This window comes from Zingiber officinale, chromosome 2B (genome assembly GCF_018446385.1).
Source record: "Zingiber officinale cultivar Zhangliang chromosome 2B, Zo_v1.1, whole genome shotgun sequence".
Taxonomy (NCBI): domain Eukaryota; kingdom Viridiplantae; phylum Streptophyta; class Magnoliopsida; order Zingiberales; family Zingiberaceae; genus Zingiber; species Zingiber officinale.
In genome coordinates this window covers 2,983,633-3,054,529 of record NC_055989.1, presented here as the reverse complement: position 1 = coordinate 3,054,529, position 70,897 = coordinate 2,983,633, and the positions used below count along the sequence as shown (strand labels likewise).

The 70,897-nt window shown below is 41.6% G+C and overlaps 8 protein-coding genes and 1 non-coding gene across 9 annotated transcripts; 3 read left to right on the top strand and 6 right to left on the bottom strand.

The window, feature by feature from the left end:
* Positions 1–5,042: 5,042 nt before the first annotated feature.
* On the top strand, positions 5,043–5,114 carry TRNAD-GUC. The gene has a single exon. It is a non-coding gene; the product is annotated as a tRNA-Asp (tRNA).
* A 3,858-nt stretch (positions 5,115–8,972) lies between these two features.
* LOC122048088 lies at positions 8,973–10,229 on the bottom strand. The gene has a single exon (XM_042609693.1). It carries the CDS (start codon positions 10,227–10,229, stop codon positions 8,973–8,975), a length of 1,257 nt encoding a protein of 418 aa, XP_042465627.1.
* Positions 10,230–12,152: 1,923 nt separating this feature from the next.
* LOC122048932 lies at positions 12,153–15,164 on the bottom strand. Its single transcript, XM_042610443.1, has 2 exons — positions 15,008–15,164; positions 12,153–12,491 (listed from the first exon to the last, which is right to left on the bottom strand). Exons 1-2 carry the CDS (start codon positions 15,103–15,105, stop codon positions 12,158–12,160), a joined length of 432 nt encoding a protein of 143 aa, XP_042466377.1. The 5' UTR covers positions 15,106–15,164; the 3' UTR covers positions 12,153–12,157.
* Positions 15,165–16,497: 1,333 nt separating this feature from the next.
* On the bottom strand, positions 16,498–17,658 carry LOC122048087 (transcription termination factor MTERF2, chloroplastic-like). The gene has a single exon (XM_042609692.1). It carries the CDS (start codon positions 17,656–17,658, stop codon positions 16,498–16,500), a length of 1,161 nt encoding a protein of 386 aa, XP_042465626.1.
* Positions 17,659–25,261: 7,603 nt separating this feature from the next.
* LOC122048086 lies at positions 25,262–26,140 on the bottom strand. Its single transcript, XM_042609691.1, has one exon. It carries the CDS (start codon positions 26,138–26,140, stop codon positions 25,262–25,264), a length of 879 nt encoding a protein of 292 aa, XP_042465625.1.
* Positions 26,141–35,605: 9,465 nt separating this feature from the next.
* LOC122045090 (transcription termination factor MTERF2, chloroplastic-like) lies at positions 35,606–37,046 on the bottom strand. Its single transcript, XM_042605152.1, has one exon. The coding sequence runs from the start codon at positions 37,029–37,031 to the stop codon at positions 35,817–35,819; it is 1,215 nt and encodes a 404-aa protein (XP_042461086.1). The 5' UTR covers positions 37,032–37,046; the 3' UTR covers positions 35,606–35,816.
* Positions 37,047–38,146: 1,100 nt separating this feature from the next.
* Positions 38,147–41,616, bottom strand: LOC122045089. Its single transcript, XM_042605151.1, has 5 exons — positions 41,221–41,616; positions 40,091–40,168; positions 39,131–39,230; positions 38,619–38,761; positions 38,147–38,515 (listed from the first exon to the last, which is right to left on the bottom strand). The coding sequence occupies exons 1-5, from the start codon at positions 41,551–41,553 to the stop codon at positions 38,306–38,308; spliced, it is 864 nt and encodes a 287-aa protein (XP_042461085.1). The 5' UTR covers positions 41,554–41,616; the 3' UTR covers positions 38,147–38,305.
* Positions 41,617–52,909: 11,293 nt separating this feature from the next.
* On the top strand, positions 52,910–55,494 carry LOC122045088 (CTL-like protein DDB_G0274487). The gene is made up of 5 exons (XM_042605150.1): positions 52,910–53,230; positions 53,330–53,563; positions 53,656–54,570; positions 54,658–54,891; positions 54,980–55,494. Exons 1-5 carry the CDS (start codon positions 53,213–53,215, stop codon positions 55,151–55,153), a joined length of 1,575 nt encoding a protein of 524 aa, XP_042461084.1. The 5' UTR covers positions 52,910–53,212; the 3' UTR covers positions 55,154–55,494.
* A 1,374-nt stretch (positions 55,495–56,868) lies between these two features.
* LOC122048931 (calcium-dependent protein kinase 20-like) lies at positions 56,869–57,409 on the top strand. The gene is made up of 2 exons (XM_042610442.1): positions 56,869–57,095; positions 57,212–57,409. The coding sequence occupies exons 1-2, from the start codon at positions 56,964–56,966 to the stop codon at positions 57,392–57,394; spliced, it is 315 nt and encodes a 104-aa protein (XP_042466376.1). The 5' UTR covers positions 56,869–56,963; the 3' UTR covers positions 57,395–57,409.
* The last annotated feature ends 13,488 nt before the right edge of the window (positions 57,410–70,897 follow it).

Here is a 70,897-nt window from a genome sequence, read left to right as displayed (position 1 = left end):
TATTCATGCTTGCAATTTTTTCCTAACTTAACCCAGGTTATCATTGAATCAAAAAGGGAGAGATTATTGGTGTAATTTGTACTAACGGTCTAACCCAAGTTTTGATGAATGATAAGTAAATTAAGTTAAGTTTTGTCATGATCTAACCACTTGATTAAGTGTACAGGAAATCTAGCTAGGTCGACGAGCCGACCATATTCTCTTTCTGTTCTACTACTTTTGCGAGTTGTTAACATTGTAAAAAGGCTACTCCGCCTAAAAGAGATTTTAGTGAGCTTCATTTGCCTTGGATTAGCAATCCTCTGATTGCAAACCAAGTAAATCTTTCTTTCCTCTTTCATTATTTTATGCATTTACTTTTTGTTTATAAATAAGTGTTTTTTCTAACTTAGTTTGAAAAGTCGAGAAAAGTTTATTTTTCATTTCAGGGCAAGACCCTTCTCTTACCGGCCCACAAGGCTCCAATAATTGGTATCTGAGCAAGGAAGCTTCAGAAGGACTAATCGCCGACCGAAGTAAAGAAATCGATGGTCGAACCAAGCCTCATCCTGCCAAAGTTTAAAGGAGAGTTCGAACACTAGAAATGCCGAATGGAGGTATTCCTAAAACTGACTTCAAAATATTTTTAATAATCAAGTATGATTTTGTAATTCCTAAGGATCAACAAAGAGTAGAGAAAGAAGAGTACCTTTGGACGAAGAAGGAGCAAAGTAACTTCGTAGCCAACAACAGAACGAAATACCACTTACTAAGTGTATTAACACCTCAAAATGTCAATCGCATTGGAAGCTACACATCTGCCAAAGATCTTTAGGAAAAATTTCTGGCACTCCATGAAGGCACTTCCGAAGCGAAGCTTGCACAATGGGACAACCTTCGAAGCAAGCTAATGAACACTCATTTGGAAAGAGGTCAAAAGGTAGCTTAACTAAATGCAAAGATAAGGAGCTGATCACCAGACTAGTCAACCTCGGTGAAACGGTAACCAATCGAGATACGATACGCTATGCACTCAATGCTTTTCCCAAAACTCCAGAATGAACTTAGATAATAAATGGCTATTACATCTCGAAGGACCTGGAGATAAGTACCCTAGAGGAACTTTTTTTCGACTTTAGAATTATATAAAATTAGATATGCAGGTACAATAAAAGAGTCCAGCCAGAACCTGACACTAAGAACCACCAAGAAGAACAAACCCAAGTCAGACTCACATCTCGAAGCAGATCAAGAAACTTATATGGTAAGGAAGTTTAAAAAGTTTTTTAAATCTAATAAATTTAAAGAAATGCAGTATAGAAAAAAATCCTAGAAATAGAAGAAATTTTCGATGCTACCGGCGTAAAAAAAAAGGACACATAAAGGAGGACTGCCCAGAGCTCAAAAAGAAAAAAGACAAAGGACCCAAGCAAAACAAGCACAAGAATCTCAAGGCCACATGGGACGAAAGCTCATCATCCGACTTAAAAATAGAAGCATACACCGGATTAGCACTAATGGCTAGTCATGAAGAATAAAACACCTCAGAAGTCAGCATCGATGAAGGGGGAGCAACATCAGATGAATGCAGCAAAGAAGGGGGAGAATTAAACTTCAGATATGATATGGTAAGTGAGGTATGCCTCTTACCTCCAGATCAACTTTATTATGGTATTAATCAATGTCTAAACCAATGTGTAAATTTAAAACTAAAAATGGAAATTTTAAAAAAAGAGAGAGAATTTAGACAAAAAAAATCTTGGCAAAATCTTGTTAATAGAGGATCTTGAAAAATTGAAAACTTAAAATGCTAATTTAAAGGAACAAATAAAAAATGTTAAAAATTATGCATGCTCAAATTTTAGATATTATCAAAGACTAAATTGGTATGATAAATTTCACAAGCGTCAAATCATAAATGTAACAAAAACATACATTCTTAGAAAATACTTAATCAATCCAGTATAAATGAATTTATATTGAATTCAAAAATCATGTATAGTTTAAATTGTGCATATTTCTAATTTTAATTTGATTTAATATTTACCTTTTAATTTTCTAATATGCTAAATAATTTTTTTCATATGATTTCTATTCAAAATTAATTAGGTATTAATTTTTTTGAAAAAGAGGATTTAATTTCTTATTAGTAGAACAATTTTTTGATCGTTGTATTATTTTTATAAATTTTTCTATCAAATATTATATTTTTAATTTAAAAATATTTTGCAAAGTTATTTTAAAAAATTTATCTTTCAGTAAAAATGTATCATATTATTTGACTAAAAAAATATTTTTTAACATTTTTTTTTGACCAATATGTTATTTGTATAAATTATTTATCTAAATGATAATTTTTAATAATAAAAATTCTCGAACACTCAATTTTTGAAAATTTAATTTTTAAGAAAAAAAATACTTACTCTATTACAATCTCAGAAAATTTCTCAAGAATTTTCAAACTTCAAAACTATTTTTAAGTATTTTTTTTTTAAAAAATCATCTTTCTATAGTAAATAATATATTTCTGCTTAAATTGATTTTATTTTTTTATGAAAATTTTATTACTATTTCAGATATATCTATTTAATCTTTATAAAAAAAATTTAGATTTTTTTAAAAAGTAAAATAATTTTTTTTAATTATTTTTATTGAAAATTATTTTTTAATTATAAAAATTTTAATTTCGAGAATAAATTCTAATTTTTTTTCCTAGTGTTAGTCACTGTACTATTCGAATATTCCTTTGAATTAATTTTAATTTAATTTAGCTAAATCCCTATTTTGAATGTGATCAAAGGGGGATAGTTAGAAGTTAAGTTTTAGGGGGAGGTATATTTTTTTTTTCAAAATATTGCATATCTAATGGTTTAAACTTGCATATTCATTTAATTTAATGTATTGTTTTACTCTAACTTAACTTGAGTTAATCCATATAAAAAGGAGGAGATTGTAAGTACCTCATGGTGGTTTTGATTTGATCAACCAAGTCAAATTTAGTATTATTGTGGCTTGATGCCTTGTGTTTGAGTGTGCAAGAACTTAGTGTTGGGACCTTGACGTCCGCTAGAGCGGGGGGGGGGGGGGAAATAATGTCTCACAAAAAACGTCGCTTCATACAATGGTTAGTACACACAGCGGAATACAAAAATAAATACTAATAAAAGAAAGCAAACCTAACACGTAGATTTACGTGGTTCGGAGATAAAGCTCCTACTCTACGGTTGTCCGTAAGAAGGATGATCTCTATCCTTCGGTGGATGACTCCTCGAAAAACCTCTGACTACCTTAAGCTCCTTATCGGTGGGGAAACCTCACCACAAACACTTAAATACAAGTACACCGATCACACAAGGGCTTGGGAGACTCTAATAGGCTTTAACCAAGTATATTTCGTCAACTTTGGCCAAGCACCCCGAACTCTATTAAATAGAGCTCGGGAGGAAAACACCTACTGTTTTCCTCGCCACTAGTAGACTAGTACAACCACCAATCGACTGGTCATAAGTAAAATTCGACCGTTACAAGCCAACGGTCGATTACTAGTCGACTGATGAAAACACAGTCGACTGCTACAGTAACACTACAGTGTTGCTACTGTAACGCTATAATAATGCTACAATAACACTACAATAAAATCCTAATCCTAGAATTTAACCCTCCGAGTACATTCACTCAGCACTCGTTCTCGCCTGACCAACTTAGACCTAGCCTTCTAGCCTCCTCCATCAGCCTTGCGTCCCTCGGATGCCTCCCCATCCTTCACGTTTTGCCTTCTAGAGCTTCCATTGGCCTTGTCATTGTTGTCGGATCTTCCTTTGCCAAGAGGTTGCGCCTCCGGGAGTTCATCCATTGCCAAGTCACACTGGAGCTTCCATTAATATTTTTACAAAATACAACTACTAACAAAAGGACTTATCGATTTAGCTGCAACAAGTTGTAGCAGCTACATGTAGAGGTAACTGCTACAATGTGTAGCAGTTATTAGTCGAATTAGCTGCTACAACGCGTGGCAGAAAACTAAAGCAAAGGCGCTGCAACATCGTAAATAACTTTTTATCATTTTTTAAGCAAGATGATATACAACTACAAACAGGTGTAGCAAGTTATTAGTCGAGGTAGCTGCTTCAACGTGTACCAGCAAAGCAAACCAAGGGTGCTGTAATAGCATAAATAATTTTAAAGCAAATATATATACAGCTACAATCAATCTATAGCAGCAAAGCAAAGCATGACACTGTAAGAATGGGAAAATAATTTTTAATCAAGTTGATATACACAATATGAAAACTATGCCTACTGGGTTAATCTCTGCTAGAAAATAGGGATGCTAGAAACACGACTTACCAAGTTAGCTACTACAAGGTGTCGCAGCTACACGGAGAGTTAACTGCTACACGTTGTAGCAGCTACCTCTCCATGTAGCTGCTACACCATGTAGCAGCGAAGGAAAATCCAAGTGGTTGCAGGCGGTTGTTGCATAAATCCTTCGGACCTTCTACGACGACCAATCCAAGTCAGATTATACAAGGACGGTTTCCTGCGAAGTAGTTGATGCAACATTTAGAAGCGAAGCAAAGGCGCAGTGCATCTTTATACAATTATTTCAACTATTTTTTTTTTACCAATTTTTGTAGGCAATAACGGTGTGGATTAACAAATTAAAATGGAGTGAGGTGGTAGGATCTCACATCAGCTCTATGATTAAAGACGTCGGAGAAACTTTCCCGCCAGGAGCGCGAGGGACGAGGGACGACGGAGGACGGAGGACTTTGAAGGAGGGAGCGAGCGAGGGAGAGAGAGAGTGGCGAGGGAAATTTTAATATTAAACTTTCTCGGTTTTCACTCGCGAGGTCGGCCGGATGACAGACGACGAAGACGGAGGTTGCGAATGGGAGAGAGAGAGAGAGAGCGGAGAGGGAGATTTTAATTTGGATAATTTCCACCACTAAAGTTTTGAACAGAGGCCCGAAGGGGAGAGAGAATAAAAGGAGCATTTTATTTGTAGGGAAACCGAGCTGGCAACACCACGTTTGTGCGTCGCTCACGGTCGCGTACAAAGTGTCGTTGTAGTATAGTGGTGAGTATTCCCGCCTGTCACGCGGGTGACCCGGGTTCGATCCCCGGCAACGGCGTTTTTTGAATTTAGCCTTTTTTTTCCCTTCCATTTGTTCTTTTTCGAAATTGCACCAATTATTGCTCGTGCAACTGAGCCAACTAGACATGACCCAGTTAGGCCCAATAATTCATTTTGGGCTCGTTCCTCTTCAAATCCGACTCATGAGCTTAAATCGATGGAGCCCAAGCTCGACTTCCTGCTTAGGGCTCACCGTCACCGATGGGCAATTCCGACGATCAAAATCGCCGCAACAGTCCCGTGGACGTCACCCCGCGCACCGCCACCTCCTATCTCTATCCCCACTATTGGTCTGGTCGTTCGCCACTCTTCTCCACCTATTTTCCTTCGCTTTGCTTCCTACCTCAATCTCTGTTCTGACTTAATAGGGACGTGAGGTTCGCCACCGAGGAGCACTATGAATGGTTCAAAGACTACTCCCACTTCCAACACCTCCTCCGTCGCTTCCTCAATCGACCCCACTCGGTAACTTCACCGTGTTCGCTGTCTCACTGACGCCTCCAGCATGCGTGCATAGTTATAGCATTCAATTTGGATTCTTTGGTATTGCTACGTGTTGGAGATCGGTTGTGTCGCCTAGCATATCAAATCTTTATATATATATATATACACACACACACACACGAGTGTTCTATCAAATCTGTATTTGATATATATATATTTATAGACACACACGAGCGTTCTATCGCACTAGCCCCTTTTAAAATAACAGGGTTGTCTTCAGTATATTGTTTGATATTATTATCTCATTATCTCTTATCACCCGGTCCAATCAGTCAGTTGTATGAACAAGGCAATCTGTGTTGTAGTAGCTATGAAATCGTAGCTAGTACAACACAGATTTATCATGTGCACCTAACAGCTACAATATGGATTTAACATGTGCACCTAACATTTACATTGTAGCAGTTCAACAACATTCACGTTATAACAACTACAATCCATAGCTATTATAACTTGAACTTGTCTTATTCAACAACATTCACGTTATAATAATTACAATCCATAGCTGCTACACCTCGAACTTGTCTTGTTCAACAATATTCACAATATAGCATATACGATTATGTAACTATTATAATACAGACTTGTCAAATTCATACAGTTGATTAATCGGATCGGATGACAAGAGATAATAAGATCGAACAATATACTAGAGGGTATCTCTTTCATTTTATAAGGGGTTGATGAGGTAGGACACCATTTTAATTAAAAATGAAAAAATTTAAAAAGACAACCACTTTGATAATTACGATAACATAGGGCACTCTTTTAAGTTTTTACCCAAATATCAATAACTTCATTCATCCCGAACTTGAGCTCAGAGTTTCACATGAAATTATCTTCAATCATGAGCATGTCTCTATTAATGTGTGCATGTGTGCACTTATATGTCAAGACACTTCTTATGTATTTTGTGGATAATTATTTAATAAAGGTAAGAATTTATCATTAATTATTTATTTTTCTATATGTATATGATTAATAATAAAGTCCCACAGATTAATCGGTATATTAATATGGAAACAGTCCTTGATCGGATAGATATCTAGAGGGGACATGAATATCTAGATCAACGCTGAGTATGACTAAGTCAAGATAGACCGGAGGGATGGATATCCAAGTTGTACTTAGAGGTGCCTTGAGTTTAGAGGTACACTGGACACGACCCGCTCAAGAGGAGACCACATATTAAGCATCATTGGTTATTCCTCTTATGAACGAGTGTAACTGATCTTTTGACTTGAGACATTCATTTATTCTATACGTGGAGTTATGTGCTTTGACGCCGTTAAAAGCAATTTTTAATCGGATTGTGATTAACACGGTAGTTGGGTGTATGATAAAACGTAGAGAGAATAGTGTTGAGTCAATAGAGGATTCATCGCTCTCTTGGGTTATGAGTTAACATCCTGGCCGCTTGATAGAGATATTAGTGACTCAAAATTCATGGCCATGGGAGGAATGATTTATCATTCAAGAGGAGTATATTATATCTTGGAAATCAAGTAAAACAATTAATTTGGTAATGATGCATGATGTATCGAATTAATTGGGATGTAGGCTTTAGATGAAGAGATTGAATTACACAATAATCTATTCATAGTGGTTTACAGTTTATGACTGATATTAATTTTATCGCGTTGGGTGGCTAAAAACTGTTGCTAGACGATTACCTTAGTCTGTGTATGAATTTACACTGCCTTCATGTATAAAACTTAGAGGGTCGCACGCATAGCACGTAGACATGAACAATGGTATCGGAAGCTAGTCGAGATCAAGATCAAATATGGATTTATTTGATGCAAAGAAGAGAGAATTCGAATAGTCATAATCATGATGATTAATGGAGAATTCGAAGAGTCATCATAATGATAATTAATGAAAAATTTGAAGAGTTATCATAATGACGGTTATAAATGAAGAATTTATGGAGTCTATAACTCTTCATCTTCCTAATTAATGAAGATCATAAATGATGAATTTATTGAGAACTTAACTCTTTGTATTCCTTGGAGGCTATAAGTAGCCATCCTCGGAAAGATGCAAAGAAGATTTATTTCTCTCCAAGTTTCCCTCGTCAACTTCTTCTTCATTCGAAAGAGATCGTAGTGCTTCCAAGGCTTTGTCGATCCAAGAGGCTAGCACCTAACGGACCGTGTCAAGTTCGTGATCTAGTGCGCGTGGATACCGCTAGAGGAGTCACACGTGGGACTCTTATTTGTCTTATTTGTCTGCGATATTATTCACACCTATCGAGGACTCAATGTATGTTTTTATATAATTTTGTGTAAAACTATATATACCACGAAAGATCCATGATTCATTATATGTCTTCCGCTGCACTCCGAATCCAATAGTCTCAAGTCAGATGAATGTACAGAGTTCATATCTTATGATCCTCGTGCTCTTTCCTAGCTTCTCAGTTGATACCGTACTGCCAAGATTAAACTTGATAATAAGACCTTGAGTGAGATAAATCTCAATGTAGATTCTAATGCTATTTTTTGAGTATCATTGGAGCAAAAAAAAAAAAGAAGGATGATATCTCTCACCCTAAGCGGTTCAGTATTGTCGCTTCCACAATAAAATATAGACAAGTAAATCATGAGGAGCATTTTGTGTTAGCACAGTGGCCTATTATTAGACACTGAATGAAACATTTTACATCTACTGATAATTAATCCTAAGATTTATTAGAGCAAACACTTAAGAAAGTACCATCTACACCCATTCATAAGAGCAATTTCTTACGTATCATGATCTACTTGATAAATCAAATTTTTCTTTGATAGACTAAAAGGTCAGTGGATTGCTAGATCGCAGCAAGGATTGATCATGGAGACGATTTGAATTGGATGGGATCCACACTTACGTTGACCTACAAATTTATCATCCCAAGCACTTCCACTATTTTCTGTAAGCTGTAAGAGCTTATATGATCGAGGAACAATTGCCCAAGCTCCTCCCACAATGGATAAACATGCCAAGTACTAACTAATTCCTTCAATCAAAAATCAACTTTCAAAAGCTTAATAGTATTCATCTCGATCATATTTGAAGCAACGAGTAATTCTCTTTTAATTCAATAGGGCCAACTAGATCAACCAACAACATAATTTGAGTCTATAGGGCCAACTAGATCAATCAAAAAATCAACTTTCAAAAGCTTAATAGTATTCATCTCGATCATACTCTAAGCAACAAGTAACATGCTATCAACTGAGTTTAAGTTAACACAACAAAATCTAGCAAAGATGCATGCAACAATTCAACCTTGCCTGCTTACAATTGGCTTATCTTACAGCAGAGTTTGCTTGCTAGAAAATTTGTCCAGAACACAATGTTATCATCTTCAGGATTTCACTCTTTTAATAACTTCGACTATTTCTGGAGCTTTCTCTTGAAACTTGGTCACAAATTCCATCTGGAAGTTCTTGCTCGACATCAGAAAATGACACCCTGTGAAGCCAGGCTTGATTAATCCCTTGTGCATGAGAATGCTCAGGACGGCACACCTGGGCAACAACCTCTTCTCCAGGCTCATCAACAGAACAACCGGATACTTTACAGTGTGCTCCGGTGTCCATCCCAGCTTCTCTTCCAGAAACTCCACAATCTTCCTTGTCTTCTCAGTCGATATCCGCACAATGTAAGGCTGTTTTGAGAAGGCCTCCAAGACATTATCCTGTGACCATCCCAATCCCATAAAGTTCTCCACTTTCTCCACCCACTTCTTCTCGGGCAACTTAGCAAGCATCCCGAGTGCATGGGCGAAAGTAGTTTTCTTCGGACAGATTCCCATCTTCTTGATCTTGTCAAAGGCCTCATTGAATCGATTTGTATCTGTCACCAAAGTGTGGCCGTAACGGATCAAAAGCACTAAGATTACGTCATCGGCCACGCCGTGTGCGCGCAGAGCATCGACCTTGGGAAGCACTTTGGTTCTGATGTCTATGGCCATCAACCAAGGTGAGTTCTTTATGGCATTCACAAGGTTCGCATTCGTTATCAAAATTGATTTGAGGAGCTCAGCGTTGGGGAGCAATCGCTTCTCTAAGCTGCATCCGAGCAGAACGGGCCAAGCTGACAGGATCTCCGGGAGGGCGGTTCCGACGAGGCTGATCCCGCGGAAAAGCTCCAGCTTTGGCTTCAAGATCTTCTCGACGTTCATCACGAGAACACCGGGAAGGCGGTCGACGAGGCGGACGAGATGGGCTTCGTCGAAGCCGTAGTCCTTGAGGAGGGTGAGAACCGAGAGCGCTTTGTCGAGGGTGTCGAGCTGGACTTTCTTGGAGATGGAGAGGCGGCGCGGTCGGAGATCCCGCACGATCTCATGAGGGAAGAAGCGGTCAGGGATGAGGGATCGTCGGCGCCGACGGAGGAAGCAGAATAGGGTTTGACGAATCCCAGAAAGTGTGGGCGGGAGGGGGCGATGATCCGACGATGGCCGAGTGTGGTAGTCACTTGAAGTCGACGGCGGATGGCGGCGCAGAGACGTCGAAACATTGTTGATTTCCCTCTGTAAACGAACTGCTCGACCTAACGACGGCAGTAGAGACCTTTCGACCAAAATTTGATTCGTTGAAAAAGTTGCCCCTTCATCCCTCATTTATACGGAATTTTATTATAACCCTTTCATCTTTTTTTCTAAAAATTTACAACGTCTATTTACTTGGTCCTTCGTTTCTCATCTCTAAGACAAATATTAATTAGTAAAAATTGAATACCTAAATTAACAAAGAAATATCAAATATTAATTTAAAAAATAGATTTATGATATTATGCGTAGTTAAGTGTATAAAAACTTAATCCAACTTTTAAGGAAGGAATAACTAAGGTGGCGTTTGGTTTTGAGTATAGCAATGAGAATGGATTTGATAGTAGACTAAAATAAGAATGAGTTTAATTATTTCAATATTATTGTTTGGTTTATAAACTTTGATTAGATATGATTATCAATATTACTGTTTGACTTACCAAAGGTTAAACAGCTTAAATAATATATTTTACAATGCACTAATATTTAATAGATATGGACAGAATGAAAAGGCAAAGAGAAACATAAGTTTCCGGTAGTTTCGATTTAGAAGAAAAGGAATTCTATCATTAGACTAGGAAAATTTCCAACTCATGGCTCTGCTTAAGATTGTGAAGGCTCATATTAACATATGTAATCAAAATTGTTAGCAGAAAAACTTGGGGAATCGTGCATCTACAACAAGAATGAAAATGCTAGTTGCCATGCCAATTCTTAAACCTGCAGCTCAAGCAGCAGCACAAATCGATTTCTATACACAGAGATATATAGATTCTGATGCATCATGAATTAGCGACTTTGGTGATTGCACCCTTTCTTTTACTTTCTGGAACCTCTTGACCATTTTTGAAGATTATGAGTGATGGCAAGCCGTAAACTTTGTACTCTGAAATCAACTCAGGAAGATGATGGAGGCAAAACCATCATAGAATTATTTTACAAATATCATGAAATGAGATAAGATTATCCGAGAATGACAAATACAGAAACATCATAGAGGGATTGGAAGATGATGGAGGCAAAATATCATAGAATTATCTTACAATAACATCCACTTGTTTAATTCCACACAATTTGATATTCATATATTTCGTAGGGAACAAAAATGATCAATGTCTCCAAAACAACCAAAAAAATATGTTTCTACAAAATCCAGCAATGCTATCACAAAACTCAGCAATGTTATCACAAAACTCAGCATAATAGTCATCTCCAAAGTAGTTTTCACAAAATCCAGTACCATTATCTACATATTTGGAGAGGGAATGAGCAGGCTAACCACGTAGTTCCTTCGCAACTCTAAAGGAAGATTGAACAACACATCAATCTTGTCCTTATCTGTAATGAATATATTAGCTGCTTGGAATACATCACCACTAGGAAGACTAAAGTTCATTAGCACAGCAATCACATCTTTCATTCTTTCTGAAGCCATTTTTTCTCATAAATTCTCTTCTGCCATGACATTTGCAATGGTTGCAAAATTTGCATTGAAACCATCAACAAAAGTGCGAAATCCATTGTTCATGTCTTGTAGCTGTGTCCCAATATCCAAGTGGGTTGTTGTTGTTTTTTTTTTTGTAACTTTATCTCCAGATGTTAATGGTTGCTTTCGTTTTGTAGCTGACTTTGTCACATCAGTGTTGTGCAAAGTAGTGGGGGTTGATTCTGATTCAAAATACATATTATTGTCTTCTTCATACACATTTGAAGAATGATAGAATGCACCCAGATTTTCACCTCCACTTTCATCATTTTGGTCAACTTCCAAATTGTAAATAGAATTTGCATACCCTTGAACAACAGCGCCAGTAGCTCTATCCCTTCCATAGACTAATTCAAGTATGGAAATTTAAAATCCCACATTCCTTTTGCCTCTTTATGAGTCTACAAAATATAAAATATATATGATTGAAAAAAAGCTTAAGGAAATATGTAATGAAAGATTTAAGAGAGAAACATTTCGGACACTAATATATAAAATTACCTGACAATAGCTATCAAACCATTGCTTTTAGCATGCTGTTTTTTTCCTCCACATCATTCCATTGACATCCACTTTGTCTACACATGTCATTAATAATATGAAATCTTGTCTTTAACCACTTGATCTTTGATTCAATATGAGGTGTAACTTGTTTTGTAAGAGTAGGTATCTTGCTTAGCATTCTCTTATGCACCTCAGCCATGTAATTGCTTTTAAAACCACCATCTGTCTTCCATGAAGGATCACAAGCCATATCTTGAAGAGTTACAATTAATACTTGGACCTCATTTTCTGTCCAGAAGCATTTATTTCTTCCACGTACTCGAACTATTTGATCTTGCTCCATCCTAACATATAATAATGATATCCCAAATTTAAAGTCAAATCATTAAAATTCATGAGTAAAAAGGACAATGGTTACAAGAAACTAAAACATGTGATACCAAATTTATTAGGAAACCAAATTTATTCAATCATAAGTAATATATAAACCAAAATAAAACAATTATTGAAATAAATGAATAACAGTTACGTTCACAGAACAGACGTCTTCTTAAACATGACAAACATGTTGAAACATTCATGAAATGCAATAACAAAATCATTAACATATCCGCTTTCCCATAACCGTCAATGATGTGATCTTTCACTCCAATGATTAAACATTTCAAATGCAAATGTATTTCTAAAGTTGGTCCATTTTTCTATTGGGGTGATACTCATCACATATTCATCATCTTCGAAGTGTTCATCTTCCATGTCATATTCTTCAAGTGGTTCCAAATCTTGTGGATCAAAACTACTTTCGAATCAGATTGTGTAAAAGGCAACATGCTAAAATAATGCGCACTTGAGTTTCAATTGGGAAAAATGAGAGGGAAGCTAATATTTTCCATCGCCCTTTTAGCAACCCAAAACATCTCTCAATTATCTTTCTGGCCTTTGAATGTTTCATATTAAAATACTCTTCGGCTGTATGTGGTCGATGACCATGAAACTCATTTAGATGGTACCGTTGTCCTCGAAAAGGAGCTAAAAATCTACCCGCATTACAATATCCAGAATTCACCAAATAATAACAACCTTCAAGAATGCAAAAAAAAATCGCATTAATTATGAGTTTGAATGAAGTTTTATATTGAAAAGCTAACTAGCTAGTGTAAGACCAATTGTACCTTGAGGAACTTTAAGACCGTCAAACCTAATCATAGCATCTCTAAGCACACGACCATCATGTGCAGAACCCTCCCATCCAGGTAAAACATATATAAACTGCATGTTTGAGCAACCAACACCTAATACATTTGAAGCTATATTTGCTTTTCTAGTGCGATATCGAGGTTTTTGATCAGAAGGAGGTGTGACTTTGATTAATGTACCATCCAAAGCACCTAAACAACCCTGTTATTTAAATATTTTGAAAAACACAATAAATAAGATGGTTTTTTTATTTATAATAAATTATAATTTTAATAAATATAAATGCAAAGTACCTTGAAACACCGCCAACGATCGTCTTGACAATCTTCAGTAATAGGAATTGGTTTTTTAAGCAAAATGGAATACAATTTCAAGATAGCTAGAAGACAACTATTAAAGTGACGACTGATAATTTCTCCACTTCGTAAAAATAATAGACTCATTGTCCTTTTTTTTTTGTCGTGAGCCAAAACATACACAAAAATAGCAACTACTTCTTGTAGAGACATATTTTTGGTGTCTTTTAAATCTCCAATATCTCTTACCATGTCACATAATATTCCAAAAGTCCGTCTATCCATTCGAAGCTCGCTAATACAAGTAGTATCAGAGTCTTGAGTTAGTCTAAACACCCAATTCATTCTCTCAAGTGTTTTCGCTTTTTGTGTTTTAAGTGGAGCCTCATAATATTCAAATGTAGCAACAACAATCGGTACCACATCACATATATAACACTGAACACGTTCACCATTGATGCTATAATTCGAATATTTTGAATGATTTTGCGTCTTCTACTAACAGTAGGAATACGGGTCATTATCTTCTACATAGCAATAAAGAGAAATTAACATAAGGGCTTACATACAAAATAAGAAAACTCACTCAATACTAATCTCACTTATCTTGAGCAACGAATCATAGGTAATGAATCAAGAATTAAAAAAAAAATCCAAGGATAGTTTCTGGGAAGATTTTAGTTCCCAAAAAGATACAAAAATATCATTGGAAATGCAGAACAAAATTGTAATTTACCTAATGCAAAATCATCCTCTTTTTAGTATTTCTATCACAATGACTTGAGGATTCAGATTCTAGTACAATTGCCCTAATTTTTTTTGTGTTGGTAGAGAAGTTCAGAAGCAATTTAGGACAAGAAATATAAACTACATGTAAGGAATCAACAAGTGATTGCGTTCTGTTAAATTGCTTCTGATAAACATATTTGCTTATCATTACAAATATGTATATGTACGCATATTGTATCCAAATATGTAGTAACCGAGTCAAAGCAAATATGTATTCCAAATCATTCCAAAATATTTTTGATCTGATAAACAAATATGTATATACTTTTGATCTGCTAGAGGTTAAAATTTTTGCCAGAAGTAATATATACTTCTTTCAAAGAAGTATATACTTTTAACTATTTCAAAGAACAAGCAATTTGCTATTTTAACTCTTTCAAAAGTTTTGCCTATATATGTATTTCAAAGCAAAAGTTTTGACCGAGATACATACTGTTAACTATTCTGATAAACTTTATTTTTGATCTGTTTTGACTACAGTTCAGAAGCAATTTACTTTCTGTTAACCTAATCAAGAATTAAAGAAAAAAATGAAACAAAGGACACGCGATTCATCAATGGTTTAGGGTTAGGATTACCTGTTACTGTGGAGTGCGGCGGCAAGGGAGGGAGTCGAAGAGGCGGCGACGGCGAACCCACTCGACGAGCCGACGATGACTTGCGCCGGAGAGGACATTGTTGTCGCACGAAGTTGGGAGCGTTGTCGCGGGGCATTGTTGTCTCGAGGATGGTGGTGTCGCACGAAGCCTGATAGGGGAAAATAAAGGAAAGAAAAAAAAATTAAAAAAATATCGGGAACAAAACCCATCCACAAGAATCAACGGGAATGAAATCTAAACCCACCTAGTTAATTGGGTTTTGTTCATTCCCAAATTTTTATTCTCAAACTCATTAACCAAACACCATATATTACTATTATTCCATTCCTTCATTCCCAAACCCCTAAATCAAACACCCCCTAAGATCATATACCCATGGCATTATAAACTCATTCATTTGGCAGAGAAGTTGCAGTGAAATGGATATTGGAACCAAAAACCTGGTAGATAGATAAAAGTAGGTGTTTCTGGAATTTCTCTCCTTTGATGACAGCAACTACTTGTGGATAAAATACCTGATTAGCATTGAGTTCAGAGTTTTACATGAAATTATCATTGAGGAATGTGCAGAGTTGTATACCTTATGATCATCTTCTTCTCCACGTTTTTTTGTCAAATATTCTTTAATAAACTTCGAGGTCAGTGGATTGATAGATAGCAAAAAGGATTGACCATATGTGTGACAGATGAAGATGATCTGCCTGGGATGGGATCCACACTGATGTTGACCTAGCACTCCAACAACCTACAAATTCATCATCCTGACAATTTGGGTCTCCATGAGATGCCCAAAAGAAAAAACCGTTCCCACCCCTAAATCAATTTAGCAGTCGATCATAAATTGATTTCGTAATTTACCTTCTTTTACGTAACCTGGGGATAAATTGTGAGGGACATTTGAGATAAACATAATTATCTTTTACTACAATGAACTGATCATCGGGAAACAAAAGAAACAATTACCCATCCTCCTCCCACTATATATAAAACATGTCAAATATCTCTATGGCACTAACTAATTCCATTGATCAAAAATCAATTTTCAAAAGCTTGATAGTATTCATTTCAATCATACGCCATAAGCTAAGATCACTGATCAGATCTTTCAGTGAAATGATTTTCTTCATTTCATCCCACATAGTCACACTCTCAGAATCAATAGAGGATAAAGCAATCGTAATTAGTAAAGGCACTATTAACTAATATCACTCCCACCAAAGGAAAATCAACAGCATAATTTGAGTCTATAGGGCCAACTAGATCAATCAAAAATCAACTTTCAAAAGCTTAATAGAGGTATACATCTCAATCATACTCTAAGCAACAAGTAACATGCTATCAACTGAGTTTAAGTTAACACAACGAAATCTAGCAAAGATGCATGCAACAACTCAACCTTGCCTGCATACAATTGGCTTATCTTACAGCAGAGTTTGCTTGTTAGCAAATTTGTCAAGAACACATTGTTATCATCTACTCGATTCCACTCCTTTGATAGCTTCGACTATTTCTGGAGCTTTCTCTTGATACTTGGTCACAAATTGCATCCTGAACTTCTCGTTCGAAACCAGGAAATGATTCCCACTGACGCCAGGCTTGATCAATCCCCTTTGCATGAGAATGTGCAGGACGGCATACCTGGGCATCAACCTTTTCTCCAGGCTCATCAACAGAACAGCTGGATACTTCACAGTGTCCTCCGGTGTCCATGCCAGTTTCTCTTCCAAAAACTTCACAATCTTCCTTGTCTTCTCAGTTGATACCCGCGCCATGTGAGGTTGCTTTGCGAAGGCCTCCGAGACAAGATCCTGCGACCATCCCAATCCCCTCAAGTTCTCCACTATCTCCTCCCACTTCTTCTTGGGCAAGATAGCGAGCACCCCGAGGGCACGGGCGAACGTGGTTCTCTTCGGAGAGATTCCCATCTTCTTTATCAAGTCAAAGGTCTCATTGAATCGATCTGTATCTGTCACCAAAGCGTGGCCGTAACGGGTCAAAAGCAGTAAGATTACTTCATTGGGCACGCCGTATGCGCGGAGAGCATCGACCTTGGGAAGAAGGGTAGTGCCGGTGCCGAAGGTGATCAACCAAGGTGAGTGCTTTAGGGCATCCACAAGGTTCGCATTCGTTATCGAAATTGATTTGAGGAGCTCAGCGTTGGGGACCAATCGCTTCTCTACGCTGTACCTGAGCAGAACGGGCCTAGCTGACAGGATCTCCGGGAGGGCGGTTCCGACGAGGCCGATCCCGCGGAAGAGCTCCAGCTTGGGCTTCAAGGTCTTCTTGACGTCCATCAGGAGGACACGAGGATAGCGGTCGACGAGGCGGACGAGATGGGCTTCGTTGAAGCCGTAGTTCTTGAGGAGGGCGAGCACCCGGAGCGCTTTGTCGAGGGCGTCGATCGGGACTTTCTTGGAGATGGAGAAGGCGGCATGGTCGGAGATCCCGCACGATCTCGACAGGAAGGAGGCGGTCGGGGATGAGAGATCGTCGGCGCTGACGGAGGAAACAGAATAGGGTTTGACGAATCCCAGAAAGTGTGGACTCGAGGCGGCAGCGGTCCAACGATGGCAGAGAGTGACGGTCACCTGAAGTTGACGGTGGACGCCGGCGCAGAGACGCCGAAACATCGCTGAGCGAACAATCTGTTTGATGCGACGCCGGCGCCACACACTCGGGAAAAATAGGGTTTATTTAACCTTAGTGTGAGTAACATCATGAAGGATTTATATCCGTGTATTATGAGTAATTAATTTGTAAGTAATTTTATATTATTCCACTTATACTCTTTTATTATAAGGATAATAATAATTGAGAGTTTTTTCTGTACTGGTTGGTATTGTGGATTTGCTTGAGGTTTTTGTTGTGCCTTTGCATCGTACTTTCTTTGTATCTCGGTAATGTATTCGTTGGTAGGTTGAGTCAAGTGCGGGACTTGATTACTGCGCAGGAAATTTTCTAAGGTGAAAATTTACCCCTGTGACAACTGGTATAAGAGCCAAAGTTTGACCAAAAGAAGACAAAGTTTGAGCAAAAATTTAATAAAAGATGGCTAGAAGCAACCATGAAATAAAAGAATGGATGGTATTGCTTGAAGTCTTATTCAGTTCTTTCACAGAAAGTTATTGAGTACAATCTGATGGGAAAGATTGCCAAGGGGAAGGCTTCAAAGAAGTAAATTCGTGGGTCTCTGATGGAGAAACATGTCCAGATTTATAGAAAAGTATCAATTTGTCCTCCGTTAGCTAGATTCTCACCGAATGATTCCAGCAAGTTCATGGGAACAATACTGGAGTGGAAGGCTGGCCTTTGGAATTGTTCGACGAGAGCGTTGAATTCTTTTGGTGGGGGTGGGTTGTTAGCCCCCTAACTTTGGGTAGCGCGGAGCTGTCCAAGCCAAGTCATGCAGAAGGCAGACTTGGCATTCCAGCGGGCGTGGCATGGGCGTTAGTCATGCCAAGCAGCGGACTGGCAATGCATGGGGTATTGTCCAAACCCAAGTCCGCAGGAGGTAGACTTAGCATTCCAGCAAGCGTGGCATGAGCACGAGCCATGCCAAGCAGCAGAGCATTTGGGTGACGTCGGGATGTCCAAACCCAAGTCTGGCAAGAGGCAGACTTGGTAAATCAGCGAGTATGGCATGGGCACAAGTCATGCTAAGCAGCGTACTAGCAGCGCGCGGGGCACTGTCCATGCCCAAGTCTACAGGAGGAAGACTTGGCATACATCCAAGCTAGGCATGCTAAGCAACAGCGAGGATTCTGATAGTATGCAAAGTGTTGTCCAAAGCCCAAGTCTTGTAGGAGACAAACTTGGCAAATGTTCAAGGCGTGGCATGCGCGCAAGGCATGCCAAGGAAAGTGGCAGAACAGGGTTGTCCAAGCCCAAGTCTATAGGAGAAAGACTTGGCAATGTCTGAGCCGGCATGCACGCAAGGCATGCTTAGATGTGGCAAAGGATTTTGGTAGTGCGCAGGGCACTGTCTAAGCCCAGGTTTGCAAGAGGCATACTTGGCAAAGAAGCGAGGGTGACATGTGCACAAGACATGCCAAGTAGCCAGTAGATCGACAACACAAGGCTGCCTAAGCCCAAGTCATGCAAAAGGCAAAGACTTGGCAATCCAACGAGCATGACACGCACGCAAGGCATGCCAAGCATTGGAGCGGTGCGCGGGGCACTGCTCATGCCCAAGTCTGCAGGAGATAGACTTGGCAATCTTCCAAGCATGGTGGAGACTTGTGACAGTACACGGGATGCTGTCTAATGTACCAGACATGCAAGAGTAAACTTGGTGATCATACGAGCAAGGCATGTGTGCTGGGCATGCTAAGCAACAAAGGAGCGAACAGATAGACTTGTACGTGTTGCCGAAGGAGAGGACAGATAAACTTGTTTGTGGAAACAAAGGTGTGGATAGATGGACTTGTCCGTGGTGCTAAGGAAACAAACAGATGGACTTGTTCGTGGTGCCAAAGAAACATAGCCATGGGCCGAGCACTTGGTGTGCATACAGACTTTGGCGTGGAGCTAAAGAAGTGGAGTCATGGACTGAGCAGACAGATGGACTTGTTTGTGGTGCGGACAGATGGACTTATCCATGGTGCCAAAGGCAGACAGATGGACTTGTCCGTGGTGTCAACGAAGCCATATCATGGTTAAACACAAGGTGTGTAGATTGACACTTGGCGTGGACCAATCCAGTGAAGCCATGGGGGAGAAGCACAAGTTGTGCATGCTGACACTTGGCATGGGACAATGCAGCATGATGATGGAGCAAAGCACAAGGCGTGCGGGCTGCCACTTGGCATGGAGCCAATGTAGCCAAGACATGTGAACAAAATGGTTTTGTAGAAGTTGAGTCGATTTTGTACATGTGACATTGGTGGTTGGGGCAACTACCATGTAACTTCCTTGTAACCGCTTGCCTATGCATGATAAATAGGCAAGGTGGGTCATTGGCAAGAGGGGGCCAAGAGTGGTGCCAAGGAGAGCCAAGGGAGTGCCCAAGAGTCAAATATTGGGCGAGATTCTAGGCAAGTTCCAAGGTGGCTTTATCTAGGTGAATCATAAAGAATTGTGAGCAAGATCGTGAAGGATTTGTATAGGCTGATCATGAGCGACTTGTAAGCAATTCTGCATTGTTCTACTTGTATTCCTTTGTTATAAGGATAATAAAGGTTGAGAGTTTTCCTGTACTTGTTGGTGTTATTGGCTTGCTTGAGGCTTTTGTTGTGCCTTTGCATTGAGCGTTCTTCGTACCTCAGTGGTGCATTCGTTGGTAGGTTGAGTTAAGTGCGGGACTTGATTGTCGTGTAGGGAATTTTGTAAGGTGAAAATGTTGGGTGCTACTCGAAATCTCATTCTGTTTCCCTTGTAAAAAAAAATTATACAAGCACAGAACTTTTCCTAGCAACCCATGTGCTTTTCAGAAGTTGAACTTGGATTACAAACGAAACATAACATTATTAATCCAAATTTAACTCATGTGTTCTTCAAAAGTTAAACCATATTACAGAAATTAATTAAATATCTATTTCAAAGATTGACTTCTAGGTCGTTGGCGAGGCACTGAGTCTTCTTGGTTATGGGATCATCCACCACTTCCTAGACAAAGCCTTTCAAAGAAATTGAATATTTAAACTTCTTACAGTAACCTTAGGTTTAACTTCAGAGACCACAATCGAAGCACAAGATCGAAATACAAAATTGATATACAAAATCGAAACACAAAGTCGAAAGACAAAATCGCTAACCTCTTCTGTTGGTATTTCAGGATCCATACAAAGAAAACAAAACTAGTTGCGCTGCGGAATAAATAACTAGTTGTACCTTTCTTCGTAGACAAAGACCTCTTGATCTTTTGCCGTATTCCTCTCCTCTTCTTGGACGTCGTGTGGACGACAATCTACCAAGACAAAAACACTCGAACCATTTTTGTTTCCAAGCCACCTACCACCAAAAGATGCAAAGAAAAGGGCGCCTCCTCCTTCTTCTTCTCCTCCAAACCGCCGGCCACCAAGGTGTTTTGTCTCTTCGTTTTCTTTTCCTCCAAGCTCTGGCCACCAAGAGAAGATGGGGTGCCGGCCCTAGAGGGAAGAAAGGGAAGAAGAAAAGGATGGGGCGCTGGCCTTAAGGGAAAGGAGAGGATTTTTAGTTGTGGAGAAAAACTTATCACTTCTTAATTGATTGATTATTGTAGCACAACCTCCTCTCCTTTTATAACCCTTTGCGCCAGATAAAAAAGGAGAAAAAGTAATAAATTTCTTAGAATTCTGTTGAGAGAAAAAATCTTCCTTTTCATAACTCATTTTTGTTTTTTTTTCTTTTATTGTGGCCGGTCCCTTGCTTGGGCACCAAGCAAGGCTTGGGCGACCCTATGCTTGGGCAACAAGCAAGGCTTGGGCGACCCTATGCTTGGGCAACAAGCAAGGCTTGGTCGACCCCTTGCTTGGGCACCAAGCAAGGATGTGGCCGGCCCCTTTCTTGGGTAGGAAGCAAAACCAAAACGGGTGAATGCGAGGCTTTATAGAGGCTACAACAGGGATTGAGATGAGGAATTGGTTTTGGCCTCCTGATGGACTTGAGCTTCCTATGTTCGACCCGAACACCCAACTCAAGTTCATCAATAATAACTCATACAACTAAAGAGTTATTATTGAACTACCGCATCAATCTCATATTATAATATGAGCTCCTACTTATCATGAGTGTGTTAGTCTCCCTGTGTTTAAGATATTGTATGTCCGTTAATTAAATGAGCTACTGACAACTCACTTAATTACCATATAGCTCCAAGAGTAGTACCACTCAACCTTATTATCATGTCGGACTAAGTCCACCTGCAGGATTTACATGATAATCCTTATGACCTCCTTAAGGGGACATCATCAACCTAAATAAATAGGACACCGTTTCTTTTTATAATCAATAACACACCATATAAATGGTACTATCTCTCAACTCATCGGGTCTATTGATTTAACAAATAAATCTCACCCATTGATAAGTCAAAAAAACAAATACTAAGTATATATGTTTGCTATTATATCGGGATTAAGAGAACACACATCCATAATAACAGAGGTTCTGTTCTTTTATGCAGTCAGTATAAATCAAACAACCTCAAATGGTCATGCTCAATACACACATAGTGTACTAGTATAATTTTATAGTCAAGACAGACTAATACCAAATTACACTACAACTGTTCCAATGGTTTGTCCCTATTCATCTCGATCGTGAGCTACTATTTGTAATTTATAAGGAACTGATAACATAATCTTCTGTGTGGCACCACACACCATGTTATCTACAATATAAATTAAATGGACAACTGCATTAACATATAAAATGTAACATTTGATCAAAGTGATTCTCATTTCAAAATATAAATGTTTATACAAAAAGATAAGCTTTTAGTATACATCCTAACAGAAAATTTACCCCTGTGACACTTAGCCACTCCAAGACGGCGCCACAAAATACCCAGACACACTTTAGAAAGGATATACAGAGACTTAATTAAATTTAGTGACTATCTCCTCTTTGATTGTACTCTGAACATATTTTTTCGATGACTCACATGGCATTGGAGATGCCTTAGTTGAGCTTGAGGCGTCTCTAGATCAGTAAAATTTATTCGATCAGATTTGATATGTTTAACGGCTCTGGACACATGGAGGTGCATCCCTTCCATCTGAGGTGTCTCTAGACTCTAGGGAGTAGTCATTACTGTGGCTGAGTTTTGAACGGAGGTGCCTCCGTTCCATCTGAGGCGCTTCCCCGCCTTTTCAGCTAAGGTGCCTCTAGTCCATGGAGGCGCCTCCTTGCCTTTTAACAGAGGCGCCTCCAATCCATAGCGGTGTCTCCATACCTTTCTGTGGTAGAGGCAAGGTCAACCTTCGAGTTGACCTCTCTCGAACTTCTCCTATGGGTGATACTTCCGACCATCTAGAGTTGAGCTCATCCGAACTCAAGTCTCATTTTCTCCTTAACCAAACTTTCTCCCTTGTTTCTCATCCCTCGGACTGTCGGTGCGTCCTTCTTGCTCCACCAATGTACTCATCCACGGCTTCTTATCCTTTAGATGCACCGTGCCCGTCGACTTGCTTCCCATATGTTACAAAGCCGGAAATGCACAACTACGTCATCAATAATAAAAATATCGATCCCACAGGGATTGATGAGCACTAGTAAGTTCGCACGACTAGTTTGCTAAACTATCGAAATATTGGTTAGAGTTTTGCGAACTAAGGTGGAGAAAGTAAAAGAGAGCTTAGAGAGATACTGGTCAAGGGGAGTGTTTTAGGGGTTCAGTCTTATTGTAATATTGATTAATGTTTATGGATTGTTCATCTCAAATCCTCTATCCTTATGCAATGTAAAAAGTCTAAGTAAATCCTGACACTCCCCCGCGACGGTCGTGTCGGAGTGTTGTTCCCTTGATTACCCGATGTCTCTAGATAATAAAGATAACCTAAGATAATAAATCTTTTTGCTACTTATTTAAGTGTGTAACGGATATATTAAATTAAGATTAATGCAGAATTTAATTGGTGGAGTGAAACGAGTAATGATCCATTCGCCCGCTCGGCCTCCTGCCCGGCTGGCCGCCCCGCTCGGCCTCTCTGCCCGCCATTCGCTCGTTCGGTTGCTCTGCTGCTTTGCTCGAACGGCTACTTGGTTGCTTCACCCTATCGGCCAATCTACTGCTTACCCACCTGACCCTTTAGTCTGCCTGGCCGCTCTGCTACAGTCATCCACTGAGACTCGGTGTTCGGCCGTCTCCATTGCTTGACCTATCAGTTGCTCAGGATATTAGGTTACTCGGCTTATTCGTCCATAGCCCACTCGACTTCTTTGCCCGACCGGACACTCGGTCTCTAAGCCTGCTCGACCGCACTATTCGATCAACTTATCTACTCGATCGATGACTCGATCTGATCTACGACTCAATCGCACTGCCACTCGATCACTCGACCCGATCAATTGCTCTACCTGCTCGGCTGACCTGCCCGCACGATCTTCCTGCTCAATTGATCTACCCGCTCGGCCTCTCAGCCCGCTCTGCCGTCACTGTGCGGTGCTAAAGGTAGCAGTCTGAGATTATCTGCTCAAGTCATCTCGACAGATAAGTTAAATTTAGTTCATTGTAATTTAAATTCAGCTAATTCCCTAAATATCCAGCAGATTATTTTTTGCAACACAAGATGCCCTAATCAACGAGCTCTTCTTCTCTTATATTCCAATCCCATCGTACGAGGATCGTCCATCTTAAAACTCATTCATTAAACACTCCATTAATATTAATGAACCATATTATTAGATCTATGCATTAAATCTACATCCAATATCTAAACCCCTTTCATGCTATAAACATTAGATCACTTAATTACAATTTAATTCCTTAATGATAATTAATTGTGTATGTTAATCAAGTGTAAGTTGGATTAAGTCCGCCCATATGAACTTCATGGGATCAAGCTCACTCATGTAAACTTAATCCTTCGTAGGAATCCCATGTATTCATGGTGCTTGATCATGGAAATGGATTTATATGTGCCAACAACTCCTGGAACGTTACAAGAACAAAGAACATAATGAGTTAGTGATGATCTAAAGTAACTACAACTCTGATGGTAGTAGAGATCATCATTCCATGGTGAGAGCACTGGCGGGTTGTGATCTAGTGGAAAAGGCTGCAGCTCTTCGGCTCGCTCTGCAACATTACCACAAATTGAAGAGCAGAACAGAACAGAATTGCAGGAGCCTCAATCATACTCCAAGCAATAAGAAACATGCCATAAACTGAGTTTAAGTTAACACAATAAAATCTTGCAAAGATGCATGCGACAACTCAACAATTCAGATCATCTCAAGGGAGATGGCGTGGGAGGAAAACCACAATTGGCTTGTCTCACAGAAGAGTTTGCTTGTTAGCAGATTTTTCTAGAACACACTCTTGTCAGTCACTACTTTGATAGCTTCAACTATTTCTGGAGCTTTCTCTTGATACTCGGTCACAAATTGCATCATGAACTTCTGGTTCGACATCTTGAAATGATTCCCTGTGAAGACAGGCTTGATCAATCCCTTGTGCATGAGAATGTGCAGGACGGCATACCTGGGAATCAACCTCTTCTCCAGGCTCAACGTCAGAACATTTGGATTCTTCACTATGTAGTCCGGTGTCCATGCCAGCTTCTTTTCCACAAACTTCATAATCTTGTCTTCTCAGTCCATATCCACACTGTGAGGCTGTTTTGCGAAGGCCTCCAAGACATGATCCCGTGACCATCCCAATCCCCTTAAGTTCTCCACTCTCTCCTCCCACTTCTTCTTGGGCAATGCAGCGAGCACCCCGAGGGCACGGGCGAACGTGGTTTTCTTCGGACAGATGCCCATCTTCTTTATCTCGCCAAAGGCCTCATTGAATCGATCTGTATCTGTCACCAAAGCGTGGCCGTAGCGGATCAAAAGCAGTAAGATTACCTCATCGGGCACGCCGTATGCGCGCAGAGCATCGACCTTGGGAAGCACGGTAGTTCTGGCGCCGAAGGTGATCAACCAAGTTGACTGCTTTAGGGCATCCACAAGGGTCGCATTCGTTATCGACATTGATTTGAGGAGCTCAGCGTGGGGGACCAATCGCTTCTCCACGCGGTACGTAAGCAGAAAGGGTCTAGCTGACAGGACCTCCGGGAGGGCGGTTCCGACGAGGCCGATCCCGCGGAAGAGCTCCAGCTTGGATTTCAAGGTCTTCTCGATGCCCATCAGGAGGACACGAGGACAGCGGTCGACGAGGCGGACGAGATGGGCTTCGTCGAAGCCGTAGTCCTTGAGGAGGGCGAGCACCCGGAGCGCTTTGTCGAGGGCGTCGATCTGGACTTTCTTGGAGATGGAGAAGGCGGCATGGTCGGAGATCCCGCACGATCTCGCCAGGAAGGAGGCGGTCGGGGATGAGGGATCGTCGGCGCTAACGGAGGAAACAGAATAGGGTTTGTCGAATCCCAGAAAGTGTGGACGAGAGGCGGCGGCGGCGGTCCGACGATGGCCGAGAGTGGCGGTCGCCTGAAGTCGACGGTGGACGCCGGCGCAGAGACGCCGAAACATCGCTGAGCGAACAAATTGTTTGATGCGACGGCGGCGGTACACCCGCCGTTCCCTGAATCTGCTTCTGCTTATCGAATAAAATTATTTAAACTTCTAATCCAACTTAACTATCGAATAAAATTATTAAATAAAATTTTATATTATTTTTTATTTCTAAGAAATAATGAATACTAAACTTGAAAAGAATATAAAAAATATATATATAAAAAATTATTTCATATATACTACTTTTAATAATTAAATTTTATATAAATTAATAAATTTATTTATTTATAAATTATTCATAAGAATCATAACATTGTTGGAACGAGGACAGATTTTCTGGATCACTTTTTTTATGGTCCAAAGAATATGTCACTCATATTTGTGATCGGATCATGGTCGTGATCCGGCCGTAAATGGTTGCGATCCTTTCCTGGATTCATCGTCCCGATCAGATTATAGTTTTTGTTCAGAGCGGATGGCCGGAGGCCGCCCGAAGGCCTCCGGTGGTGGATAAGGGACCAGGTTACTGGGTGTTGAACGAGGGTGACCTCTGGGTGGCCTCCGGCCGCTCGCTCCGAACAAAGCTATAATTGGATGGGGACGATAAATCCAGGAAGAGATCGCAACCATTTGCAATCAAATCGTGATCGTGATCCGACCGTAAATACAAGTGACACATCTCCTAGACCACAAAAAGTAGTCCAGAAAATTCTACCTTTGTTGGAACATTACTTCTATCCGGGTAGTTATCGTCATCGTTTTGCTTCTATCAAACATCTTCACCAAGAGAATCATAACGATGACCTTTGTTTTTAACTCGTCGAGCGAGCTAACCTGCATCCACTTTGGCCTCGCCTATAGGAAATAGTTATGAGCTGAAATTGATATCAGACTGGGGGAATTTGAAAAGACTTAACTCCTGACCTTTGTATTTTTTTTTATAGCTGTTGAAGATATCAGTGTTAAATTATATTTATTTATAGATTTTAAGATAATTTGATTTTTTTTTCTTTTGATATTTAGGGTTTAAGATTTTTTAACTTAACTATATAGACTATATACTTTGTATTTCTGAATATTAATTATAGATTCAATAATATAACTAGTTTTTTTTTTCTTAATTTATATATGGTATCAAAGCGGTTCTCTTTCTTTGACCTAATTTTCTTGGTGCCCCTTGTTACTACTTCATGTTGTCGTTGTCGTCTCCTACTACTATTGTCGATTTCAGCGTCGACATCTTTTTCTGCCGATTTCGATGCTGATGGTCTGTGCTACCGATTTCGACGCCGATGCCCTTTTCTGTCGATTTCGACACCAACACCATATGCTCCCGATTTCAGTCCCGACGCTCTTTTCTGTCGATTTCAGTGCCGACGCCCTGTATTGCTGATTTTGGAACCGACACCCTATGCTGTCGATTTCTACGCTGACATCCTTTTTTGCCTCGAATTTTTCGTGTAACCATGGGTCGTCCTGACACCATTTTTGCGGATCGTATAATGTGTATCCTTACAGTTTGGTTATTTTGAATATTATTCATTCTGTCATCATGCCTAGTCGTACAGATGTTTCATGGACATTTGATTCGTATATGTTAGAGTCGTTTCAACAGTTTCTTACTTCACAGCTCTCTGTCATGTCAACTTTCTTTCATATAGGTTTGTCATCATCTGGTATTTCAGGTATATCTTCATCCTTATGGATTTTAGACTATGGTGTCTTCTATTATATGTCATTTAATTTATCATCTTTTATTTTTTTCTCTCAGTTCATCTATATCTATTGTAACTATTGATGGTACTCCTATGTCATTAGTAGATGTTGGTTCAATTGTTATATATTGTTTATTATATTCTGTGTCTTACTTTAATTGTTATTTCTGTTAGTCAATTATGTGAGTCAGGATACCTAATCTCTTTTTCTTCATCCAATTGTTATATTCAGGACACGCAATCTCAAAGGTTGATTGGGACAGACCATAAGCAAGAAGGACTCTATGTTTTAGATCAACTCAAAGTATCAAAAGTTGTAGCTTTGAGTGTGGATCTATCATCTTTTCATTTCAGTCATTCATCTTCTATTTTTTATTTGTGACACTTTCGTTTATGTCATGTTTCAACGTCTCGTTTACAGTTTTTAGCTTCTATAGGAGTATTAGAACCTTACAAAAAGTTTTAATATTTCTTATTGTAATGGTTGTAAACTGCCCAAATTTTCTTTCTTATCATTTTCTAAAAGTCTTTCTTTTTCTTCTGCTCCATTTGATATTATTCATTCTGATGTGTAAGGACCTTCTCCTATTCCTACAAAAAGGGGGTCAAGATAGTATGTTTCGTTTATTGATGATTGCACTCGTTACTCTTGGGTCTATCTTATAAAACACAAGTCTGATTATCTTACCATTTTCAACAATATCAGAGTACTTGTAAAAACTTAATATTTCAATGTCATAAAGTGTTTTCATTGTGATTTGGGAGATGAATATAATTTGAATCATTTTTCACATTTACTTGCTTCTGATAGTACTATTCATCAAACCTCATATATAGATACTCATGAACAGAATGGTGCGGTTTAACAGAAACATAAATATCTTGTTGAAATGACCGTTCATTTTTATTGTCTACCAGTGTTTCTATTACCTTTTGGGAAGAAACAATCTTTATCGCTGCTCACGTGATTAATAGACTTCCAACCTCACACAATTCAGGCTTGTTACATTTTGAAAAATTGTATGGGCATGCTCCTCTCATTCTTATTTGCGTGTTTTTGGTTGTACTTGCTTCGTCCTTCGCCCACATGTCGAGCCTAATAAGTTAACCTCTCGATCTGTTCTTTATGTCTTTTGGGATTATAATGTTAGTCAAAAAGGATATCGTTACTTTGATCCCGTTAGTTAAAAATTGTATGTCTCTCGTCATATTGTGTTTCTTAAGCATATTCCATTCTTTTCTATTTCAGGTAATTTTCATATTATGACAAAGTCAGATCTGTTTTACATTCATCCTTTCAATACCGACACTGAGAAAGATTCACCCACAGCTCCTACTGGTAGCTCAACTAAATCTGGTACTTTAGTTTCAAAGATATCCGCTCCACATGCTCCTCCTTCTGCCACTACACAATTATCTCCTGAGGTAATAGATGATCATTCTCTTCACCGTCATCAATACACTCGTGTTCGTAAGTCTACTAAACTACCCTATTTTGCTTACTCTTATTATTCTCATTCTTTTGCTTCATTTGTTGCATTTGTTCATTGTCTTTCTGAGCTTATATCCTATAGAGAAGTTGTTTGTAACCCACTTTAGTATAGTGCTATGGCTGAGGAACTAACTACTTTACATTAGACTCATACATGAGATTTAATACTGTTGCCATCAGGAAAATATACTATTGATTTTCATTGGGTATATAAGATCAAAATTAAATTTAATGGAGCTATCAAATGATATAAAACTCATCTTATTGCTAAAGGTTATTCTCAGGAGTTAACATGAATTATGAGGAAACATTTACTCCTATTGTAAAAATGACAACTGTTCGTACTCTAATTGTTGTTGCTTCTATTTGTCGATGGAGAATATTTTAGATGGATGTCAAGAATGCATGTCTAAATGGTAACCTTCATGAAGAAGTTTATATGACACCTCCTCCGGGTATTTCACACCAACATGGTAAAGTTTACAAGCTTCGTAAAGTTTTTTATGGTCTCAAATAAGTACCTCGTGCTTGATTTGAGAAGTTCTCTACAATGATTACTTCGCTTGATTTTCATCCTAGTAACCATGATTCAGCATTGCTTGTCAGATATACGAGTGCAAGTCGTATTCTTTTATCATTATATGTTAATGACATGATCATTACTGGTGATGATTATGATGGAATAGCTTCCTTGAAGTCTGAGTTGACTCATTGTTTTGCTATGAAAGACTTGGATATACTATATTACTTTCTGGGCATTGAGGTTGCTCATTCTCCGAAAGATTATCTTTTATCTCAATCAAAGTATATATCTGATCTGTTTGAGCATGCTCGTCTTACTAATAATATAGTCGTTAATACTCCTATTGAGACTAATGCTCGATATTCTCCATCTAATGATTTACCTTTGTTGAATCCTAATTTATACAGAACTATTACACCCTGTTTGAAATCCTATGGAATTGAATTCCTATGGTAATTGGAATTCAATTCTATAGTTTGGAATAAATTTTTGAGATGGATTTGATATGGAATTCAATTCCAATTCTATTCAAAACGTGAATAATAAATCAGACCTCAAATGGTCAGATTTGGATAGGAAATTTACCATGAACAACTAAAATTACTTAATTGCCCTTTTAACTTAAAACCTTTTTTTCCATCTGCCGACTCTCTTGTTTTTTCCTGTCTTTCTCCCGTGCGCCTCCATCAATATCTAGATGTTTAAGAGATTTTATAATATATAAGCCTCCAAGTGAAATTAAGTCTTGACAATTACAAATATCCAAGCTTCGAAGTACAGTGAGATGTTCCAGAATAGAAGTTGCCTCGTAAACATTTTAATGACAATTTAGTGAGCGAAGTAAGACCTCATAGATAACTTGTCAAATCTTTGTGTTTGTTAAGAATTTCAAGTTTTGAGTTTTTTCAGTGCTGTCTTAACTGTGCGATCTCTTCTTCCTATTCTCTACTTAACTTGATTATTAAATAGTTAGTTATGAGGATAAAATGATAAATGTATAAGAATGGAATTCAATTCAAATAGATTCCAAATTAAGGAATTCAATTCAATTCTATTATTCACTAATCCATTCCAAACATAGGAATTGAATTCAATTCATGCTAGAATGCAATTCCTAATGGAATTCAATTCAATTCCTTCACTTAAATTATTTCCAAACAGGGTGTTATTGGAAGCTTGATTTATCTCACCGTGGCTCGTCCAGATATTGCATATGTTGTTCATGTGGTTAGTCAATTTGTCGCTGCACCAACTATAGTTCATTGGGTTGTTGTTCTTCGTATTCTCATATATCTTCGAGGTGCTCAATTTCAAAGTATTTTATTTTCTTCTACATCTCTGGAGCTGCATGTATACTCTGATGCTGATTGGGCTGGTAATCCTATAGATAGCAAATCTACCACTAGCTTCTGCATTTTTCTTGGTGATTCCCTCATTTTTTTAGAAGAGTAAGAAACATAATGTTATTTCTAGATCTTCAACAAAAGCTAAGTATCATGTCATTGCCTCAATTACTTGTGAGATAGTTTGGTTGCATTGGTTACTTGTGGATATGAATATCTCTCTTCATCAACCTACTTCGTTATATTGTGATAATCATAATGCTATTTGTAATTCAGTTTTTCATAAGCGAACGAAACATATTAAAATTAATTATCACATTACTCGTCATCATCTTTAGATTGGCACCATCACACTAGCTTTTGTTCATTCAAATCTATAGACTGCTGATATGTTTACCAAGGCACATTCCACTTCATACTTTTGTTTCTTGTCTGATAAACTCTTAATGCTTTTAGCAGTAGCATCGTGAATTTGAGGGGCTGTTAGATTATGTATATTTATTTGTTTATATTTTTTAAGATAATTTGATTTTTTTTTCCCCTTGATATATTTAGGGTTTTGGATTTCTTAATTTAAAAATATAAAATTTTATACTATATATTTTTAAGTATTAATTTTAAATTCAATAATATTATTAATTTTTTTTTCTTTTTCTTAATTTATACGAGTGCGTTTTAAGGCAAACATCCCAAACAAAGAAGATCCCTTTAGAGCACGGTCGACACCAGATGGGTCCCTGTGGGTATATTGTTGATGAACAGTCCGTATGGCCCCCTCGGATGGGTCTAGTGGCTAGCGCATGAAGTGTTGCCATAATGAGGTTTGAGGTTCGAATCTCGACAAAGTCGAGGTAAATGTCTCCCTTATGTGTTAGTCACTATTCCAAAGGCTAGTAGCCGCCCGTGATTTACCTCATTCTTGTTGGCCCTGGGATAGGTTGACGGGGACGCTGGGGGTGAGCGTATTCGCCTTTTTGCCACAAGGATCAGTATCCCAGCAAGGTAAATGTCTGTAGGAAGAATAAATTGACACTACAAACTTGATGAGGATGCAAATCCACATTGAATATTTTAGAAAAATTGGATCTCGTATATCTTAAGTAATATAGAAACGATCAAATGGTTGTCGATCATAATTTTACTCGTTCAAGCATAATAGAAAGCACAATCCATAATATGCTTTTTTATAAACCAGATTTGCTGGTACCGGTACATTTTGAGTATGCTACGTGTTTCCATACCATACTACTTCTGCAGTTCTGTTTCTCATTGAGAAAGTAATGTACCAGTATTCTTGAAATTTTGCGGAAATGTACTTGGTTGATCCTGTCTGAAGGCTAGGGAGATGATGCTGATTCTAGTAGATGGTTTGTTGATCGATGGAAGACTTCTTCAGTTTGGAATAGAACTTTTCTTCGATCTTGCACATAATCCGACGATCCGACAAAGTGTTAGTGACCAAAGACCAGGGAAGGGGTCCCTGGCAAGGTCCTTCGACGCTCAAGTCAATACAATTTCTAGCGGGTGAATGGAGAACCGTAGAGGATACGCTCAAATGTAAGGTTTAGATGATGCTAATTGCGTACATTGTCAACGGAGAGAACCCCTTTTTATATATCATGTCTTATAATCTCCATGATCATAAGGTAGTCTAAGTTGTCAGAGTTTGTTAGGTGATGAAAAATGTACAACCTGGACAGTACGAAATAATTATACAAGGAATCTTTCATTTACCCATTGACATACCTCTTTTGTCATCTATGTTTCATGCAACTATTAAGGCGGTTAAAGGAATATGCTGTCATAATTAGCTGGCTTATGGGAGACGTAATAACCTTCGAAGAAGGCTTCAAAATAATATTCCCTGACAAGTTCTAGTAAGCTGTTATAATGTTGTCAAAAGTTGTCTGCTGAGTATATCTCGGCTGGTCTCCAAGGCCGGTCATATTTATACCTGTCTTTGTATTAATCTGCTCCATCGTGTACTAAATGTTGTAAAATTTGTTTAGAGACTGATATGATGCCCAAAGTATGACAAAAACCCATTTAAGGAGTCATATGATCAATTGTATATTAAAGTAACATTTAAGAGACAATACAATATCCGGAAATCTTAAACTCGACCAACCTTTACCCAGCCGATCGTTCATGTGAAGCCTCTAAAGGATAGGTGCCTTTAAGCCCGACCGACGTTTTCCCACCCGAGTGTATATTGAGAGCTTTATGAGACTAAGTGTCTTTGAGCCCAGCTGACCTTTTCCCGGTCGGGCGAACACAAAGAAAGTTATGTTCGACCAGCCTTTATCCAACTGATCGTATATTAAGAACTTTTTGAGGCTAAGTTTGTTAAACCTGCCTGACCTTTGCCCGACCAAGCGTACCCAAAAAACCTTATGTTCGACCGACTTTTGTCCGATCAATCGTATATTAAGAGTCTTATGAGGCTAAGGGTGCTAAGCCCGGCCGGCCTTTGCCCGGCCAGGCGTATACAGAAAGCCTTATGTTCGACCAACCTTTATCCGACTGATCATATATTAAAAGCCTTATGAGATGAAGTGTGTTAAGCCCGGCCGACCTTTGTCCGGACAGGTGTGCACAGAAAACCTTATATTCGGTTGGCCTTTATCCAACCGATAGTATATTAAGAGCTTTATGATGCTGAGTGTCTTTGAGCCCAGCCAAACTTTATCCTACCGATTGTATATTAAGAGTCTTATGAGGCTAAGGGTAGTAAGCCTGTTCGACCTTTGCCCGGGCAGGCGTACACAAAAAGTCTTATATTCGACCGACCTTTATCCGACCGATTGTATATTGAGAGCTTTATGAGGCTAAGGGCGTTAAACACGACCAGCCTTTGCCCGACCAGGAGTACACAGAAAGTCTTATGTTCGACCGACCTTTATCCAACCGATCGTATATTAAGAACTTTATGAGGCTAAGGGCGTTAAGCCCAACCGACTTTTGCCCATGTGGTTTATACCTTGATCAGGCCGGGCTTAACGCTTTGATGTCGAGCGGCTGGCGGCTCGACTTGACTTTGACTGTATCGTTATCTTCTGGGTCCATAAATTACTAGCCATATCAGTGGTAATGTGTGGAAGTCAACAAATTATAGTTAAAGTGGATTAAATGTTATTTGCAAAATGCTACTTGATAACCCCCCCCCCCCCCAAATATTTTAACTTTAAATATATTTTTTATATAGTTTATTAGAATAATTTAATTATGATTTATAAGAGTCTATTCGAATTATCTCATTTAAGTGAGAAGTTGTTTGAATTAAATAAATGATACAAAAAATCGGATCTTAACAGCATCACAATGGCTCCGGCGACGCTAGACGCATCACCGGACGCATTGTTGAAGGCTTCCTACACAGCCAGAAGTGTCGCAAGATGCGTCTGGCATTGCCAGAAGCCTCTGGCACCACCGGAAGCGTCTGCGACACTGGCACTGGATGCCTCTCGTGACGCTTCTGGCATCGTCAGAAGGCTCCGACGATGCGTTCGATGCCACCGGAAGCTTCCCACGATGCATCTAGTGGACGCGTCCCACGATACCAGAAGCGTCACGGAAGACTAAAAATATTAATTGCATAAAATAATTTATAGAAAAACTTACCGATGAATCGCTGAAGGATAGGATTTAAGGTTTTTTTTTTTTAAAAAAAAAGAAATTTCCACGACGTCCAACGCCGCACAGACTGGCCGCCCAACACCTTTCCGGTGCGGTTGGCGATCGCCGAGCGCATAGGCAACCACCTAGCCTACATTTTAGAACATTGAATGCAGATTCTAATGCTATTTTTTTTGAAGTATCATGATCAACCTTGATAAGTTGATAAATTCGACTTCAGAGTCTTCTCAAGTATATTGCATCATTGTACTCCATCAAACCCTCAAGGGATAGCCGAGCTAATCACCACGTAGTAGATTTGTAGAAATGGACATGCGTCAATTACCGACGAAGCCGATATAAAAATACTCTTCTATGTGGCCTACTCAGTTTCATGATTTATTTCTGTACTAATATTGTGGGGCCAACCGGAGGGACACTTGGGATCTTGCAAAAATCATTGTACTCCATCGGACTCCATCCTCGTCCAAATAGCCACATTTTTTTTTTTTTGGTCTAAGTTTTCTTCGATAGACTCGAAGGTCAGTGGATTGCTAGATAGCAGTCAAGGATTGACCATATCTTTGGTAGATGTAGACGATCTGAATTGGATGAGGTCCACACTTATGTTGACATACAAATTTATCATCCTAACATTTTGAAGCACTATGACTATTTTCTGTAGCTGTAAGAGAGTATGATCAAGGAACAATTGCCCAAGGTCCCCCAACAATGGATAGACATGCCAAGTATCTCTATGACACTAACTAATTCCTTCAATTAAAAATCAACTTTCAAAAGCTTAATAGTATTCATCTCGATCATACTCTAAGCAACAAGAAACATGCCATAAACTGAGTTTATGTGAGTACAAAACAATCTAGCAAGGATGCATGCAACAATTCAGATGGTGTAAGAGGAAAAACCTTGCCTGCTTACAATTCGCTTGTCTTACAGAAGAGTTTGCTTGTTAGCAGATTTGTCTAGAGAACATTCTTGTTATTTATCCGATCTCACTTCTTTGATAAGCTTCAACTATCTCTGGAGCTTTGTCTTGATATTCGGTCACAAATTCCATCTGGAACTTGTTGCTCGAAATCAGAAAATGATACCCTGTGAAGCCAGGCTTGATTAATCGCTTGTGCCTGAGAATGCTCAGGACGGCATACCTGGGCATCATCCTCTTCTCCAGGCTCAATGTCAGAACAGTTGGATACTTCACAATGTGCTCCGGTGTCCATCCCAGCTTCTCTTCCAGAAACTTCACAGTCTTCCTTGTCTTCTCAGTCGATATCCGCACAGTGTGAGGCTGTTTTGAGAAGGCCTCCAAGACATTATCCTGTGACCATCCCAATCCCATAAAGTTCTCCACTTTCTCCACCCACTTCTTCTCGGGCAATAAAGCAAGCATCCCGAGTGCACGGGCGAAAGTAGTTTTCTTCGGACAGATTCCCATCTTCTTGATCTTGTCAAAGGCCTCATTGAATCGAGCTGTATCTGTCAGCAAAGCGTAGCCGTAACGGATCAAAAGCACTAAGATTACATCATCGGGCACGCCGTATGCGCGCAGAGCATCGAGCTTGGGAAGCACGGTGGTTCTGATGTCTGAGGTCATCAACCAAGGCGTATGCTTTAGGGCATCCACAAGGTTCTCATTCGTTTTCAAGATCGATTTGAGGAGCTCAACGTTGGGGAGCAATCGCTTCTCCACGCTGCACGTAAGCAGCCAGGGGTTCGCTGGCAGGATCTCCGGGAAGGGGGTTCCGACGAGGCTGATCCCGCAATAGAACTCAAGCTTGGGCTTCAAGGTCTTCTCGATGTCCATCGAGAGGACACGAGGAAGGCGGTCGACGAGGCGGACGAGATGGGCGTCGTCGAAGCCGTAGTCCTTGAGGAGGGCGAGCACCGAGAGCGCTTTGTCGAGGGCGTCGAGCTGGAATTTCTTGGAGATGGAGAAGGCGGCATGGTCGGAGAGCCCGCACGATCTCGCCAGGGAGGAGGCGATTAGGGGTGAGGGATCGTCGGCGCCGACGGAGGAGACAGAATAGGGTTTGACGAATCCCAGAAAATGTGGACAAGAGGCGGCGGCAGTCCGACGATGGCCGAGAGTGGCGGTCACCTGAAGCTGACGGTGGACGCCGGCGCAGAGACGCCGAAACATAGCTGAGCCTGAGCGAACAAACTGTTTGATGCGACGACGGCGGTACACCCTTTTCATGCTTCTGCTTATCGAATAAAATTATTTAAACTTTTAATTCGACTCAATTATTGACATGGTTATTTTATAATTTACGAAAGGTAGCCTTGGTGTAACTGTAAAATTATTTCTCCAAACTCCGGATCGAACCGGGAACACCATCAGAATTGTCCATCGAATTGACAACTAGCTCGACAAACCACCGGAAGTCCTTTCAGCGTGCTTTGTCCTCACTCGCACGCACCCAGAAAACTTCCCAAGAGGTCACTCATCCTTAGATTTCTCCAAGTCAAGTACGCTTAACTTTGGAGTTCTTAAGTTTGGGCTTCCGAAAAAGAAGGTATACCTCGGTGATATAGATAATATCATCTAACCTTTTAAGTCATACTTAGCTAGAATCTCAGAATCAGGGTATTACATCACCAATTCTAATTATAAAAAAACAGAGGAGTGAAAAAAGAAGATCGCACATCAATAAGACAATAACCGAATCCCAACAATAAAAAAAAACTGAGTATGAGAAAAATAAGGAGAGACAATGCAGAGCTATTATGATTTAGCGACATACCTACTTCACAAAAATAATCGAAGCTTTATTAAAATTCTCATTACGTTACAATAATCCTATATATATTGTGTCTAAACCTTTACATGGTATTATTTCGGACCGAAAACACACACACAAAAAAAAATCATCTTGTTTTTCTAATTTTCTGTCACTTCCCAGGCGAGCCACTCTTCCAGAACCGAACACGGCCCTGCCATATCCGATGGGCACGCCCATGCTTGGTTGTGCCGCTCTTCCAAAACCGAACATGACCCTACCGTGACCGATGGGCATGCCCATGCCGAGGCGTGCTACAACTCTAGAACCAAAATGGCCCTGACATGTCTGGTGGGCATGCCTATACCTAAACGTGCCACATCTCTAGAATCAAACACAGTCCGACCGTGCCGGATAGATACAGTCAAGTCGTGCCCCTTCTTTCCTCTTTCATGACGTCCTTCTTTTCGACCTCCGTTAAAATATTATTTATAAATTATTCATAACATTGTTCCAACATTACTTGTGAACGTTAAAAAATCAAATTTAAATGTTCAAACATATTTATTTTATATATTTTAAATACAAACAATTAATACAAGTTATTGCATTACTTGTTCATCATGTCAGTATGCACCAATAAGCACATTGAGACGATGTCACACAACTGTTCTTACTATTTACAGATATTGGCAGAATAGATCGTGTACAATATACCTTATAACGCATCTGAGCACGCATTCGAAAATTTTCATTCAGGCTTGTGAAGATTGTGCAAGATGTACAATGATGCTGAGGATAAGAATATGCATATCGAGTAACTAAAAAGATCCATCCCGGTAGCTATGGTCACCATTTTGCTTCTTTCAAACATCTTCACCAGGAGAATCATAACAATGACATGCCCGACCTTTGTTTTTAACTCGTCGAGGGAACTAATCTGCATCCACTTTGGCCTCTCCTGTAGGAAATTGTTGTGAGCAGAAATTGAGATCAGACACTCGGGCCATTTGAAAAGACTCAACTCCTGACATTGTTCTTTATATCTTGAAGATCATTAGTACCTTTAAGGCAAACATTCCAAACAAAGAAGATCCCTTTAGAGCACGGTCGACACGAGACGGGGTCCCTGTGGGTATATTGCTGATGAACAGTCCATATAATCCCATACCGAAGATCAGCATCACTGTTCCAGCAAGGTAAACGTCTGCAGGAAGAATAAATTGACACTGCAAACTTGATGATGATGCAGCAACAAACCACATTGGATATTTTAGAAAAATTGGATCTTGTATATCTTAATATAGAAACGATCAAATGGTTGTCGATCATAACTTTACTCGTTCAAGCATAATAGAAAGCACAATACATAATATGCTTTTGTATAAACCAGATTTGCTGGTACCGGTTCGTTTTGAGGTATACTACGTGTTTCCATACCATACTACTGTAGTTCTGTTTCTCACTGAAGAAGTAATGTACCAGTATTCTTGAAATTTTGCAGAAATGTACTCCTTAATATGGTGGTATATGTGTAGCAGTCAACAAATTATAATTTAATCAGAAATGTACTTACCAATAGCCTCGACCAACCGGAGCACCATTTGACCAGTATGAATGCCATTAACACAGCTTGTCCAGTAAACTTTATATGCATCAACTATGTAAACACAGCCCTATTAAGGAGAAAATTTTAGAAAATACATTCATCCTACTGGTAACTTGATCAAAAAAAAAAGTGCTTATAGGAGAGATTCAAGGACCTAAATGAATATCAATAAAACCAAAAACAACACAAACCTGAATTTGTATCGAGTCTAGACAAGCGCTATAAGGATTAGAGCTCGTGAAATGTAACTCCATATTTCATAATTCATACAGCTTTATAACTAGTTTGAATTTTTAAGAAATTGTTGCCAATTTGCAAAAACTTCAATTATATATGCACATCATCAACTTGACAACCAAATCACTTGCAGATTCTCCATCAAATTTGAAAATTGTTACATTAATTTTGTACCAAGAGATTAGTGATAATATTCCACAACAATTTTGTGAGCACATTCATGTCAGATAGTATACATATATGACTACAAATTTAGGCTTATATCGAAATCACTGGAGAGATAAGATCCCTGTAACTGACCCAAATAGTTGGGGGCGATTATGGCTTGAAGATGATTATTTATGTCAAATAGTAAGCATACTGTCGATTATAAAATTTGGGAAACTAAATGGTTCTTGTCAACTTACCATTTGTTTAAGTAATTACATAAAAGATGAATAATATGATAGAATACCACTATTGAAACTTTTAGATCTTCGCATGCACCTAAAGAATAGCTTATTTAATCATCATACTAGTACCTGATAAACTAGTACATCATAGTCATGCGCTAGTCATTGTTTACCAAAGTTGGAGCTACGAATACATTGTTGATAAGAAACATCAATAGTCTATTTCGTATTGAAAAAAAGGCATTCATTAACCTTTTGCAAGAAGAATATATTTAACTTGGAAGTTGGAATGACTTACATTTAGAAAACATAATAGAGATCCAGCGAGCGAACCTCCAACAGCCAGCAGGGCAAGGAAACGAAAATCAAAAATCACCTGTATTTTAGTTAAGAAGCATATTTTATTAAGCTAATAACAATTAAAAAAATCTACTTCATTTTGGTTAACTGAAATTCAACGAAACTACCAGTTAAAAGGAAGTAAACAACATTGATACTAACAAACATACTACAGCAAGAACTATCGCTGGATATTCGCAGCTACTGAGATTTCCATAAAGCTTAAATAGCACATATGATTATCAACATATAGCAAAAAGGATGATAAAAATTTCAGACTGGAAAGTGAAAAATGGCTAGTTTGGATTATTCTGAGAGTTCCTTGTGCCATCATCTTATCCACAGGTTTCCTCATTGAATCTTGTCCTGTTCACCTAGGTCTCTCACCTTGTCATAAGAAAATATGTTATAGCAATGAATTTATAACAATCCATGGTAAAGTCTACTAAAAAAAAAATCATGTTTCTCCTTATGTTTGTGAACCATATCCTTTTATTACGGCAAAGCTATATAACCAACCAATTAATTACACAGCTGTAATGAAGCTCCTTTTTAAGAGGAAAACAAGGCTAAAAAGGATTTTAACTGGCCACTCTAACAGTCAGTTTTCTGCTAGTTGCAATAAGTATAGAGCACCAAGGGGAACTAAGATTCTACACAGGCAAAAATGAGATAAAGAAGTTACTTGAATCTAGAGTCTTTTACTATACCCAGTTACTTGCAAAAATTAACAACTTCACTGCAGCTCAATAATTAACAATTCAAAAAATCTATTTGATTCCCCAAATTATTGTAGCCAGAAATTCCCTATAAAAAAGTAAAAAAAAAAAAAGAAAAATTTTAACTATTGAATATCTTCTAGTTAAAAATCCCCATCAACTAGGCGTTTTTACAAATTAAACGAAAATCTTATTTTTCGCAGTAAATGCAGCAGGGTTCCCCGGTGTCTAGCTGATTGGGATTTCTTTTGAACCCTTGTTTACAAATCGGTGATTCACGAAAAGGCGAGATCACGGACCAAATTATAAATTCCCAGATCGACGAGGATAAATCAAGGATGAATAGAAACAGCGTCGCTAAGACGCTAACCCTCTCGATGGTGGACTCCGTGGCCGGCGCGGGGTGGAGGAGCGCATTGCTGCTGGGATCGGCAGCGATCTTGCGTGTGAATCTGGAACCAGTGTCGACCTCGGCATCCAAATAGGTTCCGTCGTGAGCAGCAGTGGAACGGGGAGCGTTGGGGGCGCCTTCTCCATGGGAGCGCGAGTACTGGGGAGAAGAAGAAGAAGAAGAAGAAGAGGTGGGGGAGGATAAGCCGCAACGGCAGCAGGCGCGTCGGAGTGGGAAGCTTTTGCGGGCGAGGAAGACAACTGAGGAGAGGGGCGCCGATGATGAACAGATGGAGAGGGAGGTGGCCGCCATGGGCCGACGCGAGCGAAGTGCGGAAGGAATGAAATGAAACGAAGGGAAACCAGTAGCAACTTATCGAGGAAAATAAGAATATATTTTAGAAAATAAGTCAAACAGAATAATCGACGATACGTGAGCCGAGCTGCTAAGAGACCGGATCCTTGGTTCATTTTTTTCATTTTTGTTTGGACCGAGCATATACATAATATAATTATAATTAGATTACAGTCGTCATTAAGTTGTAATTAGTTGGGATCCTTTTTGAGATTTATATTTTTATTTATGTTATAGTTTAGGTCGGGATGGATGGTCGGAGGTCATCCAAAGGCCACGTCTCCCACTCAACGCTCAACAGTCTGACCACCCACCCACCACTGGCGGCCTCCAGGCGCCCACCCCAATTCAAATTATAATTTGAATAGGAAAGTGAACCTAGGGACGGATCGTAACCAATTACGGTTGAATCAATTTGTACAATTTGCACTAACGGTCTAAGATTTTGATGAATGACAAGTGTGCTAAGTTAGATGTTGTCATAATATAACCTTGTTATCGAGTGTGCAGGGTTAACTAACCCTAGTCAAGATGTTCTATTCCTGATTGGTTGAAGACCGGATATGTGATTCCGACAAATTGGGATGTTTGATTCTCAACAAGTTGAAGTCCATATGTGTGATTCCGACAAGGTTGGGATGTGCGATTTCCGATTGGAGAAGACCGGATGTGCGATTCCGGTAGGTTGGGATGTGCGATTCCGGTAAGTTGGGATGTGTGATTCCGGTAGGTTGGGATGTGCGATTCCCGATTGGAGAAGATTGAATGTGCGATTTTGGTAGGTCGGGATATTTGATTCCTGAAGTCCGAATGTGTGATTCCGAGAGTAACTCTACAACTGGTAAGTAGATGTAAGTCACTGGAGGAGAGCGACTACGTGAGAACGCGCCCCCGTTCAAAAGGACAGTAGGCATCAATGTAATTTAGGTCCATTTTAAAAACCTAAATTGAGACTCTGACTAAATCTTGGTCTCGGAAAGACAGAGTCTAATTACTACTCCTTATTATTACTGTGCTAACATTGTCTTAAAGGTTATTGGACTAACACTTTCTACAAGGTAAAAGGAGCACAAAAGATCTCGGATGAACAGTGCCCGAGGTGTTTTCATGCTATGGAAGCCGCCTTCCGCACTATTCATAGAAGACACTTTTAGTGCCATAGAAGGTGACTTCAGTGTCATGGAAGACGTCTTCAGTGCCATGGAAGGCGTCTTCCAAGAGGTAAACTTCAGACTTCGTCGCAGATAAGGAACAGCGAATGTGAGATAGACTTTGGCCTATGGAAGGCGTCTTCCATACTCTTTATAAGGGTGTTTCGCCTAAGGCTTTGCACACAATTTTCATACAAGTTTCTACGCGTCTAATAGGTTTTTCGGTTACTCTGGCTTGCTACTATTAACCTGCTACGACTCTACTATCGCCGAGAAGCCGCCCAAACACTTAGTTCGAGCCGACCGACTATAAACAGTGTTTGGTAAAAAGTTAATTACTGTACTTACTTTCTATAAACGGAAAGTGTAGCATGTTACTTTTCTTCGACTCTCTTTGTATTTGATTATTCTTTTGGTGGCTCCAAAAGAAGATTTAGTGGATTACTCGTTGATAGGTCTGTGAGACCTAGATCTTGGAATAGGAGTAGTCGAAAACTCCGAACCAAGTAAAAATTGAATCATATTTTTACTTATTTTTCTATTTTGATTTCTTAGTTTTCCGCTACGTACTTTATTTTCAAAATCGAAAAGAATATTTTTTTTAAAAAAATCATGTGATTCACTCCCTCTAACATACGTCTCGATCGAATAGAATCATAATCATAATCCGACCATAATTAGATTATGGATCATTTATGATCCATAAAAAATGAACCAAAGAATCCTTGCTCAGTTGGTAAGGTAGAATTTGTCAAGTTCGATTTCGATAGATACAGATGTTATTTTGGATTATTTCGTTGCCTTTTAACTATGTGCTCGGCCAAGGCCATGATTTACCGTGTAGGGTCGTATTGGAGGGATTGTTGAAGTAACGAATTCATCTTTCACCACTGAACAATACGAAAATAGAAAAAAAAAAAAAAAAAGTAAAAATAAAAAAGAACCTTTTTATTAGAATAGTAAAAGGATATCTGTACGGTGAGATAAAAAATTTAAGACCACGACGACTAGACGAGTAGCTGCCCACGCATTCGGGAATTTAGTCATCCAACTCTCAGACTAATTGGACCGAAGGGTAAATTCTTAGGTTATAAAAAAATAATAAAGGATATCTCTTTCACTTCATTTATATAAATGAAAAGAATGTCTCATCTTTCTATTATTTTTTTAAACTATTTTTATTTTTATGCTGTTAAGATTTGCTATAATAGAAATTTCAATTTTTGCCACATAATTTTTAATAGTCATTACGAGGGAGGTAAATCACAGTATCCTTAACGAGCATGTGACAGGTGGGGTGAGTTGTATAGGGACCAGAGATTTATGCCCCGACTACCCTGAGTTTCTCTGAGTTTCGACCCCGCGACCTCATGTGACAAGCATCCCACCACATACCAACTCGGATGGGTTAATAACAATATTTTAATTACATAAGCATATTAAAAATTATGATGTAATGGGAAGACGTCAAATTGACACCTAGATATTCATGTTTAATCTCTAACTACGATGTATTTATAGAGATTTTTTTTTTTAAATGAGATACATAATCATAAGATGCTGGGCTTCTGAGTCATCTCCCTCGAACATTTTTTGATTTACCTTAACGACCGATAGAAAATTTTCATAGAATCCATCATTTCATATTCAATGTTAACTAGTTCATCCTTTATTTTACATACTTATGGCAATATAAATATTTTATCTCTAATCAATATTCATCAACACTAGTTAATATTGATCAATAATAAAAAAAAAATAAAGTCCCTAAACAAAGTTGAGTTGGTTAATATGGACAGAGTTGCTATAATAGGATGATTTAAATCTTAACAAAGTCGAGAGAAAAAATTCTCCTCGTTCAACTTTCCGATTTATCTTGATGCGGCGATAAAGGGGAGTCCACCTGTCACGGGTCAATTGACATGGTGTCGATCAAAGTTAAGGCGGTCAACGTCGGGGCTATAAAAAGAGCCTCAACCAAAGCTGACTGTTTGATTATCCCAGTTGGTAAAGGAGTGGTCGAGTGGATCACCCGGCTGGTCAGACAAATGGACATCATGGGCCGATCGGACGAATAGACAACCCGTAGTTGGTTGTTTTGGTCGATAGGAAAACGAGCCGCTCGGACACTACACAAGAGGAGATGAGAAAATAAAAGAGAACTCTCCGTCTATCATCATTAAATATGAAGAAGTCAAGATCAAGAAGAACACTCCATTTATCATTAATGTACAGAAGTCAAGACAAAGAAGTCTTCCTCTGGTAATTAATATCATTAAATAAGGGCAGATGAACGATCACAAAAACAGGTATAAAAGGATATGTCAAGTATGAGGAAAGGCAAGATTGATCATTTTCTTGATTACTCATTCTCACTTCTTGATTTTGACTTGAGCATCGGAGGGCCAACGCCAAGGACCCCTGTCCTGGTTTGGTTTTGTTTTGTAGGATTGAAGTCTTTATCCCATCAGTGGTCGCCCCATATATTCCTGACTTTCCAATTTCTTTCATTCGGACAGGATCAATTTGGCACTGTCTGTGGGAACATAGCCTGTATCCGAATAAGAAGATGGAAGACGCTGGACGACTCACAATAGTGACGCTGATGCAAGAGGATATCGATGCACTAATGCAAACTCGAGTGACGAAGATATTGGAGCAACAGCAACAAGCGTTGGCCAATCGACCAACGCATGAGTCTACTGCCTTTGCAGCAGGTCGACAGGCTAAAAGAGAAAGAGAAGATCGAGCAAATCAACTTTCCGCTCGGAAGCCAAATAGGAGATCGATCGGCTCCTATGGGGACGCCCGTAATATGTCAATCCCCTTCAATCGAGCGCTATTATGAGCTCCCCCAGAAGAAAGAGGTCGAGTGGATAGAGACTGTGAATTTTCTTTGGATGAGGCGCCCGTACGGGATGCACGAAAGGGAAAAGCGCTAAGGGAAGATGACTCGCCCGAGCGGGTCAATCAACAATTTTTGAAGGGGATCTTAAATGACCCTCTGCCGAAGCATTACACCCAGCTGACGATCGGGGAGTACAATGGAGCAACTGATCGCGACAACCATTTGGCTAACTTTGACAACGCGACCACCCTTCACCAGTATACGGACGGGGTGAAATGCCGAGTCTTCCTTACCACTTTATCTGGATCGGTACAATGATAGTTCAAACGACAAGGAAGAAGGAGACAACTGTCGAGCCCACAGGAGCATTCGAACAGCGTCAATCGAGTAGTCATCAATCACCTAAAGGGCCTCGGTCGGAAGCCACTCCACACCAGGAGACTCGGCCACATGCCGTACAACAAGTGGCGACCGCTCATCCAAGAAGCAAGACGTGGGCACCGATATTTTACACCTTCCACCAGTCAACGACGCACAACACCAAGGATTGCTACGACCTAGTAACTAGTAGGTAGGTTCCGCGTGGATACCGCCAATGATCGCCACTTCCAGATTGACACCACGGAAGCCGATCTGTATAATGAAGGAATTCAGAAAGGGCGATTGGGTCACGCCACCACCAATCACAAAGGGATTGAATCCCTGCTTGGGCCTCCTCCAAACGAACCAGACCATCCACAAGGGAAGAAGAGAATCGAAGTAATGCCTCTGGGGGGGAGATAGGAATGATCGCTAGTGGGGCGATCGACGGAGATTCTAACCGAGAAAGGAAGCTGCATGCGCGGCAGCTTGAGATCCACGCTGTTGGTTGCAGCAAGGAGAAAGTTGAGGGACCCGAGATTAGCTTCAGACCTAAGGATTTTGAGGGAGTGTAGGTCCCCCATGACGATGCATTAATCATTCGAGTGGTAATTGTCAATTATACAGTTCATCGTACTTTTATTAATACAGGGAGCTCGGTAAATATCATATAAAGGAAGGCATTCGATCAATTGCAAATTGATCGGAGTAAACTGCTACCAATGATGACTCCTCTCTACGGCTTCGCAGGCAATGAAGTATTGCCAATCGGCCAGATCAAGTTGGCTATCTCAATCAGAGAAGAACCCCTGAAGCGGACAAGAAGCACAAATTTCATAGTAGTAAATGCGCCTTCAACCTACAACGTCTTCTTGGGTCGACTGACACTCAATGAGTTCTCAGCGGTAGTGTCCACCTACTGCCAAAAGATCAAATTCCCGGTGGACGGTAAGGTAGGAGAAGTCAGGGGAGACCAGTTAGCCTCTCGATGATGCTACGTCGAGATAGTCAAGTCTGAAGTAAGAGCCGCTCAGAAAAACCCGCATTTGGAGGTAAACGTCATCCCTGAGAAACCCCCCACACTAGTTTACAAAAAAAGAAGAAGAAGTTCAAATCCACCTTAACCGTCTGGAAGCAACCACCTTCATCGCCGTGATCTAGAGGACGAGAAAAAAGTGGAGCTGGTAGCCTACTTGAGACAAAATCAAGATGTATTCGCTTGGACGACACATGAGCTATCCGACATTTCGCCAAGTGTGGCTCAGCACGAACTACAATAGGAGGGTGATCCCGAGGTCCTTCCAGGTCGGTGATCTTACAAGGTCAAGGCACCATGGGTGGGACCTTACAAGGTCATACAGAAACTCCGCTCAGGGGCCTATTACTTGGAAGACGAACATGAAAGACGACTTGAGCGACCGTGGAGCACAAGTCATCTTCAATCCTACAGGCCTGGGTGAGAGGTGCGTGAGCAAATATAAATGTACTTGTGTATATGCCTTCTGGATGCAAGGCCAACACGAATAAAAACCAAAGCTTTCCAGACTCTTGGGCAGACCAGGCCAAGTTAAAAGTTGAGTGGCGACTATATATAAACCCCTGTCTCCATCAATGGTCGAGTGACGACCTTAAACCCTTGTCTTCGTCAGCGGTCGAGTGGTGACCTTAAACCCCTGTCTTCATCAGCGGTCGAGCGACGACCTTAAACCCCTATCTTCGTCAGCGATCTAGCGACGACCTTAAACCCCTGTCTTCGTCAGTGGTCGAGCGACAACCTTAAACCTCTGTCTTCATCAGCAGTCGAGTGGCGACCTTAAACCCCTGTCTTTGTTAGCGGTCGAGCGGCGACCTTAAACCCTTATCTTCATCAATGGTCAAGCGGTGGTGACCTTAAACCCCTGTCTCCGTCAGTGGTCGAGCGGCGACCTTAAACCCCTATCTTCGTTAGCGGTTGAGTGACGACCTTAAACCCCTGTCTTCGTCAATGGTCGAGCAGCAACCTTAAACCCCTGTCTTCATCAACGGTCGAGCGACAACCTTAAACCCCTGTCTCCATAAGCGGTCGAGCAGCGACCTTAAATCCCTGTCTCCATCAACGGTCGAGCGACGACCTTAAACCCTTGTCTCCATCAGCAGTCGAGCGGCAACCTTAAACCCCTGTCTCCATCAACGGTTGAGCAACGACCTTAAACTCCTATCTCCATCAACGATCGAGCGGCGACCTTAAACCACTGTCTCCAACAATGGTCGAGCATCAACCTTAAACCCTTGTCTACGCTATATCGATCAAGCGACGACCTTGAAAACAAAATGGATCGATCGGCTAAGTAGATAAGTCATTGCTGATCGGAAGAATTACGAGGCCACACGAGTTTCCGCGACGCTTAAAAAACGAGTCAAACAATTAAAATACTAGTAGAAAATAAAGATTAGCTGGACGGACAAGCATTTATTGAAACTTCAAATTTTTACAGAGACAAAACTCTTAACAAGCTCACTCCAGATAATTTAAGACATCATCAAGTAGCGACTCAGTCAGCTTGTCCTGACTAAAGACCTTACTTGTCAAAGAGGCTGGGAGGTAGCCGCCTTCCCTGAGTTGGTTGAGTGTCCCGTCGATCGCAAGGTCGAATATACGAAAAGCCCGATCAGCGACTTTGTCATTAAAAGCATCTGAGCGGATGCAGACTTGCTTCATGAGATCAAACCTACTCGACTTAGTTCCTTGATAAGTCTCTAAGGCCACTCGGGAGGCCTCCATCTCTTCCTTCAACTTGGTCAACTCTTCATCTTTGGCGTCGAGCTGGGCCTTCACCGTAGTCTGTTCGGACGATCGTCCATCTTGCTCGGCCTTCAGTGCAGCTTCAGCCTCCTTCAGATTTTGAGCCAACATCTGATACTCTTTATTTTTTATCTCTAGATCTTTTGTGACTCGGAGCTTTCTGATGTTGGTCGAGTGGATTTTAGACTCAAAGGAGGCAGTCTGTTTATTAAGTCGAGCAAGCTGAGTCGCTTGCTTGGCACTCTTGCCTTTCTCCGCCTCAAGCTACTCAGAGCCTTTATTCAGATCGGCCCTTAACTGAGTCATCTCGGCATTCATCTGCTCTAGTTGGGCTTGAGAAGCAGATGACTGGTCGCTCGAAGAATAGAGCTATTGGACTTCACGCTCCAAGTAAGCGAGCCTATGGCACATAACCAGACTTTCCACCCAATACTGTAGAGAACGTTAAGTATTATACAAACTAAGCGGACAAAAGAAAAGAAGAAAGATTTACATACCCCAGTAGACATCTTGGTGTGGCTATTCGCCAATTCCCCCAAAGCTACGACCGCTGCGCGAGCTCGTGCGCTAGCCCATATCTATGCAAGCGACCCTTGTATTCTTATTTGATGTTCAGGGGTGAGGGACGCTGGGTCGTCCAGATGGCAGTACTCGTTAATCGACAAATGGATGATTGTCGTTATAGATCTCTGGCCACTCGAGCCAGAAGGTGCAGAAGATGTCCGGTTGGCCGACTGTGAGGAGACTGGCCGGATACGAGATATCTGCACCACCGGTGGAGGTATGAAGGCAATCGACGACACGCAGATTGTCCCTTGAGGTAGCCTGGACAATGAAGGCGTCCAGTCGGAGGACATCGACGCAGGGAATTCCCCTAGGCCTTGCTCAAGTGGTGGAAGGGAAGTCTCACCCCGCTCGAATAGAGGTGGAACAGTTTCACCCCACTCAGATGGAGGACAAGAGTTGATCGCGGAGGAGGTCTGTACGACCGAAGTAGCAGTACGGGAAGAGTCCTCTGCTCAGCGCCTTTTTCGATGTTGAAGGGGCTCGTCGGAGGTAGCCGATTCCAAAGCTACCGCTAATGGGACCAAAGCTACCGCTATCGGGGCCATAGACGACCGTTCGAGCAGAAGGTCCACTGTGGCAGCCACCACTTCACTCACAGCCGTCCGATTTCCCCCAGCGCCGCTTCCTAGCACTTAAGTTCCTTCCTCCTCGCCGAGCAGATCCTCGTTGGAATCGACCGGCTATAGACCACGACTCTCCAATTGGCCACAGCCAAGAGATTGATCTTAGTGTCCACGAGCTTCTTTACCGGCCAGACGAGTACGCAACATGACTTCGGCTGCAAAAGAAAAGAAGAAATCAGTTAGATTCAAAAGTTAGACCAAGAAGGAGCATACCTAGGCTGGACAGAAGCCTTGTGCGGATCGGGTTTAGGCCGAACACATATAGGACAACCTCCAACAACAACTTATGTATATGATACTTCTGACCGGCCAATTGTGAAGCTGCGTGGAGGTAGTCTGATCGACTCTTGTATTTCTTGAGCTATGGTGGATTTGGCGCCTCTAATTGCCATCTGGTCGAGAAGTTCGGCCGCTCGGGAAAGCGAACGAAAAAGTATTATTCCCTCCAATGTTTATTGGAGGATGACATCTTATTGAAAAAGACTAAGCCCACTCGGGCTTGGAATAAGAAGGCCCCCGGCTCGGACAATTTGGGATAATAAAAATAATGAAAGAGCTAAAGAGTAAGGGGAATGTCGTGCAGGCAGAATAGAATGACGACCCCGCACAACAATCGAAAAGAGTTCAACACTAGTTGGTGAAGAGAAATACGAAAATATTTACAAACAATAGAAAAGAAAGGGTGGATTGGGAACCACATACCGGCGGTAAATTGGTCACTGAAAAATGTTACTAAATCGGGCGACGGTTCGACCATACGGTTAAAGGTAGAGGGAAGACCAATTTGATAGTTAGGCAGAATTTCATATGCATCCCTCAAACTCTCTGCATTGCCTGCGTCGAACCTAGACTCAATGGAAGTGTACTCGAGTCCAAGGATGGCGACGGGAGGCTGAGATGAGCTTGCCATCGAAAGAATGAAAGAACAAGATCGAAGATGAACGATAAACGAACACTAGACCGAATCGATCGAAGACCTTACAAGGAAGGTCACACATAATCACTCAAAGAAGTAGGAGATTACCGGAGTATAGGGAAATCATCGGTGAAGAATTGAAATGCCACAATGGCGAAGCTTGAAGACGAAGGCACGAAATGGAGAAGACGACAGCACACGTGAGGCTTATAAACCTCACGGTCAGTCGCTCTCAACCGTCTGATCCAAGGTTTCGAAAACCTAGAAGAAGATCTGACCGTGAAATTCAAAAAGGCGCTAGGCACATCAGCAGAGGATATCCACCTGTCTTGTTAGGCGTGCGACGACAGAAAGAGGGTCACGTGGTATGCAATTACCAGACAACATTTAATGAACTTAATTAAAAGGGATGGCCGCGTGCTCGGCCATAATTGTCAAGGATTTACACAAGTTTCGAGAAATATGGTTGACATCAGCGACAACTGCGCTCGCTCGAAGAAGCGCATTTGGAAAATCCTCGAAAGTATTGTCGCTCATCGTTCCGATCTGCATAAGGTTACCAGATTGATAGTCATTTGCCATGGTTAGACAACGACCGAGCGGCGTTGTTTGATGCATCGATCAGATACTAGGGAATCGAACACTCCGATCAGACGTAGAACTCACCAAGGAAACCAGTGGTCCAGTCAATCGGACATGCAGCCTCCTTCGACTAGACATGAGGGAGAGACTTGTGATGCAACGATAAAGGGGAGCCCACCTGTCATGGGTCAATTGACACGGTGTCGATTAAAGTCAAGACGGTCAATGTTGGGGCTTACGGAAAGAACCTCGGCCAAAGGTGTCTGTCTGGTTATCCCAGTCAGCAAAGGAATGGCCGAGTGGATCACCCAATCGGTCAGACAAATGGACATCATGGGTCGGTCGGATGAATGAATAACCCGTAGTTGGTTGTTTCGGTCGGCAGGAAAACAAGCTGCTCAAATCGCCCATCCAACGCATGAATGACACTACACAGGAGGCGACGAGAAAAAGAGAACACTCCGCCTATCATCATTAAATATGAAGAAGTCAAGACTAAGAAAAATACTTCATTTATCATTAATGCACAGAAGTCAAGACAAAGAAGTCTTTCTTTGACCATTAATATCATTAAATAAGGACAGATGAACGATCACAAAGAAAGGTATAAAAAGACACACCAGATATGAGGAAAGGCAAGATTGATCATTTTCTTGATTACTCATTTTCTCTTCCTGAATTTGACTTAAGCGTCGGAGGATCAACGCCATGGATCCCTATCCTGATTTAGTTTTGTTTTGCAGGATTGAAGTCTTCATCCTATCAAATGGTCACTCTATCCCCGATTTTCCAATTTCTTTCATTCTGATAGGATCATACCTCTTCATATATAATCATGGGACCGCTGAAAGACGAATTCCACATTTTATTACTACCGTAATAAAAAAATAATAATAACAATTTTTGAATCTAGTAAGACTCTTGAATAATAATAAAAAATGATAATCCCAATTAGTCTCATTGACTATCTCTGGAATGACCGATCCGCCCCCATAAAAATTTTCCATCGGTGATCAGGGTAAATCGAGAAGCACACGCAGCAGCCAGCCCAGAAGCTCAGCAACCTTTGATTACACCTCCCATTTAGAGGAAAAATTTCTACAAATATGTCGTAACTAGAGTTCGAATCACGAGTACTTAAGTGATAATCTGAATGTCTTATCGTGACACCATGACCCCGGGGACGCTTAAATAATAAACGAAATAGGAAAGTTGTTTTTTTTTAATGATTCCAATATAAATATCCCCATTTGTTTTTTTATCAAATATATATATATACTCTTTATTACATAATTGATTTTTTTAAATTCAGATAGAGCAATTAATTTTAATTCATAGCTCACCATGGAGCAAAAAGTTTGGTAGCGCACATAAAAAGATCATCTTATTATATTGTTATTGAGTTTATTTTACATCACGTTGGTGAAACAAATACCCATCAATAATTAATTCCTCCCGTACCCACCAATAATATGATAAGAAAGCGGCTTCGTTACAAGCCAAAGGAAGGCTTCGCTGTCCCGGCTTCCCCCTCGTGGGTCCCATCTTCGGATCACATCGCGGCCGTCCGCCTCCGTCTTCGCCTGGTCTTGACCGTTTGCGCCGGCGCGGTAGACTTTGCGTCAACGGCACGGCCTGACACCGCTGACGAGGAGAGAGAGCGCGCAAGCGCGAGGATGACGACGAAACAATAGAAGAGGACGGCCACTGCCCGATTCGCACGCCGACCGCGAGGAAACCGACGCCAGCCCCTCTCTCTTTCCTCCGCTCGCCGGAAGGGAACGCGAGATGGGCGCTGCCGTGACGGTATCAACTCAATCCCCGCGCTCGCACCCAACCGGTTGCTTCCCCGCATATCCCACCTTCAGTTTGAGCTAAAAAGGCAGTCGCTTGACGTTTTTGCAGGAGGCGATGGAACCGCCCTCCGGAGGAAAGGAGGAGAAGCTCGGCGGAGGAGAGAAATCGGTTGGAGGAGAGCGGAAGAAGGAAGTGGCGATGGTGGATTCGTCGCCGGGGGAGACGAAGGTGTCCAGGTTGCAGACGCAGCACCCAGTGGCTCCCATCCATGTCGCCCCGCACCCCGCCGCCACAGCGGCCACCGCCTCCGCCGGCTTCCAACCCGCCCCAACCCCACCGCAGGTAATGCTCGCGCGATTGATGTGAGATCGTCGTTTAGTGTTGAATGGGGGCAGGTGCGATTCTCTCTAATTGAATATGGTGGTGGGGATCAGGTCGTCAGCCTGGCCTCGCTGAACTCCAGGGCGTACACCAATCGGATTTCGCTGCTGCTCTTCGTGTTCCACCTCCTGGTGGCCGCCGCCGCCGTGTGCTTCTTCTGCTACAAGGGAGTCCAGGGCTTGCTCGACTTCGGATCTCCCAGGGCTCGAAGGGAGAGGCATGTGCTCAAGTTCTGGATTCCGCCCATCGAGGGCGCCTCCGTCCTCAGCATCATCCTCGCCTTCGTCTGGCAGAAAACGGTGCGGTTGTATCCTACCGTCATGGTCCACATCATCCTCTGGGCCAGCTTCTTCGCCACCATGGCTGCCGGAATCCTCCTCCTTTGCTTCTCCCTTCCGGCCACAGACGGGCTAGGCGTCGCCCTCATCGCCTTCTCAATCGGCGCCGGCCTCTACACCTGCTGGGTCACTCGCCGTGTCGCATTCACGGGGAAGATCTTCGCCCAGGCGCTGAAGCCGGTGGCCAAATTCCCGGACGTGAACGGCCCGGCCTACCTCATGATGGGCGTCGGCTTCCTCTGGATCTTGGTGTGGTGCTTTTCCATCATCGGAGCCCTCAATTTCTACTACCCGCCCCTGACCATCCTCGCCCTGGTGCTCAGCCTGGCTTGGACGGCCGAGGTGATGCGCAATGTGGCTAATTTGACGGTTAGCCGAGTGATCGCCCTGTACTACCTCAGGGGAATGCAGTCGAACACCCAGTTCAGCTTCCAGCGCGCCACCACCATCAATCTCGGCAGCGCCTGCCTCGGCTCGCTCTTCGTCCCCTCCATCGAGGCGCTCAGGATCATCGCCCGCGGCCTCAACTTGCTGGAGGGAGAGGACGAGTTCTTGTTCTCCTGCGCTCACTGCTGCCTCAGAGTCATGGAATCCGTCTTCCGCTACGGGAACAGCTGGGCCTTCGTCCATGTAATCGATCAATTCCGCCCCTCCGCATCGAATTTGTTGTTCCAATTGAATAAAAAATGCGATCTTGATGACGAATGATGCTCACAGATCGCAGCATACGGAAAGGGGTTCGTGGAGGCGTCGATGAGCACTTGGGGGCTATTCGAGCGGAACAAGATGGAAGAGCTGGTCGACTCCGACATCACCTCCGCCGTCTGCTTTCTGACTGGGGTGACCAGCGGCGCACTCTCCCTCATCTTCGCCGCGTCCTGGACCTTCTCCTCCCACAAGCACTACACGGCCACCGTCTCCCTCCTCGCCTTCTTCGTCGGCTATCTCATGGTCAGTTCCTCTCTCTCTCTCTCTCACTCTCATTCTCACCCACTCCAGAGGGAATCACTCACCCAACCCCCAAATCCCTTTCCCGCAGACGCGGATCGGCATGGCGCTTCCGCACGCGTGCGTGGCGTGCTACTACGTCTGCTACGCCGAGAACCCTACCTCGCGACTGTTCGACTCCACCATCCCGGAGCGGCTGAACCAGATCGACCGCGAGGGCAACGTAGCCACGCCTCGGTTCCCCCGGCGCCCCCCTACCGCTTGACGTCCGCCCGCCCGCCCGCCCGCACAATGCCTGCTCCTGCAGACAAATCAATCGCCGCCACCGCGACGGCGACGGAAGGAGACGCACGCACGCCAAGTGTTTGTATATTTGTCTCAATTAAAAAAGAGACGACAGCTGGGCTACGAGGGGGAAGGAGCGGAGTCTTGAGTCGTGACGTAAGTCGTAAGGCTTCGAATTTAATTGGTGGGGCAGATCTCATGGGATCGATGTCATCGGCGTTTTATCTCGTTGAATGATTAATCTGCGCCGCCATCCTCAGTAGGGGAATATTCTGGAAAGATAGGCATAATTCATTTATAATGCGACAATTTATTAAATCATGCACTTAAATATCTTAATTGACCAAAAGTCATATGTTACTTTAGTTTTTATCAAAGGGTACATTTTTTCAAGTGTACTTCCCTTTTTATCCTTCTGACAAATTAACCCTTTTTTTTTTGTCGTTTTCCTTTTCTCTCTTCTCTTTTCTATTACCTCTTTCATCAACAAAATGTAAGATTTAGTTATTTTTTGATAACATTTTAATACATTTAGAGAAGCTAAAATAAACAATGGATAGCATAGTTAAACTCCTTGCAACATCAGGAATCCACAGGAACTGAAATGAGTGTAATCTGAGGTCTCTAGGTCCTAGAGAGCTCCGATTGCACCCATTTCAGTTTCTATGGATTCCTTGTGTTACAAGGAGTTCAAATATGCTATCCATTGTTTATTTTGACTTTTAAAAGGTGTTAAAATAGCAGAAGAAAAAATCAGCAAAAAGGCTCCAAATCATGCCCACGTTGGGGTGCAATAAGATTTAGTTATTTTTTGATAACATTTTAATACATTTAGAGAAGCTAAAATAAATAATGGATAGCATAGTTAAACTCCTTGTAACACAAGGAATCCATAGAAACTGAAATGGGTGCAATCGGCAGGTCCGTGGTGGGTTTGGCCGAACTCCGATTGCACCCATTTCAGTTTCTATGGATTCCTTGTGTTACAGGAGTTCAAATATGCTATCCATTGTTTATTTTGACTTTTAAAGGTGTTAAAATAGCAGAAGAAAAATCAGCAAAAATGCTCCATATCGGGCCCAACGTGGAGCCTTTTTGCTGATTTGTTATTCTCCTATCTTAACGTGGAGCTTTTTTTGATTTTTTTTCTTCTATTTTAACACCTTAAAAGTCAAAATAAATAATGGATAGCATAGTTAAACTCCTTGACCCCAGAAATTCACAGGAACGAAATGGGTGTAATCGGGGGTCTAGGTCCATCAGTGGGTTTCAAACCCACTGATGGACCTAGAGAGCTCCGATTGCACCCATTTCAGTTTCTATGGATTCCTGGTGTTGCAAGGAGTTCAAATATGCTATCCATTGTTTATTTTGACTTTTAAAAGATGTTAAAATAGCAGAAGAAAAAATCAACAAAAAGGCTCCACGTTAGGCCTGATATGGAATCATATCAGACCCACGTTGGGCCTGATATGGTTCCATATCAGGCCCAACGTGGGCCTGATATGATCCATATCAGGCCCAACGTGGGCCTGATATGGAACCATATCAGGTCCAATGTGGACCTGATATGATTTTTCCTTGAGCTTCATACAATGTAGAGAAATTAATTTGATGATAGAAAACCAAGAGTTCTGTTAGTCCTATGATTTAATTATCTTTTTCTCAAGCATATTGTGCAAATTGATTCTCTGTTCCTCTGAACATTGTTTTATCAGTATATTGCAATATCTGCTAATACCTTTGCCTTAATACTGCATCATATCTTCTGTATTCTCAACATTACCCTCATGATTCACATTACAGATCATCCTTGGCTGCAGAATGCCAATAAGGCACCCAATGTAAATCTTGGTGAAACTGTTCGAGCAAGACTCCAGCAATTTTCAATGATGAATAAATTTAAAAAGAAAGCTCTTAGGGTGAGAATATTTTCTTTCATGATTTCTTTCTGTGTGAATGCTTGACATTTGTCCATCTGATTATTCCAAGACACACCTAGTATTATTATGTTCATTCTAAAACTGTGTTAATGCAGGTGATAGCTGAACACTTGTCTGTGGAGGAGATTGCCGACATAAAGGAAATGTTTGAGAATATGGATATCAACAAAAAAGGACAGATAAATTTTGATGAGTTAAAGTATGGTTTGCGCAAGCTCGGACACCAGGTTGCTGATTCATATGTCAAAGCATTATTGGAAGCAGTAAGTTATTGCTGAAGATGCAATCTTTTTTTTTTAAAGTAAAAAAAATTGACTGTGGGTTATGGCAATCACACCATTTCCATTGGCATTACACAATTATGGGGTGACAAGGGAAAACAAACACAAAGAATTAGGCACAAATTCAAGCCACAACCCTACTAGATCCATCAAGAAATTCATCAAGAGTTGCTGACCAAACAAGATCCAAAGATGGACCTATCATCAATATACTGATAAAACAATGTTCAGAGGAACAGAGAATCAATTTGCACAACATGCTTGAGAAAAAGACAATTAAATCATAGGACTAACATAACTCTTGGTTTTCTATCATCAAATTAATTTCTATACATTGTATGAAGCTCAAGGAAAAATCATATCAGATCCACATTGGGCCTGATATGATTTCATATCAGGCCTAACGTGGAGCCTTTTTGCTGATTTTCTCTTCTGCTATTTTAACATCTTTTAAAAGTCAAAATAAACAATGGATAGCATATTTGAACTCCTTGTAACACCAGGAATCCATAGAAACTGAAATGGGTGCAATCGGAGCTCTCTAGGTCCATCAGTGGGTTTTGACCGAAACTCAGATTGCACCCATTTCAGTCCTATGGATTCCTGGGTTACAGGAGTTCAAATATGCTATCCATTGTTTATTTTGACTTTATAAGGTGTTAAAATAGGAGAAGAAAAAATCAGCAAAAGGGCATGATATGGAATTATATCGGGCCACGTGGCCTTTAAGTTTTGGCCCAACGTGGAGCTTTTTGCTGATTTTTCTTCTGCTATTTTAACACCTTTTAAAAGTCAAAATAAACAATGGATAGCATATTTGAACTCCTTGTAACACTAGAAAATGGGTGCAATCGGAGTTCTCTAGGTCCATCAGTGAGTTTTGACCGAAACCCACTGATGGACCTAGAGACCTCATATTACACCCATTTCAGTTCCTGTGGATTCCTGATGTTGCAAGGAGTTTAACTATGCTATCCATTGTTTATTTTAGCTTCTCTAAATGTATTAAAATGTTATCAAAAAAATAACTAAATCTTACATTTCGTTGATGAAAGAGGTAATAGGAAAGAGAAGAGAGAGAAAAGGAAAACGACAAAAAAAAGGTTTAATTTGTCAGAAGGATAAAAAGGGAAGTGCACTTGAAAAAATGCGCCCTTTGGTAAAAACTAAAGTAACATACGTCTTTTGGTCAATTAAGATATTTAAGTGCGTGATTTGATAAATTGCCGTTTATAATGTATCAACAAAAAAATATAATGTTTAGAAAAAAGAATAATCAAACTCTTGGTTGTAGCTTTACTAAAAACATATTTATCTCGAATTGATTTAATTAAAATTATGAAGAATTATTGAATTTGTGAAGAATTTCAATCGGCCGAATTTCAATTGGAAGTAAAGAATTATTGAGTTTGTTAGGAATTTCAATTGAAAGTATAATTTTTATGAGTTTATTACAACACATACGTAGAAAATCAAATGGGTTATATTAGTCCGAAAAATTAATTGTGTTGGACAAACTAAGTAAATCAAAATTAGTAGAACATGTAGATAGAGTAAACATTTTTCCAAAATATTGTCTCGCATCCAAGTCAACAATTAAGTATTTTTTTAAATATTTTAAATTATAAAATCAAATATTCTAAATCTTATCAACCAAATAATTATGAGCAAACAATATGCATAAACAAAAATTTCAAAGAAATATTCAAAGATAGATATATAAATTTATATAGGTCCTTATTATTTTATGAGTCTCTTCCTAAATATATCATTTTTTTTTAATAATTATAGATTCCACTTAAAAAAATAAATATCGCCAGACAAAACCTTTATCTCCACCCCTGCTATGAGATTTGGGATTTGAGAATATACTAGAAATATCCTTTTCAAAAAATAAAAAATTAAAAGGGCCTTCCTTGATTATAAAATCATCAAAATAATAATACAAAGATGCTCTAGTATGTTTGTACTATTAAAAATAAGTATTAAAACAAATTAATTCAATTTGATTAAAAATAAAATCATCTTAATTAAAGTAAACGAGTCCGAGTGGAACTGTTAAACTTGTTTGATAAACCAAATTTAAATAAAATTAAAATAATTATTCGAGCTTGGTTTAATTTTTCTTTTTATGAGTGATCCTATCAGGAAGCGGTTGAGAGTTGATTGTCGTGAGCTAACTAGAAAGCGGACCGAGAATGAGACATCATCCCAAGAACTTCAGAAATTGCCTGCAAACACTAGCAAAAGGAGTGAAATCGTCAGTAAATGGGTCGGGGGTCCTGGCACAGCTATTCTGACGATTAAGTCAAAAAATGGTGGTGGCCAAATGGCAGTGTAAAATAGAAAAAAGTAGAAGAAGGCTTGAATATGTGTGTGTGCACCTGTATTAGTAGAGAAGAATCCCTTTTTATAATACCCCTCACAATCTCTATATTTCATGAGGCATTATCTAGTCGTCAGTCAACTTGTCTCATTGTCATGCTTACACTATATCCAATAATCACATCACAGGTGATCCAGTGATAAGGAGGGGCCCCGGTTAGCAGGGGTGGTCAATGACATGGTAGAGGTTAAAGTTAAGCTGGTCACCACCCCGGTAGTATCATCCGATCGGGCAACTCCCTTTCTCGACTGGGAGGAAGAATCACCGAGCCTACATGAGGCAGATGTTAGCATAGCTCGACCATGTACCGAGCTTTCGGCGCTCAAACAGACAAGGTATGTGTCGGAGGACCAGCCCGCTCGGACTCACATCGGCGAAACATTGACGACCGAGCAGACTACATTCAGACACAGCTCCGGCCTACATAACATGGAGCCGGGACAGTGGGATGTTGGCCGAGCGGCCATTCCACTCAGCCCAAGGACAAAACCCGTCGAACGGCCTAGGGCTGGCCGAGCGGTCATCCCGCTCGGCCCACTAACAAACAAAAGGAGGATCATCTGATATCCTCATAGGGACTTGTGCAACCGACAGACGACATGGTTGGTGGCATGAACATGTAGAGGATCGTACGACAGAAGCTTCCACTGTCTTGTCAGAGATATGCTCGTGTTGTTAAGACATGATGTCAGGGACACTTTTCTAACATGTCTTTTCAGGGCATGCTTTGAGGAGCGTGCATGTCTCGAGGAGCGTGCACGCGCTTCCTCGGAGCCCTATATAAAGGGCTCCAAGTTTAGACGGAGGTATGCATAATCTCTACTGTAGCTACAGTTACTCTGCCATTTTGCTTCCTCGTTTCTTCTACATCGCTGGTGTTTGACTTGAGCATCAGAGGGCCATCACCGGGGAACTCCTCCCCGGCTTGGCACTGACGTTGCTATGGCTGCAGACTCCATTGACGAGGAGTCCATCAACGGTCAACGGGAGCGCCATGTCCCTAGCATCCATTGTCTCGACTCTCGGATAGGATCAAATTTGGCGTCGTCTGTGGGAAAGTACCTGCATCCGAGCCAAGAAAATGGAAGAAGCTGGATGACTTCACACCGTGACACTCACTCAAGAGGAGCTCGGCGCACTAATACAAGCGCGAGCGGCAAAGATCGTCGAGCAACAGCAGCAAAAGGCACTAGCCGACCGGCTAGCGCAACAGGCAACGTCGGCCTCTGGAGGTGGAGCGGCTCACGACGATCGACCGGAGTAGTATTCTATTTGGGGGCAAAATAGACTGTCGACTGACATGCATGGAGAAGCTCCACCCGCGTCTATTCCATTCCATCAGGCTCTGTTCCAAACGCTCTCAGAGATTACGCAAGCAAATTAGGAGAAGGGATCTTCTTCAGATGAAGTGCCCATTCTGGACGCAAGAAAGGGCAAGGCGCCCTGAGCCGATGCGTCTCCCGAGCGGATTAACTGCCAGTTCTCCGAAGTAATACTTCAAGACTCATTGCCAAGGCACTACGCTCTATTGGCAATCGGAGAATACAACGGATCGACCGATCCGGATGATCATTTGGGAAAGTTCGACAACGCTGCTACACTTCACCAATACACAGAGGGGGTGAAGTGTCGAGTCTTTCTTACAACGCTGTCCAGCTCAGCGCAACGATGTTTCAGGAGGTTGCCGGACGGATCAATACAAAGCTTTAAGGATTTCCGAATGACCTTCCTCCACCATTTTGCAAGCAGTAGGCGCTACCAAAGGACAAGCGTCAGTCTGTTCTCTTTAAAGCAAGGGTCGAGAGAAACCCTCCGAGCATACATCCAAAGCTTCAACCAGGTAGCTATGGATATCCCCTCTGTCTCATCTGAGACCATGATGAATGTCTTCACCCAAGGGCTCATAGAGGGAGACTTCTTCCGGTCGCTCATCAGGAAGTCACCCCGCGACAACAATCATATGCTCAAGAAAGCTAATGAATATATAAATGTAGAGGAGGCCCAGACAGCTAGAAGGAAGGAGGTGCCATCCGAGCCTACGATGCCGACCGAACGGCGATCGCGCTAGCAACCACCAACCGCCAAGGGGGTCGAGAGCTGAAGGTCAGTCGCACCAAGAAATAAGGGCGCAGGCCATGCAGCATGTGGCTTCCATTCGACCAAAAACAGTGAAGGGCAAGGTATGCATGCTTATGTTTTGTTCCTTCCACCAGTCAGCACCACACAACACCCGTGACTGTTGCGAGTTTACACTGATCGCCCGACCGGCACCAAGGGGTTATCGTCGCTGATTGCCTTCACCCGATCGATGACACGGACATCAAGCCGCTGGGCGACGAGAAGATACCAAGCGGTCACCCAAACGGCAACACCACCATCAACAGAGGAGCAATGACCATCCCCGAGTCTCACACGAGCGACACAGGACTAGCGCTCAGGAGGAGGAAAATAGAAGCAATGCCGCTCGGGGAGAGATAAACATCATCGTCGGCGGACAGACCAGCAGAGACTCCAATCGGACCAGAAAATCATACGCTCGATGCCTAGAAATTCACGTCGTGGGCTGTGGTCAGGAGAATGCGAGCGGGCCCGAAATTAGCTTCGGACCCTGGGATCTCGAAGGAGTGGAAGTCCCTCACGAAGACACCCTCATCATCCGAGCGGTAATCGCCAACTATACAATTCACGGGATTTTTGTTGACACAGAGAGCTCAGTGAATATAATTTTCAAGAAGGCTTTCGATCAGTTCCAGATCGACCGAGGTGACCTCCTGCCGATGACGACCCCACTATATGGGTTCACCGGCAACGAGGTTTTGTCGATCGGCCAAGCCAAGTTGGTCATATCACTCGGAGAAGAGCCGCTCAGAAGGATCAGGACCACGAACTTCATTGTGGTGGATGCCCCCTCGGCCTACAACGTCATTCTGGGCCAACTGGCTCTCAACGAGTTCCGAGCGGTAGTCTCAACATACTGCCAGAAGATCAAGTCCCGAGTAGAAGACCGGGTAGGAGAGGTCAAAGGCGACCAGTTGGCCGCTCGACGCTGTTATGTCGAAATGGTCAAAACCGAAGCCAACTTCGCTCGGAAGACGCCCCGACTAGAGGTAAGCGCCATCACTGAAAAGCCCCCTACTCTAGTCTATGAAGAAAAGGAAGAAGTACAGATCCACCCCTGCCGAGTGGAGGCAACGACTTTCATTGCGTCCAACCTGGGAGCTGAGTAGAAGGCGGAGCTAGTCGCTTGTCTCCAACAAAACCACGATGTATTCGCGTGGTCGACGCACGAACTCCTCGGGATATCACCGAGCGTCGCGCAGCACGAGCTTCACGTCCAACCAGACGCTCGGCCGGTGAAGCAGAGAAAGAGGGACTTCAGCGCCGAACAAAATTTGATCATCCGAACGGAAATAGAGAAGCTCCTGGAAGCCGACCACATACGTGAGCTTCAATTCTCGAGCTGGCACTCGAATGTAGTACTTGTCTCAAAGCCAGGCAACAAGTGGCGAGTCTGCATCAACTTTAGGGACCTCAACAAGGCGTGCCCAAAGGACTTCTACCCGTTGCCCCGGATCGATCAGATGGTAGACTCCACTGCCGGGGTGTGAGCTGATATGTATACTGGATGCGTATCAAGGGTACCACCAAGTGCCGCTCGCCCGAGAAGATCAAGAGAAGATCAGTTTCATCATGGCCGATGGAACCTACTGCTATAATGTCATGTCGTTCGGGCTAAAGAATGATGGCGCTACTTATCAGAGGCTGATGAATAAGGTGTTCCGGTGGTAGATCGACCGCAACATGGAGATATATGTCGACGACATACTAATTAAATCCCTTCGAGCAGCTGACCTATGTGTAGATATCAAGGAGACCTGCCAGACACTCAGGACATATGGAATCAAGCTAAATCCAAGCAAGTGTATGTTCGGCGCAAAAAGCAGACGACTCCTGGGTTACATCGTCACTGAATGGGGCATCGAGGTGAATCCCAGCAAAGTGAAAGCACTACAAGATATGCCACCGCCAAGGAATCTTAAGGAAGCCCAACGTCTCACCGGGCGGATAACATCACTATCTCGGTTCATCTCCAAGTCAGCCGACCGGAGCTTGCCGTTCTTCAAGATATTACGCCAAGCCACCAAATTTCAATGGGACGAAGAATGCAACCGAGCGTTTGAAGAGTTGAAGGAGTACCTCAGTTCATTGCCTGTATTATTGGCTAAGCCAACTATCGGTGAGCCACTCAGAATTTATTTATCCTCAACTGAGCATGCGGTCGGCTCAGCATTAGTTAGGTCGGACAGCGAGAAACAACCAGTGTACTTCCTGAGTCATATATTGAAAGATGTCGAATCCCGCTACACCAGTCTCGAGAAACTGGCTTTTGCGTTGGTGCTCGCCGCTCGGAGGCTTCTCCCCTACTTCCTCGCGCATTCCATCATCGTGATGACCAACAGTCCTTTGGGCGGACGACTAATCAAATGGACGACGGAGCTCAGCGAGTTCGGTATCCAATACCAGCCCCGAACGACCATTAAAGCTCAATCTTTAGTGGATTTCATCACTGAGGTACAGAACCCTGAACTAGAAGCTATTTGGAGAATATATGTGTTGGAATGTATACTAAAAGTCTAGCTTTTGTATAAACATTTATTTAGAAATAAAAGAATCACATTGGTCAATATTTATATTTATTTGTTAAGTGTAGTTGTTCAATTACTTTATATTGTAGGTAACATTGTGTGTGGTGTCACACACAGAAAATCGTGTTATCAGTTCTTTATAAATTAAAAACAATTGCTCACGACTAAGATGGAAAGGAACAAATCATTGGAATAGTCGTAGTGTAATTAAGTGTTAGTTTATTTTAACTAATAAATTACACTAGTACACTCTAAGTATATTGAGTAGGACCATTTAAGGTAAGTTCTTTTTATACTGAGTAAATAAAAGAACAAGACCTTAGTTATTATGGAAGTGTGTGCTCTTAATCCTAATATAATAACAAATATATATATTTAATATTTATTTCTTTTACTTATCAAAGGGTGAGATTTAGCTCGATAAATCAATAGGCCCGATAAATTAGGAAATGATATTACTTATAGTGTGTGTTGTTGATTATAGAAGGAAACTGTGTCCTAGTAATGTAGGTTGATAATGTCCCCAAGAGGAGCTCATAAGGATTGTCATGTTAAACCCTGCAGATGGACTTAGTCCAACATGATAATAAGATTGAGTGATACTATTCTTGGACTGAGATATTAATTAAAATGAGTTGTCAGTAACTCAATTAATTAGTGGACATCCGACATCTTAAACATAGGGAGACTAACACACTCATAATAAGAAGGAGCCCAAAATGTAATTTGGGATTGATGCGGTAGTTTAATAATAATTCTTTAGTGGTATGAATTATTATTGATGAAATTAAGTTGGGTGTTCTGGGCGAACATGGGAAGCTTAATTTCATCGGGAAATCAAAACCAATTCCTCCTCTCGTTCCCTATCGTAGCCTCTTATTTATAAAGTATTATACTCACCTATACCCACCTTTATACCCATCCTAAGGTGGTCGTCCAAGCCTTGTTTGGAACCCAAGCAAGGGGTCGGCTAAGTTAATCCTTGGATGAACCAAGTGGTGGTCGACCCTAGCTTGAGTCCAAGTTTAGGTGGCCAGCCACAATAAAATTAAAAGGATTTTATTTTTTTTAAATTTTCTTATGTGGATTCCATGGTTTTAAAAGAGAGTTTAAAATTTAAATCTTTCCTTTTATAGCTTTCTACAAAAGATTAAGAAAAGATTTGATATCTTTCCTTATTTGTAGATTGAAAGGAATATTTTAATTTTGATAAAACTTTCTTTTTTTGTAACCATGTTCATGAATTAAAAGAGAGTTTTAAAATTATAAATTTTTCCTTTTATAAGTTTCTATAAAGGATTAAGAAAAGATTTGATATCTTTCCTTATTTGTAGATTGAAAGGAGATTTTAATTTTAAAGATAATTTTCCTTTTTGGAAATCATCCACATGTTTAAAAGAAAGATTTTAATTTATAAATTTTCCTTTTATAACCAACCATGAAGGGATAAATTATTAGAGAAATTTTTATTTTAAAATTTCCGGAAACAAATTAGGAAGTTTTAATTCTTGTTAAAACTTTCCTTGTTTGGGATTATGAGGTGGCCGGCCATATTGTTTTAAGAAAAGGAAATAAGTTTTAATTAATTAAATTTTCCTTTTCATGGCAAAGTAATAAGGAAGTTTTTTATTTAAATTTTCCTTATTTGCCAAGACCAAGAATTATAAAAGAGGAGGTAAGGGTGTCTTCATGGCTAACAACTCTATTCTATTCTCCTCCTCTCTTCCTTGGTGGTGTGGTCGGCCCTTCTAGTTCTCCCTTCTCCTTTTTTTTTCTTCTTCTTGGTCGAAACTCTTCATCCTTTGGAGCTTGGAAGGTGGCCGGATATTGCTTGGAGAAGAAGGAGAGAAAGGAGGCTTTGTTTCTTGCATCCCTTGGAGCTTGGTGGTGGTGGCCGAACCTCTACATCTTTGGAGGAGTTTTGGTGGCCGAAACTTGGTGAAGAAGAAAGAAGGGCTTGGGTGGTTCTCATCTCGGTAGATCGTTGCCCACACAACGTCCGAGATAAGAAGAGGAATACGGTAGAAGATTAAGAGGTCATTGCATACAAAGAAAGATATAACTAGTAATTATTTTCCGCATCATACTAGTTTTTCTTTGTATGAATTTCAAACACAAGAGGCATATGATTCTAGAGTTTCAAATTTGTGATTCGAGTTTGTATTTTTTTTTTTTTCGAATTTGTGATTCGATTGTTCTTTTTGGTTAAATCTAGAGTTATATAAGGAAATTAAATATTAGATTTCCTTAAAAGGCTTTGTCTAGGCGATGGTGGATGATCTCATACCCAAGAAGGACTATTGTCTCGCCATGCAGTCCTGGAAGCCAATTTTAGAAATTAATATTTAATTGAATTTATAACATAGGTGGATTTGGATCAATAATGTTAAGCATCGTTTGCGATCCAAATCTAAACCATTAAGAACAGATAAGTTAAATTTGGAATCAATAATGTTAAATTCCGTTTGTGATTCCTAATTTAATTTCTAAATAACACAATAGGTTGTTTAGGAAAGGTTCGACACTTGTACAAAATTTTTGTACAGTGGAATCAGTACGATCTTCCTAGGACCAACCAACAATATGTAGATGGTTCGGCCACTTGGCAAGGGAGCGAGATCGGAATACTGCTCATCTCCCCCCAAGAAGAGCGGATGGGGATGTTCGTTCGGTTAGACTACCGTGCAACCAACAATGAAGCCAAATATGAAACACTTATAGCTGGCCTACAAGCCGCCCGGCACGTCGGAGCCATCAAGGTCCTCATCCACTCGGACTCACAGTTGGCTACTCAGCAGCTAGCCGAGACGTTCGAGATAAGCAACACGCGGCTCAGGCTCTACGCTGAGGCTTTCGAAAAGCTGAAAGCCAACTTTCAGGAGGTCATAATACAGAAGGTCCCCCGAGCGGCGAACCAAGCTGCAGACGAATTGTCCAAATTGGCCATCTCATTATCACCGATCGTCATATCGCAGCCGATCGAACAGGTAGCTTTAGTAGCCCACATTGACTGGATGGAGGGACTTACCTTCCCAAACGACTGGAAGATGGCATTAACGGAGTTTTTACGAGCGGGAACTACACTGTCCGATCGGGAGGAGGCTCGTTTATTAAGAAAAAGGGCTGGTCGGTTTACCCTGATCAAAAATCAGCTCTACAAAAAGGCTTTCTCGAGGCCCCTACTTAAGTGTGTCGGGTCGGAGGATGCCGACTACATACTGCAGGAGGTACACCAAGGGTCCTGCGGAGGACACCTGGGCGGCTGCTCATTGGCAAGGAAGATTTTACTCGCCGGATACTTCTGGCCGACCCTCCAGGAGGACACCGCTCGGACGATTGTCACCTACTTGTCCTGCCCGAAGTATCATAACCTCTCGCACCGACCGACCGAGAAGATGAAGGCATCCACAGTGGCTAGTCCATTCGACCAATGGGGCATGAACATCGTGGGGCCCTTCCCCATGACGATGGGTTAGAGGAAGTTCCTGCTCGTCACAGTGGACTATTTCTCCAAATGGGTTAAAGTCGAGCCGCTGGCGAGGATAACCAAGCAGATGGTCATGAAGTTTATTTGGTAGCACATCATTTGCCGGTTCGGGATCCCATGCCAGCTCGTCTCCGATAATGGAAGACAATTCGTGGGACAGAAGCTCAAGGAGTGGCGCGAAGGGTACGCCATTCAGCAAGCCTTCACTTCAGTAGCCTACCCTCAGAGCAATGGGCAGGCGGAGGTCGCCAATCGAGAAATACTTCGGATCCTGCACGTTCAGCTCGACCACGTCGGAGGGAGCTGGGTAGATGAACTCCCCAGCGTGCTATGGGCGATTCGCACAACTTTCAAGGAAGGAACCAGGGCAACACCCTTCCACTTGGTATATGGCGGCGAAGCGGTCGTCCCCGTCGAAGTCGGGGTTGAATCTGACCGAATACAACACTACAACGAAGACAACGTCGAGCGAAGGCTTCTGGAGCTGGACTTGGTGGATGAAGCACGTGCTAAAGCGGTCGTCTGGCTGATGGCGTACCAACAAAGAATGAGGCAAAGCTACAACCGAAGGGTGATCCGAAGATCGTTGCAGGTTGGCGACTTGGTGTGGAAGAAGTAAAGTTGGTCGCTGACGTCACCAAGCTAGAAGCTCCATGGGCCGAACCGTTCAAGGTCGTAGAAAAGCTTCGCTCAAGCGCCTACTACTTAGAGGACGAGGACGGGCGACAACTAGAACGACTGTGGAGTGCAAACTATCTCTAGCCTTACCGAGCCGAATGAGAGATGCGCCGATGTGATCAATGTACCTTTATATCCCTATGTTCCTTCATTGCAAGATAGGAAATAAAAGATTAAGCTTCCAAGCTTTGTGCCGAATGACATGCTGAACCGTCGAGCGGCGACGTTAAACCCATATCTTCACCAACCGTCGAGCGGCGACGTTAAACCTCTGTCTTCAACAGCCGTCGAGTGACGACGTTAAACCCATATCTTCACCAACCGTCGAGCGGCGACGTTAAACCCCTGTCTTCAAATGCCATCGAGTAGCGATGTTAAACTCATATTTCACCAACCGTCAAGCGGCGACGTTAAACCCCTGTCTTCACCAACCGTTGAGCGGCGACGTCAAACCCCTATCTTCATCAACCGTCGAGCGGCGACGTTAAACCCCTGCCCTCACCGAACCGTCGAGCGACGACGTTAAACCCCTGCCCTCACCGAACCGTCGAGCGACGACGTTAAACCCCTGTCTTCACCAACCATAGAGTGGCGACGTTAAACTCCTATCTTCACCAACCATCAAGTAGCGACGTTAAACCCATGTCCTCACCGAACTGTCAAGCGGCGACGTTAAACCCCTGTCTTCACCAACTGTCGAGCGGCGACGTTAAACCCCTGTCTCCGTCAAATCGTTGAGCGACGACGTTAAACCCCTGTCTCCATCAGCGGTCGAGCGGCGATCCTAAACCCATGGCTTACATCAAATCGTCGAATGGCAATGATCGAGCGCGAGTCCTCATAAATGGTCGAGCGGAGACCTTAAACCCAGGAGAAGGTATGAACCTTATTTGAATTCGTCAAATGGCCGATCGACGACTCGCAAGTCGTTGGAATAGACCGAAAACAAGCCATGATTATAGCCGATCGGAAAAACTGGTGCCGAGCATGGAAGCAAACAAATCATAAGGAAAAGCTCCGTCAAGCGGGTGAACCGTTCATTTCACAAAAGGGTACTGCCAAGCGGCAGGATTACATTCAAGACTCAAAAACTTTTACAGGACTCCAGCTCACTCTATATAGTCAAATACATCGTCAGGCATGGAGTCGTTTAGCTTACTACGGTTGATAATGTCGTTCATAAGGGCTTCAAGGAAATGACCGCCCGCCTTGAGCTGCTGGAGGGTCCCATCAACAACTAGCTCGAACGCTCGGACCATCCGCCAGATAACTTTGTCAGTAAACTGGTCCAAGCAGAGATACTCCTGTTTCATCACCTCGAAGAGGCTGGGCTCGACCTCTTGGTAAGTCTTCAGAGCAGCGCGGGAGGCCTCCAGAGCGTCCTCAGTCTCCTTGAGCTTCTTATTCAAAGACTCCTCTCCAGCTGCTCGGTAGGCCCGCTCGGCGATCAGATAATCCTCGGCTTCTTTAAGCTTTTGGGTGAGCCGCCGAGCCTCCTCGTTCTTTAATTCTAGGTTGGCGATAGCTCGATGTTTCCTTGTGGAGGCCAGCTCTAGCTTCCTATCGTAGGTCTTCAACTGTGTCTCGATCTGGCCCAGCCTAATAGCCTGATCAGTCGACTTCTGCTGCTCTACCGCGAGGAGTTGTTGGGCCTTCTCCAGATCGGCCCGCAGCTGGGCGACCGATGGCCCCTGGGAGGAAGAGGCGCCACCAGAAACCTTGAGCTTCTTCAACTCCTCCTTCACAAAAGCTAGTCGTTGGCACATGGTCACGCTCTCCACCCAGTACTGCAGATAAAAAGACAAAGGTCAAGCGCCGATCGGAGGTAAGGCGTAAATTGATAACTGGAAAATGTACTCCCGTAGACATTCACACATGGCTATTGCTGAGCTTCCCAGGAGACATCGTGGTTGCTCGGGCCCTCGCTTCCTCCCAAACACTGGCGAGTGGCCCGCGGATCAGGATCTTGTGTTCGGGGATGGTCAGACGGGCACATTGCTCAAGATAGTTCGTCAGACGGTTGATAGTCGCTGTCACCGATTGTCGGTCGCTCGGGTTTGACGCGGAGGAAACCACCGGACCCGGAGCAGCGGCCAATGCTGGATCAATCTTGGACACCAGGGGTCTTCGTAGGGTTCGGGGCGACGACAAAAATGAGACCGGAGGAGCGGCGATCCAACCAGAGAGAGTGTTCGATCGGACGAAGTGGCTTCCACCATTAGGACAACCACAGGGGAAGAAGTGTCAGCCCGGTCGGCAGTACCCACGACTGAGGTGGCAGATCAGGAGGTGTTTTCCATGCG

What these genes read in the sequence shown, in the direction of transcription:
- LOC122048088 (XM_042609693.1), bottom strand. Translation starts at nt 10,229, where the DNA reads ATGAGGGATGAAGGGGCAACTTTTTCAACGAATCAAATTTTGGTCGAA.
- LOC122048932 (XM_042610443.1), bottom strand. Translation starts at nt 15,105, where the DNA reads ATGTCCTCTCCGGCGCAAGTCATCGTCGGCTCGTCGAGTGGGTTCGCC. An exon ending in GCCGCACTCCACAGTAACAG is followed by an intron (nt 12,492 to 15,007) that starts GTAATCCTAACC and finishes ATTATATGTTAG; the next exon opens with GATGGAGCAAGATCAAATAG.
- LOC122048087 (XM_042609692.1), bottom strand. Translation starts at nt 17,658, where the DNA reads ATGTTTCGGCGTCTCTGCGCCGGCGTCCACCGTCAACTTCAGGTGACC.
- LOC122048086 (XM_042609691.1), bottom strand. Translation starts at nt 26,140, where the DNA reads ATGTTTCGGCGTCTCTGCGCCGGCGTCCACCGTCGACTTCAGGCGACC.
- LOC122045090 (XM_042605152.1), bottom strand. Translation starts at nt 37,031, where the DNA reads ATGAAAAGGGTGTACCGCCGTCGTCGCATCAAACAGTTTGTTCGCTCA.
- LOC122045089 (XM_042605151.1), bottom strand. Translation starts at nt 41,553, where the DNA reads ATGGCGGCCACCTCCCTCTCCATCTGTTCATCATCGGCGCCCCTCTCC. An exon ending in CCGGTTGGTCGAGGCTATTG is followed by an intron (nt 38,762 to 39,130) that starts GTAAGTACATTT and finishes TTCTTCCTGCAG; the next exon opens with ACGTTTACCTTGCTGGAACA. An exon ending in TTGGAATGTTTGCCTTAAAG is followed by an intron (nt 38,516 to 38,618) that starts GTACTAATGATC and finishes AATTTCCTACAG; the next exon opens with GAGAGGCCAAAGTGGATGCA.
- LOC122045088 (XM_042605150.1), top strand. An exon ending in CCGCCCCAACCCCACCGCAG is followed by an intron (nt 53,564 to 53,655) that starts GTAATGCTCGCG and finishes GGTGGGGATCAG; the next exon opens with GTCGTCAGCCTGGCCTCGCT. An exon ending in ACAGCTGGGCCTTCGTCCAT is followed by an intron (nt 54,571 to 54,657) that starts GTAATCGATCAA and finishes TGATGCTCACAG; the next exon opens with ATCGCAGCATACGGAAAGGG.
- LOC122048931 (XM_042610442.1), top strand. Translation starts at nt 56,964, where the DNA reads ATGATTCACATTACAGATCATCCTTGGCTGCAGAATGCCAATAAGGCA. An exon ending in TTAAAAAGAAAGCTCTTAGG is followed by an intron (nt 57,096 to 57,211) that starts GTGAGAATATTT and finishes GTGTTAATGCAG; the next exon opens with GTGATAGCTGAACACTTGTC.